Source organism: Prosopis cineraria, unplaced genomic scaffold, assembly GCF_029017545.1.
Source record: "Prosopis cineraria cultivar Desert tree isolate PC_DT_omini unplaced genomic scaffold, ASM2901754v1 PC3, whole genome shotgun sequence".
NCBI classification, from domain to species: Eukaryota; Viridiplantae; Streptophyta; class Magnoliopsida; order Fabales; family Fabaceae; genus Prosopis; species Prosopis cineraria.
Genome location: NW_026555334.1, coordinates 38,899,799 through 38,971,887, shown reverse-complemented (window position 1 = coordinate 38,971,887; position 72,089 = coordinate 38,899,799). Strand labels below are relative to the sequence as shown.

General features: G+C 33.7%; 5 protein-coding genes and 3 pseudogenes across 6 annotated transcripts; 7 read left to right on the top strand and 1 right to left on the bottom strand.

The window, feature by feature from the left end:
• Positions 1–18,909: 18,909 nt before the first annotated feature.
• On the top strand, positions 18,910–25,265 carry LOC129307170 (bZIP transcription factor TGA10-like). Of its 2 annotated transcripts, none has more exons than XM_054948053.1 (11): positions 18,910–19,601; positions 19,726–19,829; positions 20,501–20,586; positions 20,680–20,805; positions 21,025–21,093; positions 21,215–21,274; positions 21,371–21,448; positions 21,607–21,682; positions 21,770–22,041; positions 22,777–23,016; positions 24,981–25,265. In XM_054948053.1, the coding sequence occupies exons 1-11, from the start codon at positions 19,429–19,431 to the stop codon at positions 25,128–25,130; spliced, it is 1,434 nt and encodes a 477-aa protein (XP_054804028.1). In that variant the 5' UTR covers positions 18,910–19,428; the 3' UTR covers positions 25,131–25,265. The 2 variants fall into 2 exon arrangements, with proteins under 2 accessions (XP_054804028.1, XP_054804027.1); XM_054948052.1 differs by having other exon boundaries at positions 20,498–20,586.
• Positions 25,266–36,885: 11,620 nt separating this feature from the next.
• Positions 36,886–38,080, top strand: LOC129306589 (polygalacturonase inhibitor-like; annotated as a pseudogene).
• Positions 38,081–39,396: 1,316 nt separating this feature from the next.
• LOC129307488 (polygalacturonase inhibitor-like) lies at positions 39,397–40,705 on the top strand. Its single transcript, XM_054948467.1, has one exon. It carries the CDS (start codon positions 39,494–39,496, stop codon positions 40,490–40,492), a length of 999 nt encoding a protein of 332 aa, XP_054804442.1. The 5' UTR covers positions 39,397–39,493; the 3' UTR covers positions 40,493–40,705.
• Positions 40,706–46,117: 5,412 nt separating this feature from the next.
• LOC129304399 (polygalacturonase inhibitor-like) lies at positions 46,118–47,251 on the top strand (annotated as a pseudogene).
• A 10,654-nt stretch (positions 47,252–57,905) lies between these two features.
• LOC129307349 (polygalacturonase inhibitor-like) lies at positions 57,906–59,220 on the top strand. The gene has a single exon (XM_054948281.1). The coding sequence runs from the start codon at positions 58,087–58,089 to the stop codon at positions 59,074–59,076; it is 990 nt and encodes a 329-aa protein (XP_054804256.1). The 5' UTR covers positions 57,906–58,086; the 3' UTR covers positions 59,077–59,220.
• A 2,560-nt stretch (positions 59,221–61,780) lies between these two features.
• On the top strand, positions 61,781–63,229 carry LOC129307166 (polygalacturonase inhibitor-like; annotated as a pseudogene).
• A 3,471-nt stretch (positions 63,230–66,700) lies between these two features.
• On the top strand, positions 66,701–67,904 carry LOC129305096 (polygalacturonase inhibitor-like). Its single transcript, XM_054945015.1, has one exon. The coding sequence runs from the start codon at positions 66,731–66,733 to the stop codon at positions 67,712–67,714; it is 984 nt and encodes a 327-aa protein (XP_054800990.1). The 5' UTR covers positions 66,701–66,730; the 3' UTR covers positions 67,715–67,904.
• Positions 67,905–69,567: 1,663 nt separating this feature from the next.
• On the bottom strand, positions 69,568–71,528 carry LOC129307315 (cytochrome P450 93A3-like). Its single transcript, XM_054948238.1, has 2 exons — positions 70,551–71,528; positions 69,568–70,470 (listed from the first exon to the last, which is right to left on the bottom strand). The coding sequence occupies exons 1-2, from the start codon at positions 71,472–71,474 to the stop codon at positions 69,844–69,846; spliced, it is 1,551 nt and encodes a 516-aa protein (XP_054804213.1). The 5' UTR covers positions 71,475–71,528; the 3' UTR covers positions 69,568–69,843.
• Between the last annotated feature and the right edge of the window lie 561 nt (positions 71,529–72,089).

Below are 72,089 nucleotides of genomic sequence, written 5' to 3'. Positions count from 1 at the left end.
CTCTCCAATCTCTGTTAAAATACAGTGCCTTATAGAATTATTTTTTTATCCTTGATAACACTTGATGTGTTATTAATTACATTTTGTTTAATTTTATCCTATATAAACGTATTAATTATGAGAGAGAATACACTGTCAGGTAAAAATTTTTAAAAAATTTATATACTTAACTTCATATACTTTTTTTTTGAGTCAAATTTAGCCTCACATATTTAAAGTACTTGTTTCAATTAAATCAAAACATGTGTTATTTTATATATTATTCATTATATAACAAATTCTTGTTGTTAATATTATTAGCACATTAAAAATCACATGTCTTTATTTGATTAGATAACAGTACATTAAGTACTATATAATATTAAGTGTATAAGTCTTGTTCAATATTTTTTTCATCTAAGTAGTGGTAAAATTAGAAATTTATTCTATTTTTAAATAAAATTAACTTAACCATATTTCTTTAATTTCAAAGAGGTAGTTAGATGTAATAGAAACAGAAGGGAGTATGTCTGAATTTGAATCATTTAGACTAAAATATTCTTATAATTAATATTTTTTCTCTAATTTAATGATCCTATACATTTATGAGAGATAATTTAAGAAAAATATAATTAGTGCTCTTTAAAATTTGTATTTTCGCTTATAATGAAAAATAGTGAAACATATGATAATTTCTCTAAGTATAATAAAAAAAAGAGGGTGTATGTCCGTTGATAATATAGTATCTGGAATGTTCATTCATTTTTTAATTAAAAATATGTTGTACTTCTTTAACTGGAAATATATTATTGATAATATGTTGACTATATAATTAAAATCTAATTGAAATGCTTTGAACTTGAAAATCGGAGAATTCAAACTCCCCACACCTCTTATTCCCTTTACTTGGAAAATAAGGAAGCGCGAGACTTAAAAAAAAATAAAAATGAAAGATAAATTTAGGAAAAATTACAAAAAGCTCTCATACAATTACTTATTTATAAACAAGTCTTATAAAATTTAAAAACTACAGTTAAATCTCTTAAAATTTAAGTGTAATTTATGATTGGAGTATAAAGACAATACTGTCTCTATTAATTTACAAGTAAAACTTCATTATTTATAAGCCAAATTTCTTATTTAACACTTGATATAATATAAAGTCTTTGTAAAGTTAATTATGTTTTCTTAAGCTATAATTACATGATCAATTATAAATTTTACACATTTCAATTAGATCAATTATAACTTAAGTAGACACACTTAACTTTATAGAAACTCCATATTATATGAAGTGTTAAATAAAAAATTTAATTTATAAATTATAAAATTTTATTTGTAAATGATAAAATTATAGATGTAAATAAAAGTTAAATTAACAGGGACAATATTGTTAGACGAGACTTGGTCATAATTTTTCAATTTTATGAGATTTATTTATAAATAAATTGTGACCTATTCATAATTTCCCCATGAATTTATCCACTTGCAAGAAGCGATAAAAGCGGCGGTACGGTGACTACTGCATATTTAAAATGTTAAAGCCTCTCTGTAGTCCACACCTTGAAATTAAGTCAACAAACCATCAAAAAAAAAACAAAACAAAACAAAACAAAGAAAGAAATTAAGTCAACAAAACAATTATGTCCCTTATTTGAAGTCGTTTAGCAAATCTGACAAAACTAGCCTTCTGGTAAAACAGTGTATATATATATATATATATATATAGAGGGTCCATCGGAAACAGGGGGAGTGGCAAGAAAGCCCCAGATTTTTGCCGATCAGCATTTTCGAATCAAATCATTCAGGCTAAAGTATAATTTTAATTATTTAATTTTATATAATGTTTTAATTTGATACTTAATTTTATAAAATATCTTTTTAATACCTTAACCCTAATATTATTAGTTTCAAATATATATATTGTGAGCCAATTATTGTTATTTTAAAAAAATTAAACTTAATATACTAATATTTAATAATGTTTTATCAATATTCAAAAGTTTAACATAAAAATTTTTTATAATAAAATTAACTGTGTTATGATTAAAAAATTAAAAATATATTTTATAAAATTAAGAGACTAAAATAAAATATTGTGTAAAGTTAAGAAACTAAAATTATACTTTAGATAATTGTTAATTAAAGTTCTTTTGACAACTTAATCCATGGCACCATTTTTGGAACTTACTCTTATACTGATTGAGTCCCTACCTAACACGAATTCTACCTAATAGAAAGTTTCGAAACTGCATAAACAGATTGCAAACAAAACCCGCTCTTTCTAGGATTAGAATTAGATTGCTGAATTTGAACTTATACGAATTTGAATGAGCTGATGATCTCACCTCAATATTAACATAATGCACTTGAATTAATTAATGCCAACCAAACTAGTAGGTTTAGGAATATGGTGCCAAAATGTTTAGGTTTAGGCATTCTTGTCGCTCATGGCTTTTGCCTAAATGTAACATGGAGGAAGTTGAGATTACAATGACCACTTCCAAATTTGTGATTAAATTATATGAGCATCATTGACCTCTGCACACATCGGTTTGATCGTCAACTCTTCCTGGTATGGGCACATTGTGCAGACCATACCTCTTTGGGTCGCGCCGTTAAGTGACCGAATTTAATTGCAATGAAGACAACTTTATAATTAGTTAAGGAATCTTTTAGCTAATTCAGATTACTTTTCTTTTAGAGAAATAAAGTAGATCGAAATTTTGATCCCTTGTACACGAAGGAGTGGAAGATTGGGGAAAATTAAAGAGGCTTTCCATCTAATAAGCATATCTCAAACACACAATTATTAATTGTTTAGATCCAAAATGAGGCGATGTTTAATTAAAGTTCAAAATAATGGAAAACGAAATGTCAGGCCTAGACAAATGAAAAGTTAGGCTCAATAAATCATTAAATGAAACCAAGCATAGTGTCACGGGTTGAGAGTCAGACTAGCCCCGTGACAATAGTCTGTCTAAGGAAATTTTTTGACTAAGTAAATGCCAAGTTAATGAAAAGATGTGACCCACAAGACTCTAACTAAAAAAAATTGTTACTTGAACGTGTCCCAAATTTTGAGAACCCGTGCCAAGTAGGAGTGAATATTTCAGCACTACATCCGAACTCCATATTTTGTTGACATGATGGCATCGGATGAGCATTATAACTAGGGTTCAGCTGAGGAAAATAAAAAAAAAAAAAAGGAACACAAACACTAAAGCTTCGTTACTCTATTTTCCTTTTATATTGCTTTGCACTACTTAGGATTTTAGCTTTTCTTCTTCTCCACTTTCTTGTATATTTGCAACTTTGTGTAAACTTGTGCCATTAATCAAATTGTTTGCCTTCAAACATCTGTTGCATCTGGCCTACTTATACTGAAAAAGTTCAAGAATCTCTATTTATTTGAGACCCTATGTCTCTAACACGTTTGGAATTATACAGTCAAGAACATTACTTTTAGATGTGTTCATGGGCTGTCCAAATCAAAGATAAATTGATATTATTAGACTGGATGAGAGTATTGCATTAAATTTCAATTAAGCAACCTGTCCCAATCACTGCCGTAGATGGATAAGATTAGACCAGACAACCAGCCCGCAAGAACACAATCATCTATTTAATTTGGTGTATTTATAAATGTCGACAATACTATTCCTATATTACTTCATGAACTATAGTAGTGCGCGCGACTAATTTAGTTCAAAAATATATAACTAATTTTAATTTGAGACGAGCATGAGGTGTCGTAGTGAATGCGTGCACTTTACGTAATATGCTTTAAGTCTAAATTATATTAATTATTAGGAGTGAAGGTTTTCCCTTGCGTTCGTTTCGAAGCACTATAGCAAAGAACGCTCAACTTCTGTGCTTTATTTTTTGCCCGATTATTGTCAAATGACATTTCACTGTTAAATTGGTGCGTATATGTTGATACATAAGTAAAGAGGCTAAGCTTAATTCAATTTCTCTGTTCATGGATTTCAAAGATAGATATATATAAATATATATCAACAAGTAAAAAGAGATATTAAGCTTGTTAGGTTATCCGAGTTGTAAACTTGAATTAATATGAAAAGTCTCACATTAAATAAAATTAAGCTTAATAATTAATATAAATTTAAGTATAAAGACCCATAAACTTGAGCATTAAGATTTTAAGTCAAAACCTGGTGTCATTACATTACTCTTGCTTGTTTGTTTTATACCCAATTTCAAAATGGTCATTGTAATACTTTGAATGTTTAAAACATTATGTAACGACAAGTTAAGAGATTATTATTTAGATTTTCGGTGTCTATGGGGTAATTTTTTCTGGAATGGTGTTTATATCAACATCTAGTTGTGAAGAAGGATTTCAAAGGGGTTGACTGTGTGCACACTAGCCTTGTGTTGATTGGTCAAAATGCAAAGATTAACCACTCATGAATGAAAGATGAATAATCATTTTAAAACCCAAAAAATCATATTTGAAAGTGAGGATTTCAAATTTTGGATCATACAGCGGTGAGGGAAGAGGAGACCCCTTACTAGTTGGAAATTTTGATTAATGGAGGTTTTGTGAATTCTCAACCTTGAGTTTGGTTTTGTTGATGATTGAGGAAGGTTTGGGTACTTCAAGAGATAAGTCCAAGCTTCACCTAGCTTCATTTTTGAATGGACAATTTGAAATGATTGTGGATGGTTGCCAGCTTTGTTCTTAGAGTTTGGTTTGAGCTCCGTGTGTGTGTGTGTGTGACCATGCCAGTGGCTCGACAATGGAAGGTGTAGGGGCGGTGTGATACTAAATTGAGGCTTATGAGTTTCAAAATGTGCACATATCTAAACAACCAAAGGTAGAAGGGAAAGGGGAGGGTTAGGAAAAAGTCACTAAACTAGGATACAGACCCAAAAGGTAACAAAACATTATCGATGAGGCATAATTGAACTATAATTGGGGATGTTTAATTTAAAAAAATAATAAAAAAATTATTTTTGGTTACTAAAATGTTTATTTGACACCTTATTTACTACTTTCACGTGATAGCTTTAGTGACACTAGTAAGACATCAAAATCATGATTCTCTTCTGATAGACCACTCTACTGGGACATATACTTGATATATGTATTGCTTTAGGGAGTTCCAATGCAAATGCCAAATGTTAGCAATGTTGATGATTTTTGATTTGTTAACTTGTAATATCCCTATTGTCTTTTTATAAACTTTTGAGGTTTGGTTTATCATGGTGGATGGTTGCTATGTTATTTTGAACTCACTAGTTTATTTCAATTATTATATTCCCTTGCCCATGTTTGATATTATTTGTTGATGCATTGTTGGACCATTGAGTGAAAATCCCCTCCATTGAAGTGAGCCTTTGGTAGGCTTTTGCTGGGCTTCTCCAAGTAAAATCCTGATAAATGAATTTATTAATAAAAAGCTTTGATTGTTTGATTTTAATTTGTAAGGGGTGTTATAGTCACTCCCATTTCTAACAAGTTTAATTAATTAACATGTTGAAATTAGGACAAATTATTTTGCCAAAGTTAATTATATATGTGAGGGGTCATAATTAAAGTTGGGTATAATATTGATGAATGAGATTGGGTGACCTAATTCATGTTTAATGAATAGAAAACAGAGAAGAGCCTCAACTGCTAATGTAGGGAATATTAGAAAACAAATGGGGCGGCACCATCGCAGCAACCTCTCATTAGAAAATTGGAGAGCCATTACCAACTAATTAATGTACCTTTACTAACTGAGACCGCAAGAATATATATATATATATATATATTAAGTATTTTTATAAAATAAGAATTTAGGACATGTATCTGAAGCAATAGCAGCAATTGGTTTGGCTTTCTGGTTTTGTTTAGCGTAATATTAGCATTATCTCATGGAGCTAGCTCTTAATTATATATTTTCAATCATATTCATTCATTAGATGATGGCTGAATTTAATCAGCTTCAGAAGAAGTAATTTTGACTTGAGAGTTGGAACACGCAAAAGGAAGAAGAATAGGAAGAAGAAGAAGAATCTGTCATAAATATACCTAATCCAGGGTCAATTACCACTGTTTTGTCCTCTCATTTATCTTAAAAACATTTATATTTTGTTTGGTCTCCGAAGGAAGGGGTTGGTGGAGTTTCAAATTAACAAACTCTGAATATAAGTAAGCTAATTTGGGATCACATCCTTGGCAGCAGTGAACACGGAAAACCTCATATCGACAATGACACATTTAATGACCATGCATTTCTTCTTTGTTTTTTTTTTTTGAGCAAAATTACCATGCGTTTCATAGTTTCATGTTTTCAGCAAGACGTTAATTTTCCTATTTCATCGTGTCACAATATAATTATTCCTCAATTTCGCCCAAAAAAACAATATCCCTCCAGTAATAAAAATTCCACTTTTTTTTACAAAAAAAGAAGAAAGCATGTATGTATATAGTACGAAAAAAAAAAAAGCGTTCCTCAATGTTATTATAAGTACGGATTGTTCGTTATTGTTAGAATATAAAAATAAACCATATATCAATTGATTCTTAGTCTCAATTAATCCTTTTATATCTTCCCCTCGCCTTTCCATGCCAAAAACATGCATGTTGTTTATATTCTTCTTCTTCTTCTTTAACAAAAATCACACTGGTGTTATCCCTAGCTATAATTAATTATATTATTGTAGATTTACTCTCTCTAAACCACAATACAAGATATCTTCTAAAAGCATTATTTAATATAAAATATAGGATACTAGGTAATTTTTATAATTATTTTTAATTATATCCTTACCTTATTTATTGCTTTTCTTTTTTAAAAAATGATACATTAGAATTTTATTTATTATTATCATCGATGCACTCATGTAAAATATTCAATGAGGATATAATTAAAAATATATAATATTATTAATAGATTAAGGTTTTAAGTAGCTTTTTATGAGAATTATAAAGTAGTTATCTATGATACGGGGAGAGTATTTGGATAAGATCATTTGAAGAGAGAAAGTGATTTTTCTAGATATTTTAATATCACATCATCATCATTATTTTTTTGAATCAATTAAAAGTGGTAATAACTAGTATTAGTGGCGGAGTTAAAACCCAGAGTCACGGTGCAAGGCAACTCAATTTAAAAATTAATAATTTTAAAAAATAATATAATAATTTTAAAAAAATTATATTAGACAAAAATATAATAATATAAGCAAAATTATGCATATTTTTGTAGAGGAAAAAAAATTTTGAGGATTTGTTTGGACAAAAATGTTTTTAAAAAGTTGATAAAAGTTTAAGTTTGAAAGAAAAGAAAACTCTTATCCAAAAATATAAATTAATTTGATGTTGTTGAATTTTATTATTCAAAATTTTAAAATTAGGACACAAGATTGTAAATTTTACACACCTCTTATATACAATTTTCTCCATGTGAGGGGTGCATTTGCTCCTCTAACTTGCATGTGGCTCTGCCATTGATTAATACTTTTTCACTTTTTAAATGATTTGATCAAGTAAATTTTGCATAGGCCGAATTTCTTAATTTTACTATTAGTGATTTCAGATTTTGGTGAGTCTCAAATCCTCTCACTTAGTAAATAAATCATGACACTATAAAAATCATCAATTTGATATCAATTATTGAAGATATAGGCACAAAATACAAAGAGATTTTATAATCACATCTCTATATTTTGTCGTGCCCCATACCTTCATCCAGATTCATATGAGAAAAATAATTGGAACACATCATCATCATCTAATTGTTATTTATTTCTAACCACACCTTATTGTTTTATTTATTTCTAATCAAACTTGAATTTTCAAGTATTGATGATGACTAAACTTCCTAAGTGAACGGGTTCAAGACAATTGTGAAATTCAGATCCCTACACCCACGTGAGCAAACTGGGATTTAAAAATGCATGCACCATTGAAAATGCTTAGCCACACTTTCAAAGTGTCACGCATTCAAATTTCTCATTTTATTAATAATGTATTTAACAATAATTTATCAAGTTGGAAACATGTTGACATTTCTCTGGCAGGAGGGAAAAAGCCATATTGACATCGACAAGTTATCTTATTTTTCTTACCATGCCTTGGATCTTCAACAGGGCGTGTTCTGGAATCGTATTGGCGGAAGCAAAAGGATTTGTCCCCAGTCAATGAAATTAAAGTACTGAAAAATAAACATGTACTTTATAGAAGATGACAAACACGAGAAGGAAAAATATCTTGACAATTATTAAGTGACGCTATATACCATTGTTTGACTAGCGATATGCTAGTATAGCATTGTTGTTGTCCCACATGTTGAAGCTTCTCATTAAAATCTAAGAAAAAGTCTTAATAAAGGATGCTGGATCAGAATTCAGAAAGGGCGCACATTTGAAACAGGAAAACAAGAGGAGGAGGAGGAGGAAGAGATAGAAACGAAAATGGGGGCAAATGCAAGAGAAGATTTTCTACTGTGTACTTCTTCTTGTTTTTTTTTCCCACAAAAAGAGAGCCTAATAGGATGCTTGTGTAGTTGTGTTCACTTTCAACATATTTTGTCAAAATAAAAAAAATTCAAAACTCATTAATTTTATTAAAAAAATTTATAATTTTATTTTTATTAAATATAACATATTTTCTTTCATTAACATTAAAGAGATAAAAGAAGGAACAGAAACTTGTGTTAAAATTTTAATAACTTATAAAAATCTTCTCTCCTTTTGCCTCAGTTCCTTATTCGTCTCTATATGGTATATTCAATTTTTTTGTTTTAGTTTTTAATATAAGGTATATTCGTGGTGAGACACATTTCTGCGGGTGTGTGTCAGCGCCGACAAGCCATGTGTGTGGGGGTGGTATTTTGTTTTCCAAGAACGCTTTAATATTGGAATGGAAAAGCCAACAATTTTTATTTGACTTTGGAGCGCTTTAATCAATGAATATTGAAATCACTAAACCAATGGTTTTTTTTTTTGGCTAACCTACAAAAATGGTTTTCAATATATCATTATAATCCCTCCTTCCGAATTTATAAATCATTTTTAATAAAATTATACATACTAATATAATTTATTAAATACATATTATAATTTTAATTTTTATGTAAACTTTTAAAATTATCTTTCATTAATAAGAGAGAAGAAGAAATAAATTTATTTAAAAAATGAAATAATGAGAGGTAATATTGAAATGATCATTATTAATAAAATATTATTTTATTTAAAATGTCATCTAATTTAACTCCAGTAAATGCGCAAATTTAATTATAAATTATTTTTTAAAAACTAATGGATATCCTATGCGTATACCATGCAAAAGAAATTGCTAATTAATTACTATAAATCGTACTACCCAACACCAATCATTAAGGTCCCATTTGATTACTAAAAATAAATTGATCACCAAAATAGATTAAAAAAATTATTATAAAAATGAATTAAATATTATGAATTATGATTATCAACCTTATAAATTAAATTATCTATCTTTCTTATAAATGTGATTCACCATATCTTTTAGTGATATTATTTTTATCTTTATTTTTTAAATTTATTTTGTTGAATTCTTTTCTAATTACTAAATGGGACCTAATTTGCACTGAGTCAGCTGTAAAGTATCTTGTCATCCGTCCGACCTTCCCTGGAACATTAAATCCAAATTTATGGATTTGGACATTTTAAAATATTACTCCATCCGTCCCTCACTATAAAAGCCACATTTGATAGAATTGGTCTTCATAATTAAAAAATCCTTTACAGAGTTATAGGATCAATTAAAAGATATTTTTATTTGGTACTCGTTCTATTTAAAATAAAAAAAACATTTTTAACTACGATTAACACTATTAAACATTAATTTCATACCTATCATTATTTAATAGGGTAATATGATTACAAATAAATATAAAAATTTAATTGATTTTAAATATTTACTATAGACACATTTTTTTTAAAAGCTCGTTAACTATTCTTATAAAATATCAAAATTTCTCATATTTGTTAAATATGGTCTCTAAAAAAATGTCATAATTTTGAACAGAGAGAGTGTATCCCTACTGGATGATTAAAATCTCGTGACCCATTTTCTCGAAAACAAGTTAAAAGTATTTGAAATCATGAAAAGCATGACATTTAACTAAGAGTACAATTAAACATAAAAAAAATTTCAAATATCAATTAATCTAACATGTTTTTTTTTGGGGCATATAAGTGAATGAGAAAATCGGCTTTTAAAATTAAGAATGGATGAATTATAAATGAAAATACTCCATCCATTCTTAATTTAATGCAGATTGAAAAACTATTGGCATTTTAAAGATTTTGTTATACAAATAATTTCAAACATTTGGACTAAAACGTTGCACGTGAGTAAAATCGTTGATTTCATGTGAGTACAAAACTTAAATTTATATAACATAAATGTTTTGAATATGAATTTCAGAGGTTGAAATATGGTAATGTCTTCCAGTTCCAGCATTATCCGATAAATGAAGAACGCCTTTCAGAGTTCAGACAGAGAAGGTGGGCCTATTAACAAGTTCAAGAGTTAAGGTAAAAAAAAGTTTCAATATTTCCCTCCAGGTGTACCCCATATTTTAAATTTTTTTTTTGGGTGCAATTTCACCCCCAACACATTTTTTTGGGTGCAATATTGCCCTCCTATTAAGTGTTGACTATTTTGACTATTATCCTTCAGATTTTGACCGTGTTCTTCCATGTGTGCTGCCAAGTTATTGTCCACATGAGACATTCAATTCTTCATTTAGCCACCCAAAGTTTGAAACATTAAATTATTTAACCTAAAATGTCAAAGAATGAGACCAAGACGCACAACACATCGATGCTAGTGATGAGAGGAAGATGTCGAACAATAACAATGGAGGGAGTGATGATACAAGGAGGAATGATGAATCATCAATGGTGTCAATGGTAAGCTTTAGAAAGAGAGCTTTGGTGTTAAGGTAATGTCAATAAATGCAATACGAAGCTCCAGCAAGGTACTATCATTGTCACTTACTTGCTCCTTGATGGACTTCACAAAGTTAGAACAATCCTAGTAGACGATTTTATATGTGTTTGAATTATGATCAGGTTGGTAGAGATTCGACTATTGTTCTTCTCTTCTTCTATGAATCTATCATTGTTTTTGAGCTTCTTCATGTTCCAGGGAGGGTGTGGGTACTTCACTTGGCATAATAGTAAAATTGAGCAAAGGTTAAAGGATGTCATAAATGAGTTGATTATTGAATATATAGATAAATTTACTGATGAAACTGTGGCCTTAAAAAAATGAGTAGTGGGTGGGCAAAGCTTTTTAGGAGAGATTGACTTGATGTTAGAGGAAGTAAGAAAGTTATAGAGCATCCAAGATGAGGCTGCATATGCAAAGAAGAAGATGAAGATGTTTAAAGTAACTTTAATTATGTCTTGATAATTTTTTTCCTAATTTTATGAAGAACTTGGCTCGTCAAGGATAATTATGATTGTCATTAGGATGATGTTATGTTGAGGAAGGAATAGGATAATAGCAGTGACATAATCATTCTTGTTAATAGAGCTTATGTAATGAATTATGATGATTTAATAGCAAAGCCGAATACAGTTGTTGAACCCCATTTCATTGATTCCATAATATTTAGGTATAAAGAAAAATCAAGGATTGAACAAAAGTTTATTCTGACTTGAGAATGTGATTAAAAGGATTCTAGACAGATGAATATGAAAGCCCATCACTTAGATTATAAAAGAGATGAAAAACAAGCAAGCTTTGATTTGAACAAAAAAGAGATTGAAAAAAAGAGCATAAATCTTCATAGTTGTACCGGTATAACTTATTGTATCAGTATAAGCAATAACTAACTCATATGTGAATAATTGCTAAGTTATTATATCAGTAAAAAGGATTTGTAAGAATTGATAAGTACTTAATCCAACCCAAAATTGTGTTAAAAATAATTTTAAAATATGTAAGAACGTTACCATAACACTTAGGTTATGAAAAGATTTAGTAACAAGAGAGAATCAAAACTTATAAGATGTGGAATGAAAAACACACAGAAGCTTTCAGACTAAGGATTGCTTGATTCTGGTAGTAGCTAAAATACTTCTTGGATATTAGAAATGATCCTTGTGAGATTAAGATCAAGTCAAATGCTTAATCTGTACAATGAAACTCAATTAGATTAAACATAGATTAAGATTTTGAGTTTCTTGACAATTTGGTAATAAGAGATGATAAAACAGCATTAACAATTCAACCCTAGTCAAAGTTGTGTTTAAAATGATTTTAGAAAGGCTATAAGATCAACACAACTTATAGAGGATGAAAAGAATTGATATTGAATAAGTCTCAAAGAGTACGAAATCAACCATGAAGAATGAAGCATGAAAAATTGATGCTTATATTGGTATAAGTGAGTTTATACAAGAATAAGTGAGATTATATTGGAATAAGTGAGCTATTCCAGAATAATGGACACGATTTCAAAATAGAGTTTGTGTTAGCTTCTAAGTCATAACTCTTTCATTTTAACTCTAAATAAGGCAAATGACTTATGGTTGGAAAGCTCTAGATGTCTAGTTTCCAATGAAATAAGACTACTTGAAAAATTCAAATTAGAATTTTTTCAAAATGGTGAGCAAAGGTTAATAGCGTTTTTCTCAAGAAATGGAAGCTTCAATAGCTAACTTTGAAAAATCATCTCTCTTTCATATAAAATTATTTTGAACGAAATTAAGTTCTTTAAAAAAATATACAAGTTTATTTTCAAATAAAAGAAGTTTCATATCAAATGGATTTATATATTAAGGGATTTTAAAAAAATACTGAATAAAGGTCAAAATCAAATATCTCCATAACTCTTAATTCAAAATATAAACGTTAATAGCATAATTAGATTCAAGCTAAAACCTTTTAAAAACCTAAGATAGAGTCATGAAAGGATATAAGATAAATCAAATACTTATCCTAATAACAAATTTAAGCTTTGGGTAAGATGAGAAAAAGGAATAGAGTGTCAGAGATTAAGCATATAAACCAATTACCCTTATTAAGCACAATTTGACTAAAATATCATACTTGCACAAACTATCTTATACTTGCATAAATCCATGTTGCATTACATATTTGGTCTTAAATATAGTAATTCAAAATAACAACCAAAATTTATTCTTAAATATGAATGATGGCCTATATATTAGAATTCTAGCATCCAAAATAACAACCAGAATTCTTATACCCAAAAAATAGCATCCAAACTAGTACATAACAAAAGTATAACTAATCCTATATTTTAGAATTCCTTGTCCTCCTCCTCAGTTGCCCTATCCTCCTCTTCCTTTGAGCAACAATACTCGATGTTGTATAGCTTGGCTCCCCCATCCACATGAGTCCTTGAGGTTTATAGGGTAGTTTAGAAGGTTGCATAACATTGGCACCATCTTCGCTCAATTGGATCCTTCTTGAACCATCTGCATTTATGCTATCAAGTATTACTTGCTGCTTGAATTCCCTCTCACTTGCGATTGGGAACCTTGTCTCTGGATCAATGTGGTTAACCATGTACTCCTATAAGGTCCCCTCTTTAATAACTACTTCAAACTTCATCCTAGAAAATTCATCATAGCAAACTAATTGATTAACACTTGTAAATTCATCATGCCAAACAAATTAAGAGACTAATAAACCACCCACTGACATTGAATACAGTCCTGTTGGTGAAATTACACACATGTAACCTTTGTCATCATCTCTAAAGCTAGCAAGATTCCTCACAAGATTCTATGATCACATACGTACCACTTTATCTGCTCGAACCCTAGCCCTAACTCAACCTCTGGTCTCACCTTTGTTCAAATACTCGAGTGTTTTAAACAAGGCTCAACTTTTCAACTTTTGGACAGAATATGATTAAAATTTGCACATACTTATGTGGACGATGACCTAGCAGCACATATGGAAGAATATGGTCAACATATGAGGGATAATAGTCAAAGCAATCAACACTTAATGAGAGGGCAATTTGTACTAAAAAATACATTAGGATGAAATTGTGCTAAAAAATAGTTTAGGATATGGGGTGCACTTGGAGGGAAACATTGAGGACATTTTTTCACCTTAACCTCAAGTTCTATAATGTTTTAGCTGATCCCCAAATGTAATCTATTTTTGAGTGTCTTATCGTTTTCTACAATTTTCAAAAGGAGAATTAAAATTATTTCATCGAAATGTTAAAAAAAATATGGTACCTGAAATATTCTTGAGACAAATAATTTATCTCATACTCCCTCCGTATTTTCAACAAATCAACCTCTCAATAAATTATTTAAATATTTTTAAAATTATATATTTTCACCTTTGCTTCTATTTAATAGACTATTTTAATTAAAAATTTTATTAATTATAGTCTTAATTAAGAATTTTTTTTAAAATCTCATTAATTATATCTTAAGACACCTAAAATAATTTATATTTTTTAGCATTTTATTGCAAAATAAAATATCTTATATTTTGTATTGAGAAAATATAATGGTATAGTAAATTTGATAGTTCTTCTGCTTTATTTTATGAAATTAATTATATAGATTTTGTAATACTAATTTCTTCAAAATGAATATAAAATTTTTTTAAAATACCATTCATTTAATGAGAGAGATAAATTTATATATTTAAAGAGTGAAATAATGAGTGATAATTTTAAAATAAATTATTATTTTCCCCAAAATTTTATATTATAGAATATCAAATATTTTAAAAAAATATCTTATAAAAGAAGGCGAAGGAAGTAATAAGAGAAAGAGAATATAATTGCTATATGCAAGGAATTTAGTATGATGAAAATTTTCTATATGCAACTATGAAATGTTCTTTTGTCTTAGTATTAAATTCCTTGTTTTTGAAATATGGTGAATATCTATCTAAAATTTTAAAATTCATGCGAATGTTTTCTTAATATTAATTTACCTAATGCTTTCCCTAATGTAATATAAATATAGAATAGGAAGATAGGAGTTTTATCTGCACACAGGATGTAAACTTTTTTAGAATTACGTGCCCACAACCAGTGTTATCAGAACCGGACCAGACTGACTGGTCCAACTAGTTCAACCGGGAACCGATCCTAAGTCTGGTCCGGTCATCACAAAAAACTAGAAATTTCAAGAATCGATCAAGCATTGGCATAACTAGCCACAAACCGGTAAAACCGGCTAAAATCGGGCAAGAACCGATTGAACCGGTTATATTATTTTTAAATTTTTTATTTTTAATTCATATTTTAAAATTATAATTTATATATATTTATACCTAATAAGAATTATGAAATAAAAAAATGTATGAAATATGTATAAATTATGTATATGTGTATATATTTTAAAGTTATAAATTATGAATTATGAAACACTTGTATATGTTTTGGATGAAAATAATATAATATTGATGGATGTTATATTTTTTATTGTATATTATTTTGTTTGAAATTTAAACATTTATTTTTGTTACTATATATGATTATTTCTTTCTATTTTAAATATATAATATTTAAAATATATTAATTTATTTATAACCGGTTGGATCACGGTTCAAACTGCGGTCCGACCATTGAACTATGAACCAGTACCTCGACCGGTTTAATGGCCAATCCGGTTTTCATAACATTGCCCGCAACAAAATATTTCTTCCGTCCTATATATTATATAAGATATTTTTAAAAATGATTTAGCAACTGAGAAGGAAAAATATTTAAGGAGAAAATAAATATAAGATAATTTTAAAATAATTTTAAGGAACATCAAATCACTTCAAAAATAAATTTTATAAAATTGAGGAAGTAACTAATTAAGAAATGAATAACAAAAGTTATCATAAGTTGGCGCATACTTTTTATTTATAAGAGTATAAAACTACATTTAAATTAAAGATGACCAAGTTATATAATGTGCAACTTATCACAAACAATCTAAATTTTTTATTTTACACAGATGCCTTGTTTTTTTTTTTTTAAAATGCATAATAGGTGTGACACGTGGCTTGTGGACGAGTCATTTATTGACATATTTCGGATTTGCATGCTGAAATAATAAAATACCCCGTGGGTCCGCGAAGTAACAGCTGTTGGTGAATTCAAAAAGAAAAAAAAATTAAAAGCTGAAGAGGCGTGTTAAGGTTTAAGAATACACCTATCTCCCGAGGTCGCAAATTAAAATATATTAAAATAAATAAAACTATTATTAATTAAGACAGATATTTACTTAATTTGCGGAAAATTTCATTAAACCCTGACCAAACTTATTCATCTCTAAAATTCTGGAAACATCATTTTAGTCCCCGTGGGTTCCATTTGGACTAATTTAAAATTAAATTTTTGAGAGAAATGGCACAAATAAATTCAATTCCTTCAAATATAAATAATTAATGTATTGAAAATGAATAATCAGTAGAGGTGAAATTTGTAATTTTCATTAATAACATAACATTATTATGGATATAAACAAATAAAATTATGCAGATGAACAATTTGTGCTAGATGAAAATAGAGAATTGAGGTTATTTGCGTCATTTCACTTAAAAGCTTAATTTTAATTTAACCCAAATAAAGCTCACAGGAATTCAACTGCTATTTTAGAATTTTAGGAGATGACTAAAAAAATAAATTTGATCAGGGAATTTAATAAAATTTTCCCTTTAATTTGCGCCGGAAGCATAATGCCCAATTACATGTAAGAAAGATGGCCTTATTTTCATTTTGGGAACGCGCTGGTTAATAAAGGGCTAAGTCCCGAAAGCGTCCATATTGTCAGTTAAGAACGTACGTGTTCGACTCAATGTATCTTCTCATTTTTGCTGTTCAAGCTGTTCCTCAATAATACTGCTTTATAGTATAAACGATACAATATGTTGGCCAAAAAGAAAAAAAAAAACACACGATACAATATAGTCTATTTCTTAAATCAACCACGCGCCACACGATATGTTCAAGACTGCGTGGTTGAGCGTGAGGGGTCAATACGTACGTGATCCTCAGGTGAATGAGCCTCCCTTAGTTTTTTTATGTATATATTTTGATTTGAAGGATCGTACGTGGTCATTGTGGAAAGTGGAAACATTGCTTTTTATTGGTACCGTTTTGGACAAATAAAATTTAATTCAGAACGCAGGGAAGAATGGAAGCGGTGTTGACTTTTGTGGGAGCCATGAATATCATTTGGTCAATGAAAGATATATGAACATCCGATTAACGGTGTGTTTGAATTTCAATTAAAAAAATTAATTATTAAAATGTGATGATGTTTAGATAAAATTTTAAAAATTGATGCTGACAAATTAAAGGTGTTTGGATGATTTCTTAATAATTAATTTTAAATGTAATATAAAGAAAAAGAGTTAAATGGAGTTTTGTAAATGAAGGAAATTTCAACTTCTCCAAAATAAAATTCTATAAGCCAAATGAAATTTTACAAAATGAGAGTGTTTGGATAAGTTTTTGCAAAACCATGATTTTGATCCCAAAATTAATTCCTAACAAGTATCCAAACATGCCCTAAAAATCTAACGTTACTGTATCTAAACAAATGATCCTAATAATTTTCCAAGCAGGTACATACAAGATAATTACGAGACAGTGATATTGATTCCTTAATTATATATATATATATATATATATACATAAACATATACCGTTTGCCTATAATTCAATTACAAGGTATTAATCAAATATTGTTGCACAAATATTCTCCGTTATTTTATGTTCCTTAAGACAATTTGACCGTCGGTTTCGAATAGGAAAAATAATAAGAAAATGTAAAAATTAGGAAAGAAAAGTTAAAAAAAAAAATCACGCCTCTCTAACATATAAATTATAAAGCTTTTCGTTACTCTTTTCCCTCTTTAAACTAGGAAGAAAACAAGAGTATAAAATATCATAGTTCTCTCGTTCATGTTTTATTCTCATTCCAAACAAAGTTTGGAGGTCAATTTTATTTAAGTCGTGGGAAATTATAAATATATAATATCATTTTAAATCACCCACCTTGGGGAAAAAAGGAGATAGCTTCTGCAAGCTAGTTTCCTATGACTCTAATTATTGTATCCATTTGCACTAGTCATGTAGTCCATGCTGACGAAGATGATTTATTTGATTCAACTTGCAGTAAACATATTCAAAATTAATTAGGAATACCATTGTATTTTGCAGAGTCATAACGACTCGATATTAATATCACGAGGACATGAAATAAAGTTTTGATATCTCCCTCGAAACTTTTTTAAGGGTGAATGCCAAATAAGAATTGCGTTTTGAAGGGACGTAATTATCTAATTTTCATCAAAACGATTATCAATCAATCAATTGCATAAATTGTTTACCTGAAATATTTCATAAAATTCCTTATTGATTAAACTTGAGATTTATAAAATAGATTTAGGCAAAAGTGCACATTTAGTTCTCTAATTTCTATGAAGTTTCAATCTAATCTATTAATCTTATAAAGTATATATCTCTAATACTCTAATCCTAACATTATTAGTCTTAAATGATAAATTTTTTGTATCAATTATTATTATTTAAACATTAATTTTTAATAATATTTTGGTAATATTTAAAAATTTAATACTGGTATTCTTAATGAAACTAATAATTTTAAAATTAAAAAACTAAAAATACATGTTATAGAATCAAGTGATTAAATTAAAATCTCATATAACGTTAGAAAATATTGGGGGGGGGGGGATACGAAAGAGTGGGAAACAGATAGTGAGCTAAGGGATGATCCAATAGGAGCGAAAGCCGCCTGCTAGAAATCTACGTGTAAGTTTTGCATGAAAATGCCAAGAGTAATAGCTGAAGAAAGAGAGGAAGACTTTTTGGTCATTTCACCCGATAGTCTAAGAAGAAGGCTTAAGTTTAAACGAGGAAGGAACGAAGGTGTGGCTTTCAATTCTCCCCATGCTAACTTCAACTCTCGAAATTGGTTTTTCTAAATAAACAAAACACAGTTTCTCCTGTCTGCTCTTCCCTTCTTTGTTATTTTCTGGAGAGAGATAAACTCAGAGTTGAACTGCGCACACCTTCAGAACCGCTTTATCTGAAATATATATATATATATATATCCTCATGACCAGTTTGCAGAAAGTCATCTCTTCCTTCTTATATCCATGAGAGAGAAAGCGGGAGAGGTCTGTAAAAGACAAACACGGAATTTAATTTCTTCTGTTTCTTCGCTTTCAATTGCGTCCTCTCCTTATTTCCCTCTTATCATCATTCTCCAGCTCCAGCTACAAGATTACATGTAACCGACTTTCTCTCCGTACTTGGACAAATCTTCCAAAGTATATATATTGATTCTAAATGGAAAAGAGAAGGCGGTTTCGGCGTTAGTGGGGTTTTGGAGAGCTTGCGCTGGAGGACGACAAGAAGAAGATCAAGACACAGAGAACGTAGGGTATAGGTCGCTTTCTCCACTCCCATGTCTTCGAGTATCAACCAGAAAACTACTCAACATGAACCACTTCTACCCCCTCCACATCGTCGACATCACCATCAGCAACCACAAAAACATCACACGCAAGATCAGCATGTTTCTTTTGGAATGACGCAATCTTCTTCTCCGTCGACGTTTTCTGTCCCCGGAAACTTCCCGTGAGTTATTCAAGTAGCTCTGCACACGATACTTTCTGAACAACTTTTAGGAACTTGCCCGGTTCATGTTTAAAAAGTTTTATTCTTGTTACTATTTATTTATTATGTGTGTGCGCGTCACCAGGAGCAAGGATTCTGGAGCTTATGATCTGCTGGAAGAGTTGGATCAAGCCCTTTTTCTCTATCTCGATGGACAACAAGACCCATCCAGCGTTCAACACCCAAGACGTGAGCTTTCTCCTTCTCTCGCACTCGCATCAACATTTATTACAGCAATAACCTCTCTCGACTCTACTCCCTCAATTTAAAAAATTAAGGAATATGTTCTCTCTCTTGCTTTCCGATCGTTTCGGTTTGGGTGATGGGTTCTCTGAGGGATGGGTTATTTGGGTCACGGCAAAAGCGTGTTCTGCAGATTCTTATCGGTTTCTTAATTAGTACTTTCTTTAACCCGATCCCAGAAAGCAGAAAAGAAATGGAGGGCACATTTTCAATTTAAAAAAAAAAAAAAGGACGAAGAAGGAGAGGGCGGGGGAACCGCCTATCTCTCTCTCAATTTGTTATTTTATTGATTTTGTTGCTTAGAGGAATGAGACCACGACATGTAACAAACCGGGTGTCATGATTTCCTTGCAAAACTCCATATGTACTGAGAGTATGGGTACCTCTGCGCATTTACTTTCCCTTTGGATGGTTCACGCAAAGAGCTACACAAACCATGCTTGAAGATTCTCTTGCCCTCCTCTAACTTTTGGGCCGAACCGCTATCATTTGCATCCCTTGAAAACTAGACCCATCTTTCGATTCTCCGCTCTCTCTCTCTCTCTCTCAGTGATTGGAGGTGGGTTCATATACATAATTGATGTTGGTGAATTTTGTGCATGTTTGCGTCTCAGCAGAGAACTCATTATCGTCAGAAATGAAGCCTCCGACTCTCAACATGTTCCCATCCCAACCCATGCATACACACACGCCCGCAACCAAGGTATAATCAAATCATGCCACTCTCATTTTATATTATATATTATTCTTCATCAGTTCGATTAAGTGATACTTGATGGCCTTGTTCGGTTACCAGGCTAGCATGGAACTTGTTCCTCCTCAAATAGCCAGTGGTCCCAAAGGACCATCTGAGCCATCAATGGATTTGGCCAGCCCGAGAAACGAAGCCGCCTCGGCCCCTGAACCACCCAAAACGGCCAAGGTATAAACACCATATGCATACATTCGATTTGTACAATAAACCTAACTACCTCTTATGACATGGCTAAAAGATGGTTGAACAAGTGTGGAACTCTTAATATGCTTATCTGAAACCTGAGTTTCTGAGCTGAATCAATTAAGGCACATATATTTGTCATGTTCTCTAATGAAAGTCACTCACTGACCTGTGAATATGTGGTGCACACTGCTGCAATAACAGCGAGAGAGCAATCGCAAGGGTCCACCGCCAAGTTCTGAACAGGAAGCACTCAAGACCCCAGATCCTAAGGTCACTCTCACTCTTCGCTTTCTTCTTCCCTTCCATGACCGCCCACCTTCTTTTTCAACTCCCGTCTTCTTTTTTCTCTTCTTTATTTGATTTTAAAATAAAATGTCATGCGTACTCGCAGACACTCAGAAGACTTGCTCAGAATAGAGAGGCAGCTAGGAAAAGCAGGCTTAGGAAAAAGGTGGCTAATTTCATCTTATAATTGTGTGGGTTCATGCATTTCAGGAACGACTTTTCATAGCTCTCTTATTTATTATCTATTTATTTGTTGTCTCAGGCATATGTTCAGCAGCTAGAGTCAAGTAGAATTAGGCTTAATCAGCTGGAGCAAGAGCTACATCGTGCTAGAGCTCAAGTAAGAAAAAAATTAACAGTGCATATCTCAATTTGTTTATTCCTATATTGATGCTCTAAAATGGACATCACATTCCCAGGGCTGCATTTAAATAAATCATCGCTTGCACTCAATTATACGACAAAACTTACAAGCGCTCAATTCGTGTTCTGCTTCAGGGAGTACTCTTCGCGGGAGCGACAGCTTTGAGGGGAGAGCAAAGCCTTCCAATGGCTATGAGCAGCGTTAGCTCAGGTCTTGACGAGAGTAAAACAGCCTAGATGTTCACGCGTACTTTTAACCAGCAAGATTTTCATATATATGTCTGTATATCAATTTCAGAAGCTGCAATGTTCGACGTAGAATATGCGAGATGGCTAGAAGAGCACCATCGAATAGTGTGCGAGCTAAGAGCCGCAGTTCAAGAGCACCTTCCAGAGAACGAGCTTCGGCTGTTTGTAGATAATTGCCTGGCACATTATGACCAATTAATGAATCTCAAGAGCTTAGTGACCAAAACAGACGTATTCCACATTGTATCTGGCATGTGGAAGACCCCAGCCGAACGGTGCTTCATGTGGATCGGTGGGTTCAGGCCATCGGAGCTCATTAAGGTACAACTCCGATCAACTCGACCTCAACAATGTGCCATCTTTATCCCCCCACCCAACACCGTCACTGTGGCAACCACACATGACAAAGACAACCTAGATTAAGATGGAGTCATATGTCAAGAACCTTGTTTTATCCTATTTTTAAATTTCATGGATGGATTGGGTGGTCTTAGATTACTTGCATGCGTCACGGAGGAGTAATTGAGGTGTACGTATAGTATAGATAGTATGTAGGTATAATTGTAAGGGCCGAGTTTTGTTGGTGGGCCGTGTACATAAACAACTATGAAAAAGTCCGAGGGTAATGATATAATGAATGTCATCAATATTAATGAATGACGAAAGGTATCACGAAGGGTTTCCGCTAATGGGCAGAGTTAGGCTCCATTCCCATAAAGCCATGTCTTGTGCTCCAAATAATTTGGCTGGAGCCCAGGGTTGAGAAAGTAAATTAAGGGAAGAGACTGGCACGGGTCTATATGTCTCTCGTTGTCTTATCTCTCTCTGCTATTGATGGGAATAAAGTTCATCAAGCCCCTATATACACCCATCTCTAGCTTTGTACTCTAGTTAATCAATAAAACGAGGTCCCCTTGAGGCTTGAGCTAACATCCTAAGTCCTAACTATATATGCACACGTACAAACAAGAGCCTATTTTTCTTGGTCACTCTATGTAAACGTATGTAACTTGTTTTGGATGAAGACGTCTTTATTTTATGTGCGTTACGTTTCAGATTATTGTGAGTCAAATTGAACCCCTGACGGAGCAGCAAATACTGGGTATATATGGGTTGCAACAATCTACGCAAGAGGCAGAAGATGCACTCTCCCATGGGCTTGAGGCTCTCAATCAATCTCTCTCAGACACTATAACATCTGACTCATTGAGCTGTCCGCCAAATATGGCTAACTACATGGGACAGATGGCCATGGCCATAAATAAGCTCTCTACTTTAGAGGATTTCGTGAGACAGGTACGTTAGACGATTCATTTTGACTGTATGTTTCTTGTATGCTATATAAAGATCATGAATAAGGCAAGTATTTTGAATTCGGTGGTAGTGATTTGTGGCCGCGTGATCTGGTTTAGTTTGTGGTCCCCCAAGACTGTTCCCATATTTGATCCCGTGTGAGTAGTTAGGTAGCTAGGACCAAGAATCTCTGTTCCTCTTTGGGCAGCTAAGGAGGCGACTAACCTACCCAACCCCATTAACAATTCCTTCCATGCATGTCTCAGTCCTTGTGGAATCTACAAAATATGCCTCTCCATCTTTAATAAGGGGAAATGCTATATTTCTGGAAAAGAAAATATTTGTTCGTTATGAGTCAGTTTCTCAGATGCATGCACCTTAACAATGATAACCATATCACATAAAGCCATCCTATGAGTTTGCCTGAACAAAGTGAAAATTTTCATAATCAGATCTGTTTGGGCAGAACCCTAAGGGATGTATATTTATTAAGCTGATTGTATTGAAAATTTTTGGAAACACGATTAATAATAGTTAGTCATATAAAAAAAAAAAACTGAACTTCAGAAGCCTTTAATCTCAAATTACAGAGATTACCAATACTAGCGGTGATGAAAATAAAGGGGTGAGAAATCATGTACTCGTGACTCTAGGAGATCCAAGTGGTCCCTCACTGGTATGACTTTCATCCAGAGAGATCCCTTGTGCCCCATGTGTGATGATGTCACGGTCGTAACCAACCCTTGAGGAGGTTGAGGACACCACATTTTGTTCCTTCTCCATACATAACTCCACTTTTGACCTTGTCTTGAACCACACGAACACTTATGGCCGAGAGAAAAATACCAAACAAACAAAAAGAACCGAACCGAGCAACCACTCACATGCTAAGCGGAACTTTAAAATATATATATTATGCCGTCTAAATATCAACTCACCTACTCCTCCTAACGAATGAGAACACATTAAATTCTGATGAAGAAATATCCTGAATTGGTCATATCAGGTATATATATCCTCTCATATGTAAAACCCATCTAATGTAGCGACACAAAGTAAAGGAGAGGAAAAGCTGAAGTTAGACTAGGATTGAGTACAGGAGTAAAATTTCTCTAAAACTCTTTGCGCAGCTCATTGTAATTAGGTTGGTTCACCAACATTGGCTTATTTCCTTGGGTCAATCACTGATTTCACAAGCCACTGAAGAATAAGAGCTTATATATGTTCTAAGTAACCATCAAATCAACAAGAGACAGGAAATTGGAATTATCAGGTAGACTGGATTGATCATAATGATTACTAGTTTTAACACATAAGTAAGCAAGCATAGTTCAGTCCTGATTTCACCAATTTAATCTGAAGTATTTATGGTTCTATCGTAATATGTACTGGATACGTAATTCGTGGTGTGATAACTAATTGTCATTGCCCTTAGGATTCAGAATAGTAGAAAAAGTAGTGTCTTCATTTTGAATGAAATCTTCTCTTTGACAAATGTTCATGCCTGTGAATTGTTATATATATATATGTATGTATGTATGTATGTATGTTTGTAACCAGCTGGTTTATAGTTTTTTGTCTGGGGTTCCATGTTTCCAATGAAATTATGTCATCATTAAATAACCCGAGCACTGACTATGGAAACATCATAATCAACGAGCCATCATGACTCATGAGTAGATAAAGAGGTTGCAAGTCCTATTCTTTGTTTCAAAATGTTGGACCTGGAAGCCTATGTTTTGTTATTACTTTGATAGCCCCTCCTACCCCCTCAAATTGGTCCAGGTTCGTTTGCTTGTAAAGTAGGGCACATGATATGATGCCGTGTGCAATTATAAAATCCAATTTCTAACGGAAGCCGCATAGAAATATTGAGTTGACATTGTTGAGTTTGATGACATTTGTTATATTAATTAGTTCTTTTATTTATTTATTTATTTATTTATTTGAAAAATGAAAACTGACAGGCAGATAATCTGAGGCAGCAGACCATTCACCGGGTGCATGAGATACTGACGACGCGTCAGGCGGCGAGGTGCATGCTGGCGATGGCCGAGTACTTCCATCGTCTAAGAGCTCTCAGTTCTCTGTGGATGGGACGACCTCTCCAAGAATAAAAGGATAACCTTTTCAGCGTCCTCCACAGCTTATATATCTAATCTCCTTAGTTAGCCTTTAATCTCCTTGACTTTACTTTCTCTCTTCTAATATATTAATTAATATTATAAAATTGATGTGAATCTATTTCTCTACTTCAGCCGTCTATCGCCCACCGTCCCTGGTCCCTCCCTCCCTTCTTTCTCCCCCCGCTACGCTCTATATAATATAGACTGCGCCACGTTAAGAATTGAATTTTATTTCTGTGTCTCTGACTTTGAAAGTTGGAACTGGGAGAGGAAAGAGAGCAAGCTAGCAAATTGAATAGAATACCTTTGTTTCTAACCGTTGAGTGTAACACATTTACTTTCGACCCGCTAGCCTCCTTGCTGCCACGCGTGCTAATACTATACATTAACGTTTTCTCAATATATACTTACGTTTGAAGTCTATGGGCGTAATTTAATATTATCAGTAACTAATACAAGTCAATATATATTTATGTAACGAAAATATATATTTTAAAAAAAGCAACATAGATAGTAAAATTTACACGTCACGTTACTTTTCTTAATGCTTGAACCTGTTAGCCGTGTAAAAAACTTATAAAAATGTAAATATAGCTGAATCATCAAATTTTGTATTAAAAAGGTCCTCTGTACATGAAGATGCAAAGGGAATACTTTTATCGTTCTATTCACGCCTTTTAATTTTTTTGTCAACAAAGCAGTTAATTTAAAATGTTTGAGGATCGAATGCTTGAGTTTCAAAGAGACCTGAAAACAGGGGGGAAAAAACAGGCAGAGAGAGACCTAAAAACAGAATAGAGCATAAAAGCTCGAACCAAAGGAATAGGCTACATCAGGGCTTAAAACTTTATAACTAAGCCCAATACCAAATCTCATCAGCGGGCGAAAATGGAATACCGCGCATTTCAGTATGTCACGGACCGTGAATGAATAGGCAGTCTGCGCTTTATTTTCCATGCTTAAAGAGTCCAAAACTCTAAAAAACCCAAAAAGGGAAACAATTTTTATAAAGGATGCGATATGTTAGGTAGGCTTTAGGCGGGCCTGGGATGTTGCTGCGTCGGTCCGTGAGGGTTTGGTTCTGGTTCTGAACTCCTGAAATTGAAAGTGGCACGGTGCAGAGGTGAACACGCGGAGGAGTATGCAAGGAGGAAATGGGAGCCTCATCGACTGGGATTTATTTTTGAAAGCGAAAAAAAAAAAAACAGAGAAAATTTTAATCTAACATCCAACATTCAAATTTATACTGTTATACGTGGTGTTTGGATCTAAAAAAAAAAAGGTGTGAAGCCCAAAATCACAAAGAAGAAGAATAAATTAAAAGGAGTGAACTCACGGAGGAGCATGCAATGAGGAAATGGGAGCCTCATTGGCCAGGATTTATTTTTGAAAGCGAAAAAAAAAAACAGATAAAATTTTAATCTGACATCCACACCATTCAAATTTACACTGTTGTGTGTGGTGTTTGGACCGAAATCACAAAGGAGGATAAATTAAATGGCAGGCTCAATATTCAAACAAAACATGATCCGTTCCTAGATAAAGTTTCATACTAAGCACGTATTTAAAAGTATAACCCTTAAAATTCAAAATGACTGAATATGAGATGGTTATCTGACATGCCATGAATGTTGAGGGGTTGCACTTGGTGATTACGGATATCTTGCACACGGGCTCTATATTCTGATGACTCTTTGCATTTTCATATATTTTGAAAAGTTTTATTAAATAATTGAAGAGTCATCTAGTTATTTTTAATCAATTGTCTTATGTTTGGTGTTTATTTTGTATGTTAGTTAACTTGTCTTATCAATACTGTGTTTTTTTAGAGTAATTTTTTTAATTTAAATCATTTTAATTTTAGGAAACTCTACAAAAGCTTAGAATAGATGGAGGAAAAAATACATAATAATTTTAATGAAAAAATTAAATTTTGATGACCACCCACTACGGCAACTACTACAATGGGTCAGCATTATAACACAAATTTTAAACTAGAAACAAAACCCATAGTGGGCATTGCAATGAATTTTTCACTAGAAATGCATAGCGTCAATTTTTCAAATAAAAAATAGAGAACCTAGCAAATATTTCTTTCTTTTTTTCTCCTTTTTTCATTGAAAAGTGAAATAGAGAACCTAGCAAAGATTACATCAAAACAAAATTAAGAGAAGACTTTCTTTTATCATCCATCACGTCAATACAATAAAATGGAAGATGATAGAAAAAAGTTTAAACACCTAAGTGATCCTGGACATTGCTAGCTAAAAAGTGGGTACAAAAATTTGCCTCCCTTGGACATAAAACTAGTATCAACAGATCACTCTCTACACAATTCAACATATTAATCTCATTAATAATATCATGAAAAGGATGTTGAAAACTGATGCTATAGTGAATGAGGTTGAGGGTCTCTTCATAGCCAGTAAACACTTTGACTCCATGCTACTCCCATTCCTAACAAAGATGAAGATAAAAAAAAATACCAAGTAGTTCTATAAGAACCACAAGGTAAGTACCAAAAGCAAGTATTGAATCCTCCAACCTAGTCTGCAGAGTTGTCTCACATCCTTGCATCTTCCTATGCCATCATGAATAGACCCATTCACATCTAATCTTATTTCTCCATAATTAGGTATGAACCAAGTCTCAAGTCTTGTTTTATCTCGTTTGCTCATAGCGTTGGACACATAAAAGATTGGCGTTTGACTTGCTTTTTGCAAGGTAGCAGAGCCTGACCGCATCATATCCAAGTCATCCTGATCAAAGGATTTATTATATCTATCACACCAAATATCCCAACATACACACCAAAAAAATGTGTCATACCAAGTCATTATTTCTGGCTACACCCAAACAAAGAAAAAAAACTACTCTCACACCTCTAATATCCCTAGTCTCAACTCTCAACTTGCCCACCTGAAAGACGTCGATAAACTTGATGATAATTTCATAATAACTCTTGACGTAACTAAATGGGCACTGTAGCATAACAAGATCACTTTTTATGCTTCAAATGTTTTCAACCATTAATGATTTAAAAAGAGTTTTATTGCTATTTGGATACTTAACATTGAATGAAAAATTTTGATTTCATTTTACAGCAAGAAAAACATTTAAAAAATGGATTTACATTTTAAAAATCAGGATTTTTTTTTTAAATTGTTGGCAGGTTGGCCCACCAATCCACATTTGGCAGGCTCAAGTTGAGAAAATACTAGCTTGCCAAGAAGCAGGTCTTGCCAACTCGTGCCCTGAGGCAGGCCAGCCCGCAACATGTTGGTTAGCCTAGTTTACCAGTTCTTGGATCTAGCAGTCTTCTGAATGACTAATTGCTAATTTCCTGGTCCAGGCAAATTAGAATAAAACCGATGGCTCCTCACGTCAACAGAACCAATTTTGGATTCTCTGCCAGTGGATTTTTATGTCTAAAGAACTGGAAGTTTAATACATCGTAGAAATAGGGGGAAATTATTTTGTAATTTTTTATTATGTTCAAATTAAATTTTAACAATTTCAATTTGTTCTTCATTAGTTAATATTAAAATAATAATTTTATGACATATTAAGTCTCAACCATTAAATTGAAATCTAAAGACAGGGAAGATTCTCAAAGGGAGGGAAATAATGAAGGAAAATCCTTGTCTTACTTTGACGGTCTACACTCTTTTGTAACGTGATCAATTTACGATTCAATTTTTTTCCCCCCCCAAAAAAAAAAAAAAAAGCGATAGGGGAGACATGAGGAGAGTAAGAGGAGGGATTAGCCGAAGGAGGAACAGCTAACTCCTAAAAAAGACAATGACAAATAAACCTCATGAATCTTCTAAATTACCTGTAAATCCAAAGGGACCTTAGTGCTTGTGAGTCATTTCTCTCCAATTATAATAATTTGGATGGTAAGGTTTGAAATGCGTTTTGATAATTGAATTAAATTATAAAAAAGATACATAGTACTTGGGAACAGGGTAGAATTAGGGGTGGTCGAGATTATAAAGTAAAAATATTCATATAAAGAATTTCAACAATTTAGCTATTACAAAAATAAATAATATCTTTATAAAACCTTTCCAATCATAATTTTTTTACTTTTGAATAAGTAATTTTATAATAAATATCAAATATATAGCATTCAAGATATTTTGGGATTTTAGTTGTAATGTTTCACAAAATTTGTTATTAATTTTCATAATTTCTTTCATTGAATATAAAATAAAACTAAAATCAAATGGCATCAATACTTTATGAGTATATAAATATAACATCACTTTAATAAGAATAAATAAATAGTGTGGCAAATATATTTTAAAGAATTGAAATAATTGCACTATATATATGCATAAAAGACTACATATAAAATTAAAATAAAAATATTATTTGATGTCTCCAGACCATTATAATATGCTAACTTAGCCCATTATTGCCTCAATCTCATCATTTTTAACCAAATAAATTATTGACAATTTGGAATGCAAAAATATAGTGTGTCTCATCATTGTACTTAAAAGAAGAACACATAATATTGATAATCATATTCAAGTTTTGAAAAAAAAAAAAAGCATCAACTACTTATTTTGTTGCAGCAATAAGAGTTATATATAATTGATAAGCTAAACAATATACATTATATTTTAAAGGATTAAATATATATAACTTCTTAATTCTATTTAGAAAAATTTAAAATCTTTGGGGGATGTCCCTTTCCAACTGAACGCTTTTGCTTTCATGAAGAAGTGAAACTACAACCAACTACATAATTTTCATGGGGAGCACTTTTTGACCAATTATTTGGCAGTTATTTATGCAATGAAAGGAACCTTGTTCATCCACAAAGAACGAGAACGTTAATTTTAGGTATTGTTGCGGGATACAAAAGGACGTCATTTAATTTGGGATAATAAATTTGACAATTAACTGATTAAGCAAGACTTTGACCCTTGGTCGTTGCCTCGTTGGCGTGTTTTCGGCTCTTTGCCCACTAGGCCACACATGCAAGCCCCCCAAACTCTTGCTCATTTGATTTGCCGGCGTTCGAGATAAAGGAGACTTCGTTTTAGGCTTTTAGCCAGGCAGCTCATTTTATCGAGTTTTAATTTTATTTATTATTATTATTTTTTAGAATTGTGTTTGGTGAACGAGTCTCAATCTTTTCAATTTTTTTATATTTTATTTTTATTTATAAGTTACTTTTAACATATTTTAATAAAATAAAAAAATTTAAAATTCATTAATTCTATTTAAAAAATTTAATAAGTTTTTAACTCTATCCTAATTAAATATACATATTTTAACAATGCATTTTATCTCTTCAATGTTTAATAGAGGATAAAAAAATTATAATAAAATTTATTTATATAATTTATAAATAAAATTAAAATTTTTTTTTCTCTTTATCACATGAATGGAACTAGAGGGAGTATATCTTGAACAGATTAAATGTCACATGTACTTATTTTTTCTGTCGTTTCATTTATAGAACTTCACCGCCAGAAAAATTATCATTCCCTGGAACCTGCGTATCTAGCAATAAGCGAAAGGGAGAATTTTCCTTCTACGCACTGAACCTCTTTTCTTTCTTTCTTTTTTGGGTTATGAGCAATTTAGATCGTTCAATTTTTTTAATTCGAACAGTCCAGTTTTATGAAATTTATTTTATATTTATTAAAATATAAAGTATAAAATTTTAATAAATCTACTTTATTATCAATTTGAATAATTCAAATTTGCATCCATTCATAAAAATTTATAAAAATAATATTAAATTAAATTATTCAGATCAAATCTGCATTATCTAGATTCATGACAAGGTAAATTTATTAAAATTTATAATTTTTACAATAAATATAAAATAAAAATAAAAAATAACATTTATAAATTTTGACTGTTTAGATTTTCATTTAAACCGTCCAGATGTTTATTAAGTGATGAGCACCAAAACCAAATGCTTTGTCATGGATGTCCATTTTCTTTTCTTTCTCTCATTGTATACAACAATATTTACATGCAGATAATATAATTTGAACGTTAACATGTAAACTTACATTTATAAGGGTAATTTAATATTCATGCATTGTGGCAGAGCCATTCCCTTCCTTGAAATTTTTCACCCTTTCCCCTTCATATTTTGCGTCTCATTTTTCTTTACCTGAAATATGATTTCATTAATAGAAAGTAAAATACAAACCCCATTACAACAAACAAACCAAGCTAACCAAATCAAAAGTCATAAAGACTAATAGAAAGATCGGAGGACTCGTGGCTTGGCGCTTAGGGTGCTCAAATTTTAACTGGTGAGTCGTGAGTTCGAACAGGCATGGTTGGAGGGAGAATCATCAAAATAGCATCCAAACCAAACGGCAAACATGAGTCAAACAATCGAAGCCGATTTTCTTGGAGATTGAAGAACGGCAAGAGTATACTTTTTCGTCTACTATGTCTACTATGATTAGGGATAAAAATCCAAACGAATTGAATTAACTGTTATCTATTTAATTTTTTAATTCAGTTTTCTTTTTAAAAAAATTTTGGTTGCTCAGTTTGATTTGATCTAGAAATTTTTGAACTAAATAAATGAAACTGACTTAATTATATATTTTTCTTTTCATATTTTTAAAAATATGTATAAATTCTCATTTAAATGAGTAAGAAACATTTTTCTGCTATTTACATTAGTAGTATATATTTTTTTTGTTTAATGTGATGTTCTAATTTTTTGTTTCTATAATTTAGTTTTCAATACAATAATACTGAATTATATTAATTTTCTCATAAATCATGGTATAAGATTGCTATTTTTTTATTGGGCCTTCAACATCAAGAGAAAAAAATTGAATAAAAAAATATATGAACAATTAAATTCTATAAATCCAAATCAAAACTCATTAATTGAATAGATCGATAGAATTGAACCATTATAATTCAATTCAATTTTAATTCAGTTTGATCATGTATTTCAATTCAATTTTTTATATAATTCAGTCAATTAATTTTAGAAAAATTAAAAATAAACTGATTAAATGCTCACCCCTAACTATGATAAAAAGAGAATGCAAAATAGAGGGTGGTTGTCCAAAAGACATGCTTAATTGAGCCCAACTCTTGGGGTGTCAATGTTGCGTAACGACTTGCAGCTTTAAAGATACATTTTAAAAAGGTGGAACGGAAACTTTGAAAATTAAAAATAACTTTTGAAATGACAATGATCATAGTAAAGTTAACCCAAACAATACCGCTCATAAACATCATATTTTATCTAGATACTCACAAATAAAGAGGATAACATTTATAAAAATAATAAAAATGAACAATAAAAAATAATAATTGTCCAGACCCTAATAAATAAATAAAAGTAGTAAAAGATAAATAATGAGAAATAATAATTATCCAAACCCCAATAAAAATAAAATAATAACAATAAGAAATAATAAAAACAAATAATGAGAAACAATGATAAATAAGTAAAATAAAAATATAAAATGATAAAGACAAGTGAAAATAGAAAAATATTTGAAAAAAATGACAATAAAATTCTTTTGAATTATATAAATGATATTTTGGTCTCTTGAAATTTCATAGTTCTCCTGAAATCTCTAAGAAATTTTTTGTCATTAAAAAATTAATATAAATGATCAAATTATCATTTATTCAAATCAATTGTAATTCACAAATTTTGTTATAAGATTTACAATTTTTTTAAATCGCAAGAATTCAATAGCAATTCACAAATTCGCATTTGAAATTTTGATAGTCTTCAAGTGTTGCAAATATCAATTATCATTCAAAAGTTTTCTTCTGAGATTTATAATATTTTTTTTAATCACAAGAATTCAACAATAAATTAAGGATAATTTAATTATTTATATTAATTTCTTAATAATAAAAAAGTACCTAAAAATTTCAGAAAAATTAAGACATTTCAATGAATTGAAATGTTATTTATATAATTCAAAGAGATTTTATTGTCATTTTTTTAAAATATTTTACAACAGAAAAATAAATAAAAAGTTAACAAGATCTTTAATATGAAGACAATAATGGCACAAATAAAACAATAATCAAATCAAACCAAGATTGGAATCAACGTTTTGGAAAGACTAACATCTATGGGGAATTCTTAGTTTTCAGATTTTATTTCAAATAGGATGAGAATAAGCATCATCACCATTGAGCATATTATAAGCAGGTTTGAGAGAAAAGTCACCATATTTTTCAAGCTTCCATCTTATTACTTCCCACTTTTTATTTTTGGCCTCAAATTTTCTTTTCTTTTCTTTTGTTTTTTTTCATAGTTACATTGAGAGTGCTTAGTCAAGGAGACGTTGGCGTCAATACAGGCTTAATTTTTTAGACAAATCTTAAATCCCTTTATATAGGAACCAATTAGTCATGAACAGAGGGCATAGTTTTTGTTGAACCAATAATCTGAATCAAGAAGAATGGCAAACATGTTTAGTGCGTGCTTCCTTTTGAAGTTCTTCAACTCTTGCCGTGTTCTGCAACCCAACCGACAAGAAGGCTCTCCTTCAATTCAAGAAAGACTTCAACAACCCATACCTTCTCGACTATGGAAGCGATTTCCCTACTCATATTTGGTCTATTCAGATTTTAATTTGAACGATTTAAATTTAAAATATTATTTTATATTAATTTATTAAAATAAAAATTATAAAATAATTTTAATAAATTGTTTATTTTTAATTTGATCTAAATTTAATTTAAAAATTCTAATTTAATATTAAATTGTTTATAATTAAATATTTTAAATTTTTTAAATGTACTCTATACAGTTCAAATATTATATCTAAATTGCTGAATTGTATAAAATTCATATAAATAATTAACATAAATAAATTATAAAAATTTTAATATTATATTAGACTCTCTAAATTAAATTTAAATTAAATAAAAAATTTATTAAAAATATTTTATAATTTTTTTAATAAATTAATATAAAATATTATTTTTAATTTTAATTTAAACAATTTACATCTCATCTCTTAAATCAACACGCGGTGCTCATCCTGCGTGTTCATCCAAGGGAGATGAGCAGGGGAAACCGTTCCCCTCGCGTCTCGGAACCTTAATATCAATTAATGCCACTAGCACACCATCAAGTGTCAGTCCACTAGTATGCCATCAAGTGGCACTGGCAAACCCCTAGTGCCATCTCTCTCGACATCTGCAAATCCAACCACATCTTCAGTGAAATCCCTCCTTCCATTGCCAACCTCCTCCCTTGCCTCCAGTTCCTTAATCTCCACAAGCTTCCGCATTTCACTGCCATGCTCCCCTCTCACCATTGCCAAACTCACCCAACTCATCTTCCTTCTTATCAGCTGGACCAACCTCTCTGGTCTTGTTTTGAGCTTCCTTTCCCATCTCAGTAACCTCGTTTTTCAAGATCTCTCCTTTAATAATCTTTCCACAACAGTCCCTCCCTTTCTCAATTGCCCTCACGGGTCCCATTCCTGATTCTTTCGAGCAGGGACGGATCTGAAAGGGGGCAAGCACCATGTGGAAGTGTTTTTTTTTTTTTTTTTGGGGTTAAATTTTCTTACTTTTGGCTTGAGAAAAAAAAAAATTTCCCCAACTTTTTTTTTTTTTTTCATTTTGACCCTCATAAGTCATGCTTTGGATCCGTCATGTGTGTGACCTAGTTGTAATTCTTTTTCTTTTTTCAAATCTTTTCAAAAATAGATGAAATTAAAAAATTTTGACAACAAAATATATGCACTTTGACAAATGAGTATAAAAATTAAAAAACTACAATCCTATCAATGAAAATAAACTACTCATTTATAAATTTTTAAATTTAGAACATTTATAAAATTAAAACAGATGCATAAAAAATTAAAAAAATAACAGCAATCGATTAATTGCCATATTAAAAAAAATAACAGCAATCAATTAATTGCCATTTCATTCTTACTGATGTTTCTTAAAAAAAAAAAAAAGAAGTTACCTATGTTTTCACTGCAGAACAAACAGTAACAACGATTATATTTTATAAAAAAAAGATGTTTTTTCATATATCAAACATAAGCTTAATTTCCTTGTTTTGTTTTTTTGGGGTGAAAGTAAACTCTAGCACGTTCTTTTAAAAATAAGTTCAATGACTGAGAGCATTGAAAAAAAATCTAAATTTCACAACGTATGATAATGTTCTAGTGTAATTGATACGAGTAATAAAAAGGCTTGAACCAGAAGCATGTTTCTTCATCTTGAAATGTTGTTACAGAGTCCTAGTTCTGCAAGTTAGGCAGGGAGTTGATCGGGATGTTGATCGAGATGGCAATGAAGCAATTAGATGGAAGCTTGAAAAGCATAGTAATTTTTCTATTAAATGTAATAATATGTTCAATGGTGATAATACTAATTCTCATCCTATTTGGAATGAGTCTTTCTTTTGGCTAGCACTGCATAATAAACTTTTGACGAATGAGCCTCGAAGAAAGCAAGGCATGTATGTTCGACTGCTTGTATATGGTGTAACCATGAGGTAGAAGAAGACTCTTTCACATTTTTCAAGATTGCGATAAGGCTAAAGCATTGTGGTTTTCTATTAAAAAATCGAGTCTTATCTTGAGTTTTTTCAATTGTGATATGTGGAATTGATCATCTTGAACATCAATAATGCAACAGTGGGGATGGATGTAGAGAATTAGAAGGTAATGTTTGTCGTTATTTGCTGTCTCCTATGAAAACGAAGAAATGAGAATTTTTGAGGATATTATTACTAGAAGTTAACAACTGTTTGTGAAAGGCTATTGTATCAAGCTATAATGAGAGTTTGAAACGAGTTAATCTTCATGGAGTCAAGAAGAATGAGGGAAATCCTCCTATGCTGCAAGATTAATATGGTTCATGTGGATAGAGCTTTTTCTCATGGTAGTAAGGACACGAGTTGTAGTGGTATTGTTAGGGATAATAATCATCAATCTCATTTGGAGGCTTTTATACTTAAGCTTTCCAAGGGGATCCTCTTGTTGTGGAACTCTGGGCTTGCCTTATTCGGCTTCAGCAACCATGGGTCGGGGCACATCGGAAGGTTTGGCTGGAAAGTGACTCCCTAGAAACTCTTCATCTAATCAAGGATGGGAACAATGATGTCCTTGAGAGTTGGAGTTTGATTCTAGAGTGCTGTGATATGATGTTACTGGATTCGACGATTGTACTTGAATATGCTCGAAGAGAGGAAAATATGGATGCTAATTTTGGTTTTCATTTTTTTTTTTTACTTGTAGAGGATCTTTGTTATTTACTTTCTCCTCAACAGACTAGCAAGCTTTTTTAGTTTTTCTCTGTTTATCAAATTTTTTTTTAAACTCACATACATCATTACGCGGCAGATGAAAAATTAAATTAATGAATCAACAATTATATTCAATCTTGCATTTATTCCCCAAAAAAAAAAAGATAAGAGATTCGTTTTATCTCCGTGCGCATATATTTTTTCATTTTTGTCCTATCAAACACAATCAATTTCATATTATCAAAAAGTCGAATTGAAGGAAAAAATTGGTACGTAACTTGAAACAAAACCCATAGTTTTCTCTGTTTGTCTTATTTGTATCGTTTTTTGGCATAATTATATCGAGTGGTTAAAACTGTGGTCAGTAGTTCAGCCGTCACAAGTCATAACATGTTCTATATGTGCGTGTGCGTGTGTGTATAGACACACGAGCACGAAGGGATCAACTAGTCATGCACAAGGACCAAACCCAGCATATAATCTGAGTCGAGAAGAATGGCAGCCATGTTTCGTGTGTGCTTCCTTCTGATACTCATCTCCCCTGCTCTGCCGTGCTCTGCAACCCAGCTGATAAGAAAGCCCTCCTCCAGCTCAAGCAAGACCTCAACAACCCCTACCTTCTCGCCTCCTGGGACTCCAATACCGACTGCTGCTACTGGGACACCATCAAGTGCGACCCCAAAAACCACCGCGTCATCTCTCTTAACATCTTCGATTCGCAAGCCGAACCCAATGACTTCTCCGATCAAATCCCTCCTTCTATTGCCAATCTCCCTTACCTCCAATTCCTTAATTTCCACAAGCTTCCTAAGCTCACCGGCTCTCTCCCTCCCGCCGTCGCCAAACTCACCCAGCTCACCTTCCTTCGCATCAGCTGGACCAACATCTCCGGTCCTGTCCCCAGCTTCCTTGCCCGACTCAAGAACCTCACTTTCCTCGATCTCTCCTTTAATAACCTCTCCGGAACAATCCCTCCCTCCCTCTCCAAATTGCCTAATCTTAACACTCTTCGCCTGGACCGCAATCACCTCACGGGTCGTATCCCTGAGTCCTTCGGCTACTTCAAGAGCAGCCCTGGTCTCTATCTCTCTCACAACAAGCTCTCCGGTAAGATCCCCAGGTCTCTCGGTAACTTGAACTTCACTTCCATCTACTGGTCCCGGAACAATCTGGAAGGGGACGCATCCATTCTGTTGGGGTCCGATAAGACGGCCCTGCAGACAGTGGACTTGTCGAGGAACCTGCTGGCGTTTGATTTTAGCAGCATGGTGCTCCCCAGCAGCCTGACGTCGTTGGATCTGAATCACAACAAGATACACTGCAACCTTCCGGTGGGGATGACGTCCATGGATTTTCAGCATTTGAACTTCAGCTATAACAGGCTGTGCGGCCGAATTCCGGTTGGGGGAAAGTTGCAGAGTTTCGACGTATATTCGTATTTCCATAACAAGTGCCTTTGCGGCTCCCCGTTACCAGCATGCAAATGATTGCTGTTACGTTGCCTTCTTCTAAAAAATAATTGGCGCTGGAGCGTACGTAACCCCTAGGCCAGGAGCAAGAATATGTTTAGATGATGATTTTAATATATGTTTTTCCAGCAGCAAGCTTGGCTAACTGCTAATTTGCTCCACCCAACAAATCATAATAATGTTGATACTTATATTAATTAAGTCAGCTTCTGATTTCTCGAATGGATGATGGGATATTTTGGCCTAAAAAATTGATTTTATTTTAGTATTTATCATCATTGCAGTAACATTAGAACTATCTAGATTTATTTTAGAACAATAGAATTTAAATTTTTATTTATAAATCTAAACCGGGACGATCAATTGAAAGATACTTTTTTATTAAAAAATATAAAATATTTTTAAAACTATAATATAATATAATAGTTAATTATCTTTAAACTAATATATTTTTCAATATTTACTTTTATTTAATAAAATATTTTAAAAAAATATAAACTAATTTATTTATTATAAGTATTTTTAAAAATTCATTAATTACATTTTAAAAAAATGAAAAACATTTTTATAATTTTTAACATCCCGTCGTTAAAAATATTTTATATTTTTGGATGGACAAGTACTAACAAACATTGGAGAGTGCTCTCCTGCTCAGTTCGAAACCAAGAGGACAACCATGCTTCAACTTTTTTTTTTTTTTTTCCAATGAAAAGAAGACGTCTTTTTTAACCTTTGACTTGGACGAGTGCTAGCTCGCCTGTAATTCGATTCAAAGCAATATGACTTTCCGGGAGCACCGGAGTAAGGAATACCCTCTCAGGTATTTAATTATGCAACAAGCTTTGAGTTCAGTCCAAAATAACAAGTATATTATTAAAATTATTTTAAAAATTGTAATTTTTTATTTTATCATTTTTAACAATTGTATAGCTATAATAAATTAGTGTCAAGAAATTCAAGTCATAATAAATAAATAAATAAAAGGTAAATTAAAAAATTAATTAATCTAATTTTAACGTATATTAAGGAGAAGAGGAAGTATGGAAGAGAGATACAATAATCTATGACGTTAAAGCAAGTCTTACTTTTTTTTTATTACTTTTTTGACCTAACATCCGCTTTGCATTAAATTAAATTAGAAGGAAAAAATAGTGCAGAAAATGGAGTAGATGAATCACTGAAAAAAAACCCAAGCACTCCTACTCTTCGTATTCAGCGGTGGCTAAGATTTTAATTTGATATGAATATTGATGGAAGTCAAAGTTGAGGGGGCGTGGTCGGGTAACTCGGGGACCAGTGCGTCCAGCGAAGCAGCACTTGAGTTCAATCTAAGCGGCCGCCACTGTCCGTCGTCATGATTCTACGGCTTGATCCTGATCCATCCTAATCCCCACGCACCCTGCACTCCCCTGCTGGCTTTCTCTGTACTTTCTTGACCCCCTCTCCCCAAAAATGCATGGCAACCATCTTTCATTGTTTTTCATACTCGCTAGTCTTCTGTTAAAATCCAGGTTGTTTATTGCTTCAGCAGCTGGAAGCCGGCGTCACTTCATACATCACATTCTTCCGCCTTCTATATAAATGGATCATTCATCCATCACACCATCACCCATCCAGCCACCATCCACCCAGTCATGGCCCTCGTGTTTCGTCTATGCCTCCTTCTGATGCTCATCTCCCCTGCTCTGGCGGTGCTCTGCAACCCGGCCGACAAGAAAGCACTCCTCCAGCTCAAGCATGACCTCAACGACCCTTACCTTCTTGCCTCTTGGAGCCCCGATACCGATTGCTGCTACTGGTACACCGTCAAGTGTGACCGCAAAACCCACCGTATTATTTCCCTCTCCATTCTCAATTCCGTACCCGACACCAACTTCTCCTCCCAAATCCCACCTTCCATCGCCGATCTCCCTTACCTCCAGACCCTGATTCTCCATAAACTCCCCAACCTCACGGGCCCACTCCCCCCCGCCATCTCCAAGCTCACCTCCCTCAGCTACCTCACCATCAGCTGGACCAATTTGTCTGGCCCAGTACCCGACTCCCTCGCTCGTCTTCAAAACCTCCAGTTCTTGGACCTCTCCTTCAACAACCTTTCCGGCCCAATTCCCGGCTCTCTTTCTCTGCTACCCAAGCTCATCTCTCTCAGCCTGGACCGCAACAAGCTCACCGGCCCAATTCCGGACTCCTTTGGTTCCTTCAACTCCTCCCCTGCCCTCTTCCTGTCCCATAACCAGCTTTCTGGCAGAATCCCACCGTCCCTCGCCAACCAGGACCCGTCCCGTATAGAGTTGCAGAGAAACAGACTGGAAGGCGATGCCTACATGCTTTTCGGGCCCAACAAGACGACCCAGATGGTGGACTTGTCGAGGAACTTGCTGTCGTTCGATGTCGGCAGGGTGGAATTCCCTGCCAGCTTGATATCGTTGGACCTGAATCATAACATGATATACGGGACGCTTCCCCAGGGATTGAAGGCGGTGGATTTTTTGCAGATGCTCAACGTGAGTTATAATAGAATGTGTGGTGAAATTCCTCAGGGTGGGAGGCTGCAGCGGTTCGATGTGTCTGCCTATTTTCATAACAAGTGCCTCTGTGGATCTCCGCTTCCCGCCTGCAAGGGACTAGATTAGGTCGTGCCCTTCAACGCCACCGTCTTCTATGTATTTCTCGCTATTTACTAATCATACTGTGGAAGGACAGAAGAGGAGATGATCCATGGCAGTTAACTTACTTTCCAGTTCCGAATAAATCTATTTCAAACTACTACTGATGGCATTTGTATCCTAGTGTATTTTAATGCCCAGCACAGAGAGCATATAATAAATTATTCAGATTACAACTTTCGACATGAATGCGAAAAATATCAGCTCATGGAATACCCCGATGGATGATCCTTTTCGTTTGAGCATTGTCGAGCAGTAATCCGCCACGCTCGAGCATTGTTGAGCACGACTGGCTAACAGCTCGCCCGCTTACTCACCCTTTTATTTGCTTCCTTTTTTTGAACAGTCTTTAGTATAAATATTTTTCTTAGTGACTTTAAATCTAATATTTACGGGAAATGTACATAGCCTTCCATGGTCTATCAACATATCAGTAGCAGGAATATGCGTTCTAATCAAGGAAGCAGGCATACTGATATGACAAAGATGTGACCAATAAACCGACTCCGGCCGGGTGTCACTTGCAGCTGGTGGATGCTTCCTTTGCTCTTATAACATTTAAGAGTAGCCCGAATTGTAAGACAGATAATATATACATTTATATAATGTCCAATAATTTTTTTGGTATTATCAATACAAAACTGCCATATCTATTAGTTACTTGTTTAATTATATTTAACATGATTCTTAATCAAAATTTTAAAGAAAGTGATTTCCTCATCTGAGCATGTTAGAATACAATTGATGGCTCCTCATCACGTTAGCAGAACCAACATCAGATTCTCTATCCATTAATTTTCTGCCTAAAGAAATGAAAGTTAAGAAAATATCAATCAAGAATTGCTAAAAAAAAATTTATATCAATCAAGAATCATTTGTTATCATAATTTGAATGAATACTTGTCAATGTCAATAAATTTTTTATCAACAAGTATTTATTCAGATTTTAATAATAATTCATTTTGAATTAATAACAATTCATTCGGACTTGTTTTTTATTTGAGTTTTAATAATAATTAGTCTTTGATTGAAATAAATTTTCTTTTCTAATCCTTAATTGCTATTTTTTCTTGAAAGTTTAAGGGTTAAGGGCAATTTGCCACACAATTTTTTTCTCCATATATACTTGATATCCTTAATTTTTTGTCAAAATAATGTCACCTACCTACTTTTAAGAAGGATGCAATTTCGCCCCACCGTTAACCTACATATTCTTTGACCATTAAATCATTCAGATTGACCGAGCAATTCAAGGTGACAAGTTAAATGGGATGAGCAGGATGAAACATGGGCTCCACATGGCATCCCCATTGTAGACGTGGCTTCTTCATTCTGAGCCTGACAAATTGGTGCCCTTCGAATGGTGAGAGAGATGTGTGAGGAGGACAATGAGAGGCGACGGAAAATATAGCAACGACTGTCGAGGATGGCGAGGCAATGATGAGGATACCTTTGAACCATCAAGCTTCGTTCTTGCAATTTTCACTTCCTTTGCTCTCTGGCTCATGACGGCAAACACAAAAACCTCTTACCTCTCATTCCCACAGTTAATTTCCCTCCAATTTCTCGCCCTTGATCTTGTCATCCTCTTCCCGCACCCTGATATTTTAAAGATTTTTGACACCATCGAGAACGATGATTTCCTCTCCATTGTCATTTTAAAACTAAGGTTAATCGAAGGTTTTTGTCCTGGGTTTTCAGGTTGGTATCTTCCGCTGCCAAGGATCTATTAAGGAAGATGATATGTAGGGATGCATCCAGGTGATTATCTACTGAGGAAGCCCCAAGTATGTTTTATATCTCTTTCATTTCTGTTTTAATTAATCGGGTGATTTTGGTCCAATCTTTTGGCATGTTCTTTCTTTCTGTGTTTTGAGATTTGGATAATTAATTAATTGGATATTTATGAAACTACATGCATGCATTTGATGAGTGATTTTTGGTCACCCATGGATCCTGAGTCGAGCAGAGGCCACCGATTGATTGTTTGTTCTTCGTTTTGAGAATTAGGGAACAGGAGATCCAATCAGTTTGGCAAATTTTGTCTCTGCAAAATTGTATGTTCTCTGTTGCTCCCATCCGGCCAGGAAAACTCCAATAAGATCCATTGCTTGTCTTTCGCTAGCTAGAATCTTGTGTTGATTAAGGAAGTTTTCTAGCCCTAAGAGGTAAGTTTAAGTTTCTCTAACCTTGATTGGGATTGTGGATTTTAAATATTATGATTGTTTGGGAGAAAACCTAGGCTGTTTGAAGATGAAATTTGAATTTTGGTGAATTGATGGTTGAAGAATGTGATTATTGAATTACAATAGCTTAGTTATACTTGATGGAATGTGAAATTATGATTGAATTGAAGGTTATGTTAAATTTTGGGTTTTTGTTGTATTTATTATGAATTTTCTAGGGATTTTTGGCTTGGCTAATTGGATGATGGTTTGGTCAAAGAATTTATTTGGTTAGAAACTTTGAATAATAAGGATTCTATGTTTAAAATTTTATTGAGTTTGGAAGTGATTTGGTTTATCGTTTTGAACTTGAGATTTGTATTCTGAAAAGACTTATTTAAAGATAATTAATTAAATTGATTTGTAATGTAGACATTGGTGTGAGAGTTGATCTTTTGTGTTGATGGGATAAAATTGATAGTTGAAATACTTAAAAGATTGTTACTGATTGTGATAATGTGTATTTTTTTGTCTAGTTCTTGTTGAGGGCCTTATAGGCTTTGTTGTGGTTTCTGAGTAGCTAGGTTCCTACCTCTAGATCAAAGTGTGTAATGTTTGATTGTGTGAGGTGATTCTGGTTGGCCTTATTGCCTTTTTAACTTGAAGGGTTGAGTTAACTAGAGTTTAATTTTTGTTGTAACATGTGCATGCAATAAATTATTTTTGTGTATGTGAGTTTCTAGTAATACTTATCGATTATAATTTTTCTTCTTTTGGTATGAAATCACTGATATTTAATTTTTTTGAGTTTTCAATAATGGGATGAATATGGATTTAAACAAATAATTTTTGAATTATGTGTGTGTATAGGTTAACATGCAAGTTAGATATTGAATTATAAGTCAAGGGGCAATTTGAACCCTATACTTGTAATTAGTATGTTTAAAACATTGAATAATTAAATTTGAGATAATCTTACCCTTACCGTTAAGTTCAGGCTAAACATTGTTATTGTGGGTCTACACTTTCTCCCCTTGCATCTTTGAATTATCCTCCCTCCTCTCTCTCCCTCCCCCAATATTAGTTTTTATATTTTAAGAGCCAATTATTTTTTTAAAAAAGGTTTCGAGTCCTATACATTATTTGAGTATTCAAAAAAATATTTTATATTTTTATAAAATAATATAATTAATTTTAAAGTAAAAATTAAATAAAAAATAATTTTATAAACAAAATTAAGGGCATGTACAAATTTTTAGCTCTACTATTGAATAAACATAATAAATAGAACAATATTCTTGGATAATCATTTGATTATCATTCATGCCAGACTTAGTTAAAAATTTAGAATAAACTAGAATAAATACACTTTGTATGTAAGGATTAAATAATATAAAAAGTTAAATAAAATTAATTTTAAAAAAATAGTACTTTACTCATAATTAAATAATTTTTCTCAAATTTTGTGTAAATGGTGAAAATTTGTTTTGAAATAAGTGTCCAACTTTTTGATGAGAGATAATTTGATTGTGAAACTAAAGCTAATAGCTAGAATTAGAAGAAAGCTTTTATAGACACCTAAATCACATTAATCGAATGTCGGATGAAAAATGGGGCATGTTGAAAGTGCCTCGGTTGTCGTCAAATGATAGCAGAATTCTACTGTCAAAAAGTGTGCAATGCGTCATGGCATATTGTTCTTGAACTATGGCGCATGGCACATAGGCTCAAGAGCTGCAGCATATGCTTCCTATTCTGCACTATTTCACTATTTTCTAATTTTAAGTAAATGCATTGATTCTTTTCAAAATTTCATGTTTATGCATAATATTTGAACTTTGATTAGTTATTGTAAAGTTCTTTTAGGATGTTTTAAATATTAAAAACTCTGGATCCCATTTGTACAACTTGATAAGTTTGACAATTACATTGATGTATTGGTTAAGGAGGATTAATAAAGATAATCTTACTTGTCTCTCCCAGATATTACAGCCTTTACTATAAAAAAAAAAATAGATCATTGAACTCATTCCCATCAATTTTGACCGAACACCATTTATTTTTATATTTATGAGGCCCATAATGTGTTAATCTCTTTAATCTTTTTGTCTTTGTTCTCAATCTTAGCTTAAAAAAAAGAGGTTTAAAAAATTTTTATCTGAAAACATTTACAAAAATAATACCAATAATTATAAATTAAGAAGTTCTACTCATAAAATATCAAGCTCCAGTTGTAAGTTAAAGGTAAATAATTGTGAAAAAAACACAAGTGCTTTACTATTTTAGTTATAAAATAAGAAATATTTATAAAATAAGAATATGACTCGTGAGTTAAGAAGTTTTAGTAATAAAATGTAAAGTTTCAATTGTAAGCAAGGGATAAACAATTGTATGGGATAGACACAGGTACTTTAGTATCTTAGTCATAAAACAAGAACTATGACTTGTTAATCAAAAAGTTCTATTCATAGAATGTAAAATTTCAGGTATAAGTGAAAGGTAAACAATTGTACAGGATAAACATAAATGCTTTAACATATTAGTTATAAAACAAGAAATATAACTTGTGAATTAAAAAATTCTACCTATAAATTAAGTTTTTTCAAAAATAATTTGATTATTTTAACAAGGCCAATATATTCTTTCTACCCCAATTGCAAATTACACTTAAATTCGAAAGGACTTAGATATAATTTTTAAATTTTATGATATTTATTTATAAATAAGTCTGTACTATAAGTTCTATACATAATTTTTCCCTTTTTTTCATATCAAATACAATCAATTTCATCTCTAAAAAATTCGGATTCATGAAAAAATCGGTAATCTAAACAAAGCCCATAGTTTCCTTTCTTCGTCTATTCCTTGCCTGGTTTTTCTCTTTTTTCTTTGACGTAGTTTCACGGAGAGGAGTTTTTAATGTTGGGGTCAATTCAGATGGGCTAACATGGGGAAGGAGATCCTCTCCTCATCCTTTCTCTCCTTTTTTCTCCACATCCCCATCTTCACCTTCAATTAAAAAATAGATGGTTCAGATTTAATTATTTTATACAACAATAATCATAATATTATATTAAAAATAAATAAATAATTTTAAATTGTTAGAATTTAATTTTCATAGTTTATAACTGTAATAAAATAAATAAATAAATTTATAAAAAAAAGTAATAACAATATACAACTAACTATGTAGGTTAAATTTTAACAGTTTAAATTTATTTTTATTTTTACATGATAATTATTTTATAAAATAACAGTATACAACTAACTATGTAGGTTAAATTTTAACAGTTTTAATTTATTTTATTTTTTATATGATAATTATTTTATAAAATAAATAAATATTGATCATTCATTTTGTTGTTTAAGGGTTGAGATGGGGATTAGGATAAGAAAATGAGAGAAAGGATGATGAGAGGGTCGGGACCTAACATGGTCCATAAATAAACGCACGAAGGGGTCATCCATTCACGCACAAGAATGGCAGCGATGTTTCGTGTGTGCTTCCTTCTGATACTCATCTCCCCTGCTCTCGCGGTGCTCTGCAACCCAGCTGACAAGAAAGCCCTCCTCCAGCTCAAGCAAGACCTCAACACACCCCTACCTTCTCGCCTCCTGGGACCCCGACACCGATTGCTGCTATTGGTACACCATCAAGTGCGACCGCAAAACCCACCGTGTTATCACCCTCACCATTCTCGATTCCGTCCCCTACACCAACTTCTCCTCTCAAATCCCACCTTCCATCGCCAATCTCCCTTACCTCCAGACCCTCACCCTCCATAAACTTCCTAATCTCACCGGCCCCCTCCCTCCCGCCATCTCCACCCTCACCTCCCTCCGCTACCTCACCATCAGCTGGACCAACATCTCCGGTCCAATCCCCAGCTTCCTTGCCCAACTCAAGAACCTCACTTTCCTCGATCTCTCCTTTAATAACCTTTACGGAACAATCCCTGCCTCCCTCTCGCAACTGCCTAACCTTGACGCTCTTCGCTTGGACCGCAATCACCTCACGGGTCCCATCCCTGAATCCTTCGGCTACTTCAAGAGCAGCCCTGATCTCTATCTCTCCCACAACAAGCTCTCCGGTCAGATCCCCAGGTCTCTCGCTAATTTGAACTTCACTTCCATCGACTTGTCCAGGAATAATCTCGAAGGAGACGCATCCATGCTGCTGGGGTCCAATAAGACAGCGCTCCAGATAGTGGACCTGTCGAGGAACCTGTTGGCGTTTGATCTGAGCAGTGTGGTGTTCCCCAGCAGCCTGACGTCGTTAGATCTGAATCACAACAAGATATACGGCAGCCTTCCGGTGGGGTTGACGGAGCTGAATTTTCAATATCTGAACGTATATAACAGGCTGTGCGGCCGAATTCCGGGGGGGGAAAGTTACAGAGTTTCGACGTATATTCGTATTTCCATAACAAGTGCCTTTGCGGCTCCCCGTTACCAGCATGCAAATGATAGCTGTTACAGCTTCTCCGAACGACAACGTATTCGAGTGTGCTTTAATTTAAAATAATAATAATAATTGGCGCTGAACAGCGCGACTAGTCCACCAGCAAGAGTATGTTTCGAAGATGTCTTTAAATTTTTCTTTTCGCTGCAGCAAGCTTAGTTTGCTCTGCCCATCAAATCATAGATTCTCGACGGATGAGTAGCTGACGGGATATTTTGGCCTGAAGAAATGGGTTCTTTTTTGACGTTCACCGCCGCAATGTTAATAATATATATATATATATATAAATAAATGATAATGATGTAAATCTAAAACGTTGAATTTTAGGGTCCATTGCCTTTAACTTTGAAAAGCACATTTCCTCTTTTAAAATGTTGAGTGTTGTTTAAAAATTTTAAGCTTAATCAAATTGATTTTCTGAATGTACATTTAACAATCCATTGAAATTGAATTTGGAAACTTGTCAGGAGAAAGCCTTTGAAATACAGCTTTTAAATATTAATGGCATAACACATGTAGCATATGATGGGGGGTTCATGTGGCTTTTAAATGTATATGTGGAAAAGAAAAATAATTCTAGATGAAGAGAAGACGGTCTGAATTATCAATTTTATTAAGAAATTTGATAAGAATTGTTTATAAAAAATTACTTTTGCATATAAAAATTAATTGAAAAAATTTTTGTGATGAATTCGAATAGAATATAAAAAAAAATAGTTTTTTTTCAATATATCTAACTTTTACATTATTATTATTTAGATATTAAATTTATATTATTTGAAATTTCTTAGCACATTTTTTAAACTCTCTAATATATATATATATAAAAAATTATAAATCATTATAAATTAATATCTTTTTTAGTAATTGTATATTCCAAAAATACATTTTATTATCATAATAAAAATAATTTTAATTTACCAATTTTTAAAAAAATATATTTAAACACAAATTTCATTACAATAATAAATTTTAATAAATTAATTTTTATCAAATAAACTTTTAGCAAACTAACTTCTAACAACCTAAAAGCCAAACACACTTAATCTCTGCTATTCGTGCTTGTGTCATGAAAACCATTCCTTGGACGGTTGATTAAAAGGTACTGTTCAGACGGGAGCAGATCTCTCCCACTCCTTTCCTCCTGTTATTTTGTTCTGTCTTCTCGGGTTTAGAGAGGGCTTCTTGCTTTATTTCCTTTGTTTTTTTTTTTTTAAGAAAATCGATCCCATCCCTATCATCCGAGGGCAAGGAAGAAGGGATATACAAAGCCCCTATTTAAACAAAGGACTTGCATTCGATGATTGTATAAGTATTAAGTATTTATATTATTTAAATAGTTAAAAATTATATATTTAATTTAAATAAATTTATTCATTTATTAATTTTAGTGATGTATGAATTAAAAATTTTTGAAATCGATTCCAACAAAAGCGTTAGGGAGTGCTTTGTGCGAAATCAACCAAGCTGCACTTGTATATATATATATATATATATATATATATGAAAAGAAGACGTCTTTTTTGACTTTTGACTTGGACTGGTGCTAGCTAGCCTGTATTTCCATGGCAACGCAATCGCATGACTTTATGTGATTATAAGTATATTAGGGAGAATGACACATCAGTCCTCAAAAAAATTAATGATAGTTAAATTTTGATTAAATTTTTAAAAAAATTAGGTATAGAAATTAATTCAAATAATTAAAATTTTAAAATTTAATTATAAATATGATATTTAAATTTTAAATAATTAGTTTGCAGTTAAAATTTTTGTTTATAACTATTCAAATTAACATGTTTTATTTTACAAAAAATTTTATCAAAAACTTAACTATCATTAATTCATCATTTTCAAAACTTATTTGCCATTCTCTCAGTATATTAAGAATATATAGGAAATATCTATTGATCTATAGCTGAAAGCAAGTTTTCTTTTTTTCTTTTTTTGGTTACTATAAGTGTTTACAGTTTTTACAAATTTTGATCTGAGACAAGCTTTGCATAAATTAAATTAGAAGGATTCTATAAAAAAAAAAAGAAGAAAGAAGGAAAAAACAGAACAGAAATGAAATGGGTGAGTTACTGAATAAACCCCATACACGCTCTTACTCTGTATGCAGCCTTCTATTCTCACCCATATACAGGTTTGGGTGGGAGGATATGGATGAGTACATAAAACCATGAGAAAATATTTTCAATGCAGTTGCAACTGTTTGGCATTCATTCATATTCACGGGGATTGAAGTTAGTTTCTAGTTTTTCTTTTGAAAAAACAAAACAGAGAGAAATGCAAAATTTTTTTTTTTTTGGGGAAAAAAATAGCAGACTTTAGTACTTTAATGTATTCTATTTGATATGAATATTGATATTGATTGAGGTCAAAGTTGAGTGGGCATGATTGGGTGGTGGGGGACCAGTGCATACAGCTGCGTAGCACTGGAGTTCAATCCAAGTGGCCGCCATAGTTTTTCGTGATGATTCTGCAGCGTATCCATCCAAATCCCATATGATTAGGTGGCTTGCTTTGTTTTTGTTGACGACCTCCAAAAATGGCAACCATCTTTCCTTGTTTTTCATTGTCATCAGTATTCTATTGGAGATCCAGAGTGTTTATTGTTTAATTATTAAAACTATAATCAGATGACTACTTCACTGCACTATCATTCCCCTTCAAATTGACGCATTCTTCCGCACGAAGTTTTTCTTGAAATCTGTAAAGGCAGATCCAGAGATTGCCTTTCTAAAGCCATCTGCAACTTGACTAGTAGCTGCTATATGGTGAGCTCGAATTTCCTTTTTGATTGCTCTCTCACGAATAAAGTGAAGATCCAACTCAAGATGCTTTTTATATAGCATGCAACACAGGATTGGCAGTGATCATGAATGCCCCTTCGTTGTTGCACAGAATGTCAGGAATAGAAGTGATTTTGACTCTGAGTTGACTTAGTAAGGACTTAAGCCAGAGAAGTTCAGCAACAGTTGAAGCCATGCTTCTATGTTCAGCTTCTATGCTAGACCGTGCTACTGTAGATTGCTTCTTCTTCTTCTTTTTTTTACCAACACTGTAGATTGCTTCTTAGAAGACCATGAAACGAGATTTTTTCCAAAGTAAATACAATAGCCTGAAGTGCTTCCTCTGTTATTACAATCAGCTGCCCAATCAACATCACAATAGGCAATAATATCTCTATTACGAGAAGGCCATGGGTACAAACCATGGTAAATTGTACTAGCAGGATACCTAAGAATTCTTTTGACAGCCTTCCAATGTTCTTGCAAAGGAGACATCATGAATTGACACACCTTATTAACAGCAAAGCCTATTTCTGGGCGTGTGATAATAGCATATGGAACTGCACCAACAATGGATCTGTAAAAAGCAAGATCTGAAAACAAAGTGGAGGCTTCCTTGAATAATTTCAAACTAGATATCATTGCAGTGTTTGACTCCTTTAGCTTGTGACATGCCAGCCCTACGCAAAATATTCGTGACATATTTAGCTTGAGAAAGCATAATAGCACCATTGGGTTTCCCGTTAACCTCAATGCCCAAGAAATAGTTTGAGAGAACCAAGATCTTTCAACAAAAACTCTTTGTTCAAGGTAGCAACAAGATTAGAAATGTAAGAGGAGTTAGTTCCAGTGATGATAATATCATCTACATAGGCTAGCACATAGAGAATATCAGCACCAGTGGCATGAATGAAGAGAGATTGATCGCACTTGCTGCTGCAAAAAACCAAATTTAGATAAAGCACCAGCCAAATGCTCAAACTGGGCTCTAGGGGCTTATTTGAGACCACATAAAGCTTTATCTAATCGACAAACTAGATTCTTGTCAGCATAAACGTAACCCAGAGATTGTTGCATATAGACTTCTTCATGTAACACACCATTCTTTTCTTTTTTTTTTTGAGCAAAAATGTAACACACCATTCAAAAAGGCATTTGTGAACATCGAATTTTCTCTGGGCTTCCAAATATAAATTAAAAATAAATAAAAATCCCCATAAAATAGAGTAAATTAAATAAATAAAATAAATAAGGAAAAATAGAATTTTATAAAAAAATTTAAAAATAATAAAATAATATCTTAATGACTTTAAAAGAATTTTTTTTCCTTTTTATTGACTCCCAAATACCCTTATTTTTTTTCTATCAAATTAAATGCCTTTAATGTGATTTGAAAATCTAAAATAATGGAGTAAAAGTCAAAATAGAATGTACATTGATATGCTTGATTTTATCATTAAGAAAAAAAATCCTAGTTGAAAGGAGGACAGAAAAAAATTGACAAGAAAATTGAGGAGAATTTAGAGTGAAAAAGCATGGATGAAGGGACAATGAAGCAAAGCATACAATAGTCCCTAGGCATGTTGTTATCATACATGTATTAATTCTTGTTCATTTGTCCCATCTGCGAACATTTCATCTCCAATGATTAGCTAGCCACCACTTTTTCCTTCTCTCAACAAGAAATGGTTGCGCTTGAATGAAAGTAAGGCTACAAAGTACGGTGTAGCATACAAATTCATTGTGTGTGGAGCTGATATAGGTCTTGCATCTTGTGTATGATTTGCTTCTTTGTTATGATTATTTTAAAATAAAATCTGAAAGTGGTTGGCCACATGCTTGACCTCTAGTGCTTTTGGATCTACCTTTGTGTTAGACTCTCGTTGATTGATATTGAGATTACTTTGCTTTTATCCTTTGATGGCCATTGATTATAATATATCTTGATAAGAATACCTATGCATTTATGTAATGTAAATTAATAGGATGGGAATACAATTGCTTTTTCTTAGATCTCATCCTGTACTTCCTTGTATTGTCAACAATAAAAGGAGCGAAGAGTGACTTTTAAATTATTTTATTAATTTTTATGAGTAATACTAAGTCACCATAGATATTTTGATGCATTGTGAGTGATACTAAATTATCGCAATCATTAAGAAATTCTCTTGAAAATAATAAATCTTTAGCATATTCTATGTTATGTTATAAGTGATAAATCACCGTAAATCCTTAAAAAATATCCAATGAGATGTTGTGAATAACACTAAATTATTGCAGGTAAAAATAATAAAATTGTTAGCATATTTTAGGTTATACCATGAGTGATATTAAGTCACCATGAATTTTAAAAGAATTGATTGAGATACTGTGAATGATACTAAGTCATCACAAGCATCAAACTCTGTATTAAAATTTTTAATTAAATTATTCTTTAGGAAATTCACTTTAAAAATTCTTTTAAGATTTGTCAATAGTGATACTAAATCACTGTATATACTTAGAGTGTCAACTAGTAGACTATGAGTAATATTAAATAATCACAAGTTTCAATACTGATTATTTTTCTCTTATCCAAAGGTACTTTCTTGGAACAAATTGTTATTTAAAAAATGAATAATAATATAACCCAAATTATTAATCTTTTCATAAAAGAAATTAATTAAAAGAATTTAAAAAACTTAAATAATAATATTTAAACTACATGGGCTTTAATTCTTATCACATGGTACGTAGGTCCTAGGTTTTAATCCTAAGTCAAGTCCTTCTTTGTAAATAAATAATTATTTTAAGTTTTAATATTGTTTCTTTATTTTTCATGTGATTATAAAAGGTAATTAATATATTATTAAAAGACTAATTAATTTATGCAATCAATTTAGGATAACTGTTCTTATGAACAGGTGTCATGGGGTACTTAACATATTCCTCATATACAGTCAACTTCCAAATCATTTTCACAAACCATCCTTTTTTATTACATAGTTTTTAAGGTTTTTTAAAAGTTTTGGTGATAACTCCCATTTTTTCTATGTTCATTGACATTCCCTCTCTAGAAAGATCACGATTCAGGTGTGATAACATTATTTACATCAATTTGCCTAAGATTCCAGCCTTGAGTAATAGCAATAGAAAGCACAACTCGAGTAGTATATTAGTTATAAAAACAACCACTCACTCACTAAATAGTCCGCAAGAAAAGTGAACATTACTATTATACATTGACTGCCATTTAGAGAATTGCTATGGGTCACGAACGCAAATGCATAGGATCAAGTTCAAGAATTTTTCTCAAATTCATCACAAAAATGTTAAAATACTAAATCAAGTGATGTTAAAGAATGAATTACTAGTATTAATGAAAATGAATAAACAGGAAAAAAATTAATTTGCGTATAAAAGATACGAATAATCAACGAATTTAGTGGTAATATAGTATATGTAGAAAGAGAGAGGAGGGGTGGATGGTGGATGGGCACCAAGAAGCTTGGAATTTGCGGTGGTAGCCAAAGATGAACGAAAGAGAGCGATGGTGAAATCCGCGTCACACCCTGGCTTTCTCCATTTCGTCCTCCTCCGAATAATTTTGTTGGCCACCTTCTTTTTCCTTATTCCATTTCTGCCCACGTGTCATTCCCTTATTTCCCTCTTCATCCTTTCTAGTCTTCCCCCCTCCCCCGAATAATATTGCCACGATTCGATCGATCCGTGCAAGAGTATACTAAACTAAGTTAAATAGTAAAAAGTTAGTGATATTTTATCATGTTTGTAGTTAACATTAGTATTTGTCACGTTGACATTTCCTAATTTTTTCCTTTATATAAGTATGTTGAAATCAATCCACAGTATGCAGAATCCAATGTCTACTTGCTCAAATTCCAGCAACTTCAGGTGCCCGAGTGTATGTAGTTCTTTTTTATCTTTTTAGGTACTTTTTATCCTATATAAGTACTACTATTAGTCCTTCATTGGTGGTTGGAAGTTATTCTTCATGTATGATATATATATTTAACTTCGAATAGTTTGGCTTCTGCTGTATTTTGATAATACAGTCTCGAGCTCTAGGTTTGATGCATTATCGTGTACTTGCTGTTCTTAAAGGCACCTCTTCTCAGGTGAAGTTTATTTAACAATTTAAGTGGGATATATGCATCCATGCACACTTCAAGCCTATGAAAATTGTGAAATTAGTGATTATGTAAATTGGCATGCACCTCTACATCAGGTCCAAGGAGCAATCCTGGAGAGTGGGGGCAACAAAGCATCCCTTTCTGAGGCGGTAGAGGCATCCGTGAGTTATCAATTCTGTAGGATAATAAATTATATTAAGGTTTCCTTCTTGATTGATTTATTATCAGTAATGTCTTTAAACTATTGTCCATCCAGATTGGAATGAGTTATCAACACTGCATGATTGCTAATCGTTTGTTTTTTGCCATAATATAGGGTAATGGACTATATTATACTTGGTTTGGTGTTGACAGAAATAAATCAACCTGCATTCATTCGACTTCATCAAAAATTTCTTACCTATTATATTAAACATATTCTTGTCTCATCTATCTAAATTTGATTTGTTACCAAGTAGTATGGTCAATTTCTTTTTTTATTCTACTGTTTCAAATATCTAGTCAATTTCTGCTGTGTTTTATGAAAAAGATAGCATAGAAGATTTTTGAATGCAAATTATAATGGAGCATAGAGAAGGGAGAGAGAGATTCCAAGATTAGTTCATCACTTTTATTATCATCAGTCTTTTTGAGTTTGTATATGGTTTGTTTTGTAGATTTTATACTTCAAACTATTGGCTATTGAGCACACATTTTTCTTATTTATGTTTGAAGATCAACTGGTATCGATTTTCAAGTCTACGAAATAGATTTCATTTTACATTTGTTTTGCTGATCATGTTTGTTAAATTTATATACGATGGGTTATTTGATGCCTCAAGCAATTTTTGTACTATATAAGGTTTTAGAGAAGAAAGAGGAGTTACTGGATCCTAGAAAGGATGATGGGTCTGCCTTTACACATCTGCACTATGATTTTTAATTTAAATATCTTAGATAGGGTTTTATATCAAGCTTTATTTTCTGGCCTTTTATGAACTTGAAACATGGCTGTAATTTTACTGTATTCCTCATGCAATTCTGTAGGTGCCAAAGGACGCACAATTTTTTTAATAGTTGCAAACTTGCAATAGGCATCTTTATGATTAGAGGCTCACAAAATTCATCCAATCACATTTGGTGCAACTAGAAATCCCCCATCTTTAGGTGTTTATGATTAGAGGCTCCCAAAATTCATCTAAACACCATTAAGATGAGTGATTTTGTTCTTCACAGTGTTATTTATGGTGGGTGTGTCTTTTTTTAAACTATTGATTCCACGTCCCAGATGCATAAAATTTTGCAGATCATTTGGGTTTGACTATTGGAATTTATTGTGGCTGACAATATTTATTTTAATTAACCTTAATGGAGTAATTTTTAGTTGTAAAAAAATAAATGTTTGAATTCATTTTATTAAATTCACTTCACACGTGTCCAAGTTATTATTGTCTAGAGGAGAAAAACAATCGTATAATGGGATAGGTGTCGTTCATGATTACATATTTCAAAATAAAAGTAATCGAGCGCAGGTAGTGCGCTAGTTAATATATTTGATGATGGACTCCAAAAGCAACCGCATGTTTTGGTTAACGAAGAACGAAAATGTTTCCGCCCACTATAAACGACGCCTCCTTTTTTATTGTTATTGACAGGACCTGGCCCAAGAAAAAAAATACCTTCTAGATAAAGAGGCCCTCGGATTTTTTAGTTCGGCGGCACATTTTATTGAGCTTTAATCTTTGTTGATTATTTCATCATTACAATTTTATCAAATAAAAAGAGTAAACATATTTATTTTCTCATGGCATTTATTTATAAAACTAACTAAAAACCATAGCAAGAAAAAATATTATTTGTTGAACCTTATATTCTGCCAACTAGGTTCTATTGAAAGTTGGTTATTCTATCCTCCTCATCATGTTGGCCCGGCTCTTGTCGGGCGTCCAACCTTAGTCATTGTTGATGCTATAGTCTCAGTCGATTTTAATTGTGTAATCTTGATGGAAATTGATCATTTAAACTGTCGATTTTGACCAATCGTTCAAATTTTTTTAAAATTCAAATACAAAATTTAAAATTTAAAATTTTACTTTAAATTTAAATATATAAATTTTAAATATAAGATTTAAAATTTAAATTTTTAACTTAAATTCACCTATCTAAACGCAATTCAAAAGACCAATAACATAACAAAAAAAAACACACAACAAAAAAACCAAAATTAGAACTAAAGGAAGACCAAGGGCCTGCTTGCTTTCTATTTTTAAAAGCAAAAAATGTAAAAATTTATTTAAATGATTTTTTTATTTAATTATTTTTAAAACTATTTTTATTTTTTATTTTTAAAAATAAAAAATAAAAACAACTTCAAGTTATTTTTATTTTATTTTTCTCAATTTTAAAATACTTTACATTTAATTATTAAAAATTATAGCTATTTTAATTAATTTTTATTATTAATTATGACTATTAACTATTTATAACCATATCAGTCCATATTTTAATTTTAAAACTGTTTTTAATTGACATAACCAAACATATTTTTAATTTATATTATTTTAAAAAATAATTTTAAAAACTTTGTCATAAAATAGTTTTTATTAAAAAAACTAAGAATGGAAACGAATCAGGGCCTAATTGTTAACATTGCCAAATTCTGACACGTGCGGACGATAAGATTGGACACTCACATTGTAGTCGCAAGAAACTGTTTCAAAAACCAATTCCTAATGAAACACCATGAGCTATAGAACGGATGGATTTTCATCCGACAAATGGGAAAGGAAATCATTGCTAGAACCGAGCAACGAAAGATCAAACACACCAGGACGCAGATTGAAAAAAACGTAAACAGGACACAAAAACCAGAAAGCAAGACTCAAAACACTCAAAAAAAGATGCAGCGCCAATGTAGGGACCTCCATGAAGCTGTAACCCATGAAGGTCCCGTGAAATCATGCAAGTAACGATGTTTTCTGGCACAAACCCCATGAAACCCAACAGAAAGAGAGTACTCTGTTTCTATACAAGAAAACAGAGCAAAATTCCGTTTCTTGTGAGAAGTCGCAGAAGCAGCAGTAAGCTCGGCAGAGACGAACCGAAGGCCGGCAATATGGAAATAGACATCCTGTACGTGGCAAAAGATTGTGAGACATCCTGTGAAAAATCCTCTGCACCGAGACTGTCGGAACAGGGCAAGCTCCTCGGCTGATAGAGGAAATTGTAATTCTCAATAAGCGGATTGTCCATGCGGTAGACATTAAGATACCAGTTGAATGAAATCAAAATACTAAAACCAAAAGGCCCTCGTAAAAACCGGGAGCGTAATGAGAAGCATGAGATGAGGTCATATAAGAAGAGCAAGCCTGATGAACATGACCAATCCGACAACATTTAAAACGAACTCTATTCAGACGCTCGTATTGTAGGAAAAAAAAAAATTAAAAGAACCACCAGAAGCAAATAATAGAAAGCCATGAAATTTCAGAGTGGTTGAAAGAAGTATTCTGGCTTGAAACGAAGACCATAACTCTTGGAAGGGCAATCATGATGAAATTCAAGAAAGTCACCAACAAGATCGCGAACAAACGAGCAATTTCAGAGTAAGTAATAAATTCGCATACATGCATGATTACACGGCAGATGAAAAATTAAATTAAATCGTCACAATATATTCAATCATTTATTCCAAAAGAAGAGAGAGAGAGAGACTCGTTTTATCTTCGTGTACAATTTTTTTTTTTTTGGGTCCTATCAAACACAATCAATTTCATATTATAAAATAGACGAACTCAAGGAAAATTTGGTAACTCGAAACAAAACCCATAGTTTTCTTCGTTTGTTTTTCGTTTGCCTCTATTTTCCTTTCTATCTTTGGCATAACTATGTGGAGAGTGTTTAACGCTGTGGTCAGTAGTTCAGCCGTCACGAGTCATAACATGTTCTATAAATAGAGACACACAAGCACGAAGGGATCAACTCGTCATGCACAAGGGCCAAACCCAGCATATAATCTGAGTCGAGAAGAATGGCAGCGATGTTTCGTGTGTGCTTCCTTCTGATACTCATCTCCCCTGCTCTGGCCGTGCTCTGCAACCCAGCTGATAAGAAAGTCCTCCTCCAGCTCAAGCAAGACCTCAACAACCCTTACCTTCTCGCCTCTTGGCAGCCCGACACCGATTGCTGTTACTGGTACACCATCGGATGCGACCGCAAAACCCACCGTATTATCTCTCTCACCATTCTCGATTCCGTCCCCTACACCAACTTTTCCGCTCAAATCCCACCTTCCATCGCCAATCTCCCTTACCTCCAGTCCCTCACCCTCCATAAACTCCCTAATCTCACCGGCCCCCTCCCTCCCGCCATCGCCAAACTGACCCAGCTCACCTTCCTTCGCATCAGTTGGACCAACCTCTCCGGTCCTGTCCCGAGCTTCCTTTCCCAACTTAAGAACCTCACTTTCCTCGATCTCTCCTTTAATAATCTCTCCGGCACAATTCCCCCCTCCCTCTCCCAATTGCCTCACCTTGACGCTCTTCGCCTGGACCGCAATCACCTCACGGGTCCCATCCCTGAGTCCTTTGGCTACTTCAAGAACAGCCCTGGTCTCTCTCTCTCTCACAACAAGCTCTCCGGTCAGATCCCCAGGTCTCTCGCTAACTTGAACTTCTCAACCATCGACTGGTCCAGGAACAATCTGGAAGGAGATGCATCCATGCTGTTGGGATCCGATAAGACGGCGCTGCAGACAGTGGACCTGTCGAGGAACCTGCTGTCCTTTGATCTGAGCAGTGTGGTGTTCCCCAGCAGCCTGACGTCGTTGGATCTGAATCACAACAAGATATACGGCAGCCTTCCGGGGGGGCTGACGGCGCTGAATTTTCAGTATCTGAACGTCAGCTATAACAGGCTGTGCGGCCGCATTCCGGTGGGGGGAAAGTTGCAGAGTTTCGACGTATATTCGTATTTCCATAACAAGTGCCTTTGCGGCTCCCCGTTACCAGCATGCAAATGATTGCCGTTCGATTGTGCTTTAATTTAAAAGAATAATTGACGCTGTAAGCACAATTAGTGATTTACATTTCGTTACTGTACTTAGTACAGCCACTTCTGAATGAATTTATATTCTAATATTAATGAATGAATAATTTCATCCAAATCATTAATTTTGATTTCAATGAGATACAGAAATACAACTGAATTTAAATCAGCGCAAGTATGCTACCGGCAAGATAGCGTTTAGATTATGTTTTTAATTGTAGCTTTTTGCAGCAGCAAGCTCGACTAGCTATTAATTTGCGCTCTGCCCAACAGATCATAATAAAATTGATACTTATATTAATTAAGCCAACTTTGGATTCTTTATGGATGACGGGATATTTTGGCCCGAAGAGATGGATTCTTTTTCTTTTCTTTTCTTTTGTTTTTTTTTTTTTTGACAAATGAAGAGTTGGATTCTATTTCAGTAATTTGATGCTCGCCGCTGGAATATCAATAAAAAAATATAAAAATAAAATAATATTTTTTGGACAAAAATTAAAATAAATTAAACCTAAAACATTGAATTTAATCTTTAGATCCTGTTTGACACGTGGCCTTGATTTTTAAGAGATTGGGAATGAGATTAATGGCCTGTTTGGTATAAGGAATGATGGGGAATGTAATGATAGGAAATGTAATGTAACGGGAATTTTATAGCATTTGTTTGGTGAGGCATTTAGAAATAGTTGGATAAAATTTATTTTTTCAATTTACTAAAATATTAAAAAATATAAAAGACCAAACTACCCATAAAAAAATATAGTCCTTCCTCACCTTCATCTTCCAAAATCCCGACCATCATCCTCCTCACTAAACCAAGGCCAATGTTGCATTTTGTCTCTTCCTTCTCACCATAAATCTAGCACCATTTTCTTTTTCCTTGAACCCCAATTTGAAATCGAAATCTTGCCACTTCTTTTCTATTAGAAATCTAGGACCATCTTCTTCTTCCTTAAACCTAGACCCGTATCGCATAGCCAACAAAAATGAACATCAGCTTTTTCTTACCGCTTCACTAATGTTCACAGGGCTTCAAAAATCCCCCTCCCTTTTCTTTCTTTCTTTCTTTTTTTGCTTTGTTTTTAGAAATTTAAATCAACACCAATTCTAAGAAGAATGAACGAAAGGGATGGGATGGTGAGAACAAAGCTCAACAAAGTTCAAATCTGATGAAAATGAATGACAGCAACTTGGGAAGAATGATGCAGAGCTTGACGGTGCCAATGGAAGGCATCTTTATGACCTGATATTGCTGCAGAAGGTGGGGAGTGCCAAGTCGCCAATGTCAATACCGAAGATGGAGAGTAGGTAGGGGAGAGGAAGACGTAGTGAGGGTCGACATATTGGCTTAACATTTTAAGGGCAAAAATGTATTTCCTGAGCAATTACAAGAGGTTTGCATCCTCATTCATAGGGCCTGATCATGTAATTCAGATGCAGCTTTTAAGGGAATCAGGTAGCCATCATGTAATCTCCTTTCCTTTATAGAGGTGCAACCAAACGTCAGGAATCAATAAAAGGCATCAGAATTACAAGTAAACCTCATGCAGGGAATTGAACTAAATGGGCCATAAAAGTAGGATTGGAAGTGGTAATCAGTTTTTAAATTGTGTTTAGTATGATATATAATTAATAAAAAAAACAAGACTCATATTTATTCTAAAAAATAGCAACAATATAATATTGCTCTAATCCTTTTCTTCTTCATCCTCTACTCTCGTGCCCACTACCCAAGTTCATCAGCATTGTCATTATTCTGGCTGAAAGTGGGGATGCTTTCGATGAACCCATATTCTTCTTCTTCTTCATTCTTCTTAAAAGTGGGAATCATTTTGATGAACCCAAATTCCATCACTACTCATATTCGTCCACCTTAGCCACTACCTTCACTGTTGTCGAGCTTGCTGGATTGCTGGACCAAGGAGGTAGAGGGTCACGTTCGAGCAAATCAAGACTAAGGAAGGAGAGGGTCGCAGTCAAGCTCACAAGATCTGAACTTGCATAACTAGATCTAAACAAATCCAGGGACATCGACACAAATGAACTTACCAAATTTGATCTTTCAAGATATTGGTGCTGAGAACGGACATGGAGAGCAGACGCTGTTCACACTTCACTCTGACAAGGTGATAGGGACGTCAATCCATTAGGGAGTAATGGCAATGCAAGGATAGCTGATGGATAAGAGGGCAATTTGGTCTGAAATTATGTAGCCTCGAGATCAATTTTTCAATACTAAGAGATGGTGGTACTGGATAATCCTATGTAAATAAAATTAGGATTAAGACTAAATCTCTCATTGCCTCATGCTAAACATGAAAAATTGATATTAGCCAATTTCAATGCCAGTCCCACCTCATCAGCCCAACGTACCAAACATGACCTTGTTGTTCAGATTTGTGATCATTGAAAGCGTTCCTCGGACGGTCGACAAACCCCATGCGCTCTTACTTTATTTATATGCAGCACGCAGCCTTATATTCTCACCTGCTTATAGGTTGAGTGAGTTTGAGAGATATGGCTGATATGGCTGAGTAATAAAAAATTGAGATAATATTTTTGACGCGAAACCATGTTTTTAGGAAAAAATAGCAGACTTTACTGTATTTAGTAACAGCAGTGGCTATGATTTTTCTTTGATATGAATATTGATATTGATGGATGTCAAAGTTGAGTGGGCGTGATTGGGTAGATGGGGGGCCAGTGCGTACAGCTGCGCAATACTGGGAGTTCAATCGAAATAGTTTCTCGTGATGATTCTACACCGTTATCTATCCAAATCCCACATGATTGGGTGGCTTTCTTTGACCTTTCTTGACCACCCACCCCAGAAATGGCAACCATCTTTCCTTGTTTTTCATTTTCATTAGTATTCTATTAGAGATCCAGAGTGTTCATTATTTAATCAGCTACATGCCGGCGTCACCTTACGCATCATGACATTCTTTCGCCTTATATGGAAAAGGATCATGCATCCACCTAGTCATGGCCGCCATGTTTCGTCTTTGCTTCCTTCTCATCCTTATCTCCCCAGCTCTTGTCGTACTCTGCAACCCAACCGAAAAGAAGGCCCTCCTCCAGCTCAAGCATGACCTCAATGACCCCCAGCATTTTGCCACTTGGGATCCAGATACTGATTGCTGCTACTGGTACTCTGTCAAGTGTGACCACAAGACCCACTGTATTATCTCCCTCTCCGTTCTAAATTCCTTCCCTGACCCCAACATCTCCTCTCAAATTCCACCTTCCATTGCCAATTTCCCTTCCCTCCAGATCCTTATCCTCGATAAACTCTCCAACCTCGCTGGCCCCATCCCTACCGCCATCTCCAACCTCACCTCCCTCAGGTACCTCACCATCAGCTGGACCAATTTGTCCCGCCCAGTACCCGACTTCCTAGCCCGTCTTTAGAACCTTGAGTTCTTGGACCTCTCCTTCAACAACCTTTTTCGGCCCAATTCCCGGCTCTCTCTCTCCCCTCCCAAAGCTCATTTCTCTGCGCTTAGACCACAATAAACTTACTAGCCCAATTCCCGACTCCTTCAGATCCTTCAACTCCTCCCCTGCTCTCTTCCTGTCCCACAACCAGTTTATCGGCAGAATCCCGGCGTCCCTCGCCAACCAGGACCCGTCCTGTATAGAGTTGCAGAGAAACAGGCTGGAGGGCGATGCCTACATGCTTTTCAGGCCCAACAAGACGACCGAGATGGTGGACTTGTTGAGGAACTTGCTGGCGTTTGATGTCGGCAGGGTAGAGTTCCCTACCAGCTTGATATTGTTGGACCTGAATCATAACATGATATACGGGACGCTCCCCCAGGGATTGAAGGCGGTGAATTTTTTGCAGGTGCTCAATGCGAGTTATAATAGAATGTGTGGTGAAATTCCTCAGGGTGGTAGGTTGCAGACTTTCGACGTGTCTTCCTATTTTCATAACGAGTGCCTCTGTGGATCTCCGCTGCCCACCTGCAAGCGATTCGATTAGCTCGTGGCCTCGTGCCCTTCAACACCGCCGTCTTCTATGTTTTTCTCGCCATTTACTAATCCTAATGTCAAAAGACAGGAGAGTGACGCGTGATGGTGCTTTATTTACTTTCCAGTTACGAAAATAAGCTTTGTTCAAGATTCGAATGATCGCCTTTTTTTTTTATTTATCCCAATATGCATCTTTTAGTGTCCAGCATAGAAAGCACAAAAAAAATTATTCAGCGTACAGCTTTCGGCATAAAACACAAAAAAAAAAAGAACTCATGGAACACACCTATGGATGATTATTTGAGGATAGCCAAGCAGCAACTCACGCTCGAGCATTGCTGAGCACTGAATGACAACTTACTCACTCCTTTATGATTTACCCTTTTATCTACTTCTTTTGTTTTATGTTTTTACAAATTTTCATGTTAATATTTTTGTTAGTGCCTTTAATCCTTTTACTTGCAATGCACATAGTCTGCCCTGCTTGATAAACATTTTAGCAACAGATATGCGTTCAAATTTTGAAACCAGAATCAAAATGAAGAAAGCCATTGAAGGACCCTCAGGCGCGAGTATAGGAAAAGCAATAGGTTTCTGACTTTTTGGCAACGGTGCATGTGGGATTTTAGCACTCGGGGAAATTATTATTATTATTAAGAAGTAAAGTATAAAACTATTTGGATAAAAGAGCCAGAGTTCGTGTATCATATATATATATATATATATATATATATCTCAAAGGCCATTTATTTGAAAAATCTTGGTACTATTGCCCTGTCCATTTTAGCAATTTTTCCCCCTTTGCTCTGGCACGTAAAGAATCTTTTGGTGAAACGAACGACATGACGTGATCAGGAGAGCTAGCTCAGTAGGGACAAAGACAAAAGAAAAGAATATGGCAGGATACACATGACTTTTGATATTGAGAGCCGGAAAAGAATCACCAGGACGTTTGAAACACCAACTCAAGTACTCAACTATCTTCTGGACTGTATTGTGGCGCTCCTTGCATGGTTGCGGAATCTTAACTATCCATATTTAATTTTATTTTAACATTTTCAATTAATAATTTTAATTTTAAATTAATTTTTTTGACAGAATGATAGTAAAATTAATTTTATTTTAAATTATATATATATTAAAATTTTAAATTATTAAAAGAGCTAAAGTACAAATCTATCTCAATTTCAAGGAAGCACAATTGCTATTCTCATATTTTTAAAGGTGTGATATCATCCTAACTTTTTAAAAATCAAACAATGTTGCCCCTATGTGATAGTTTCACTCTATCAACTTTTAGTTGGCTGTTTATACTTACATGACATGCCAACGTGGTATTCATGTCATTTTTTCTCTCGATTAAAATTTTGCTAAAGTGGATCTCACATCCTTTACCCTCCGCCTTTCACATTCTTCCTCTTCCCTCTTTCTTTTCTCAAGAAATCATCAAACAAATCTGGCGTGAAACTTAAGAGATCAATATCTCATAATCAAATGATGCTTGGGAATCAAACTAACAAGCCATGAGTTCAATAATTTCCCAGACCTTGTCATTAATTTCGCCGCACATGACATGTAATTTAGATAACATGAATCAAAATCTAGGAGGAAAAGAACCCATTAACTTTACTTCACTCAATTCATTAAAGCCTGAATGAGATTTAGCAGTGAAGCTCTTTATATGAAGCCACTTCCTCATGGATAATTTGGGCCACAAAGGCTACAATCACCAAAAGAAAATCAAACAATAATCGAAGCAGCTTCCTTTCCGTGTCACTAATTTAGCATAGAAAAAACAAATTAGTGCTGAGGTAGTAAAAAGATCAAGATATCTTCCCGGACTTTGTTATCATCACTCTGCAACTTACTTCCTCCCACCCAATTGTAAAGTTGTACTCCCTTGGATTTGAAACACTTGAGACATGTACCTAGATGTGAAGAAAAGCCAGAAACATAAATGAACTCACACACCAGCAACTGGAGTTGACAGTGACGTGAAGAAATATGGGAGTTGTAGAGCGATGGAATCACAAAGCTATGCATAGCGATGAGGTCATAGTATTGATTACCAACAAGCTGTCAAAGCTCCTCCTTCTTGTCTTTGATCTGCTTCCTCGTACTCACCTCCATATTTTAGATCTCGAAAACTCATTCAGTAAGGTGACTCCACATCACGGTTCACAGTGACCGAAAGTGGTAAAACGATGGTCATCGGAGTGAGTTGCCATACCGTGTACAATGCTCAAGCTCTAATAACCATCCATCTTCAACCTCAGTCCCTTCCTTCTTGTTTGCCCACGACCTTTAGCTTGCTCGGAAGTCTGGGCATGAGGCAGATTAGAGAAGAAGAAGAAGAAGCGACGCGTGTTCAAAGGTGGAATAATTGGCTGAAAAAAGAATACATGGAAGGGGATCAAACATATGTGGCATGCCAGCATACACTTTCACGGTCAAATTGAGATAGGTAATGGTCAAGGATCGCCTTTGGTAATCGCAGGATAAAATTGTTCGATTTTTAAAAACGCGGGAGCGACGTTACACCTTTAAAAATATAAGTGTTTGTGGTTGAAAAACAATAAATACTAAGTATGTTAGAGACATTGAATCTCAATAAATAATAAAAAGAGTCTCGAGTCTTTTTACTACAGGTCACTTAGATGTAAAAAAATAGAAAGTTTTAGTAAAATAAGTGTATAATTTTATTGAAATGTAGAAAATTACAGATTAAAAATTAAAAACTAAAAAGTGCAAATGAATGTAAAATATGCAAGTTTTAATTGAGTATTGACTAGCCTTCTCTATTTTGCTTTTTTCTATTTATAGTGTCGAATAGCAGAAGCCTTCCCCTTAGGATTTAGCACATTCTGTCAAAAAATTAGGAATCCTGTAAAACTTATGGCACAATCTCTTTATTTTAATAATCAGCCCGTTTTATCGAATCACTTGAGGGGTAGATTTCAGCATTACTTGAGATCGTGTCTTCATACCAATGGTTTAATATTTGAAGCTGACGGAATTTCAACATATTTACTTGTTGTGGACTTTTTTGAGTTTTAGGACCAGCCCTTTTTGTTTACATTAGGCCTAACGCTTTGATTACTCAACCAAACTAACCTTGTAATCTATTTGAACGACGTTTCATATTTAGTCAAAATAATAAGGGTATCAATTATGCCTTCCTAAAAATGTCCGAAATATATTTATACTTTAACCCTTATTAAAATTATGGAAATGAAATTACATTAAATCTGGATTAATTTCAGCCAAGTTTCAATTTGGATCTCCAAACTCGATCCCGCCTTAGCTGAAAAGTAACGTGCAGACACAACGCAATCGGCCCTGCATGCAATCTCCTGCTTTTTCCCGTTTCAGACCATAACTTTAAAGCTTTCTGTTGATCCCCAACTCTCTTCAGTTTTTCAGACACAAGTTGGAAACCATGCGCTCCTCGTGTTTCCCCATCATCGTACTTTGTTCTGATTTTTCCCAACTTGAAATTCAAATTTTGATTTTGAAATCTGCTAGGAGCTCGGAATTATGATTTATGACAAATTGAAATTGAAACTATCAAGCCTCCGCTTTGCTTTATTATATAGTACTAAAGACCTTGCCAAGCATAGCAAGTCAGTGCCACAGCTCCATCGTTCCCAGCCATGGCTATTTTATTTCTCCTCCTCCTCCTCCTCCTCCTCCCATTCTCCTCTCCAGCTCTCTCCGCACGCTGCAATCCACAAGACAAGAAAGCCCTTCTTCAAATCAAGAAAGACCTCAAGAATCCTTACCTTCTCGCCTCCTGGACGCCGGACTCTGACTGCTGCGAATGGTACTGCGTCAAGTGCGACTTCACCACCCACCGCATCCGCTCTCTCTCCCTCGCCAACGATGGAGTCAGCTTTCAAATCCCTCCGGCCATCGGCGACCTCCCTTATCTGGACACCCTCGACCTCCACAAGCTCCCCAACCTCACCGGCCCCATCCACCCCGCCATCGCCAAGCTCACCAGACTCGTCTTCTTAGGCATCAGCTGGACCTCCGTGTCCGGTCCCGTACCGGACTTCCTGCCCCGACTCACCAACCTCGAAAGCTTGTACCTTCCCTTCAACAAGCTTTCAGGCTATATCCCGCCTTCCCTCTCCCAACTGCATAACCTCAACGAAATTGACTTGAGTCGCAACAAGCTCACAGGTCCCATCCCTTACACCTTCGGGTACTTCAAGAATTCTCCGAGCCTTTACCTCTCGCGCAACCAGCTGTCGGGGAAAATCCCGGCGTCGCTGGGGAAGTTAAACTCGTCCAGCATTGACTTGTCTGGCAACAAACTCCAAGGTGACGCCTCCATGCTCTTTGGGCCAAACAAACTGGGGTTGCATATGCTTGACCTCTCCAGAAACTTACTCGAGTTTGATCTGTCCAAAGTAAATGTCCCGGAGAGCATGACGTGGCTGGATCTGAATCACAATCGCATCTACGGGAGACTACCTGTGGGATTGAAAGCATTGCAACTTCAGAAGTTGGACGTGAGCTATAATTTGCTTTGCGGTCCGATTCCTGCAGGTGGGAGCTTGCAGAAGATGGGGAAGGACTCGTACATGCACAACAAGTGCTTGTGTGGGTCCCCGCTTCCCCTCTGCAAGTGATCGCTGTTGACTGGCCTAATTAAATAAGAGCAGATTCAATGTGCAGGTGCCTCCTGGATTTCAATTAATGGCCACCAAGTGAAACCTGTTCAAGGGATTAATCGACTGCTATAGCCTATAGGGAGTAGCTTTGTCATTTTCCTATTTTCCTGCTGCGATATGTTAGAGAAAAGCTGTTTTCAGTTAAATGAATCTGACTCTCGGCTAATGGTGTGTTTCACTTCAAATTTCCTTGGCCCTCTTTAACGGCTACCTTATAAAATATAATTTGGTTCATTTTATATATAAAATTGGTTGATAAAATTATTTTATTTTAAATTAAAAATTTTCAATTATTCTTAACAAGTAAGAGAAAAAATATTACATAATTTATTTATTTTTTATTTTTTATTTGGGGTCATATTATGAAGTTTACTTATTTTTACTACCTATATTTTTATTATATTAATATTAATAAGATTAATATAAATGATTTATAAATAAGATTAGAAGAAATATATTATATTAAGCAGGTTATAAATAATAAATCATGTGTGATATATAGAAGTGTAAAAAAATTACAAAAATTCAAAATTTATACCGGATGCATTATGAATATTAAGATATTATGTGAATGTTTATTATTTTAGATTCTTCAATATCTTTTAGTTACTATAATATCTTTTAATTATTATTATTTTATATATTTTATTTACTTTGATTGATATATTTGTACCTATAAATAAAAGGCACCTCAGTTAGTGACGAACCTAAGACCTTGGGTTGTGGGGGTAATTTATTCAATACAAAGTTTTAATAGTGGTTTGATTTTGGATTTTTTTTTTTTTTAGTAAGTGCATGAAATCTCATTCACAGTGAAAAGTTACACAAGGAATAACCACCTAAAACACAAGTAAAAAGCAAACCAAAACTAAACCTAAAGACCACCCAAAAGACTAACTAAGAGGTGGTAAATTAAAAAAATTAAGATCATTTAATATATAATGAGCCGAATTAGCAAGAAAGTCGGCCATGCTATTATCCGCTCTACTTAAAAAAATTAAAGTTTATAGACCAATTTCTGCATAGAAGACTTCCAGTGGAGGTAATGATATTTTAGAAAGAATGATAACTATGATCATCCCTTATGATCATAAATATTGCATTCACACAATCACAAAAAACTTTCACGAATCTAAAACTTTTTTATCAGCATAGTTTCAATCCTTTATAAATGCCAAATATTTCAGAAATAGTAACTGGAGATGAGTGAGGGTAGAATGCAAAATTTATTATATACATTCATGTAATTTTTTTCATTTTAGGGGAAACATTTGCCCACACTGGACATCACGTAGGGCTGCCCCTTACTTCAATTATATTCTACACAACATCGAATTAAAAAAGCTTTCTACTATCTTATTATTTTAATATAATAATAAAATTGATATTATATTGTTATTAATGAAATTGATACAAATGATTTATAAATAAAATAAAAATATTATAATATGCAGGTGATAAATAATAAATCATGTGTGATATATAAAAGTGAAAAAAATTACAAAAAGTAAAAAGTTGTACCCGACGTATGAACTTTATTGTTGGCAGAAAAATGTATCAATTCTATAAAGCATTTGAATAAAAATTTATAAATATCATTTACATATAGAGATTTAAAAAAAAAATCAAGCATCTATCCAACTTTTTTATTCGAATCAAATAACATTATTGAATATAGATATTAAGTATTTATTTCTTTAATGAATTAATGGTCAACCTTCATTAATAAAATAAGTATCATTCATTTCAATAAATTCATAAATGTATATATTGGGTACAGATTTATTCCGTTTCTACTTCCCACAAACACATCCCATCCCCAACACCCATATGCACACAAAAAGAGACATCCTAATTTAACTGAAGGGAGGGACTAAAAAAAGTCATCTTCATTTAAATCATTCAAGAAAGCCGAACCCAGAAAACAATCTTAACTTCATTTGCACAGATCTGATCTTAATCCCTGTTAAACCCTATAAATATCTTATTTAAAATGAAAAAAACTAAATATTATACAAGAAAAATCAAATTTTAAAACTCAAACACAGGTTTCCATCACTGCCATTTGAGAGAACCGTACGTTGATCTCACCAAGATACAGAAGGAAATGGATCAAGCCTGGGCACGGGGACACAAATAAGGGGGTGAGCCCTTGGAAGGGTAATCCCGGCTTTTTCCTCCATGCTAATCGCGCCACTTACCTTCCATTCGAAGCACTGAATCATAGCTGCAAGATTGGTGTGCACAACCTGAAGAGCCAGTGACGTTCCAGGACATCCTCTTCTTCCGCTCCCGAAAGGAATCAATTCAAAATGCTGAGCCCTAACATCTAATTGACCTTTTCCGTCTTCGCTCATAAATCTCTCTGGCCTAAACTCATGAGGGTTCTCCCACTGACTGGGATCCCTGCCAATAGCCCACACGTTTATAAATAACCGGGTCTTCTCTGCAATCTCGTATCCACACACTACAGAGCTTCTTGACGATTCCCTGAAGATCAATGGGCCCGCAGGGTGAATCCTCATCGTTTCTTTGACTATGGCTTGAAGGTAAGGGAGTTTCACTATGTCGGACTCCCCTACTATTCTGGTCTTTCCGATTACTGAATCAATCTCTTGTCTTGCTTCCTTCATTACGCGCGGATGGTTGATTAACTCTGCCAGAGCCCATTCAATGGTTATGGAGGATGTGTCTGTCCCTGCCACAAATATGTCCTGCATAATCGTTACAGCCGGTCATGTTAATTGTTGCCGTAGTATGAATAGAAAATTTAGAACATAATGACTTGATTCACCATGATAAAGGCCTTGATGTTCTCTTTTGTCAATTTCGTCTCCGAGTTCTCATCTTCGTGTATGTCTAACAAAACGTCCAGTATATCCATGGTCTGATCTCCTCTAATGCCCGTGTCTTTTCTCCTCCTCCTTTCTTCTTGGTGCTCTTCTATTACTCTTTCCATCATGGTATCAAACCTCTCTCGGACTTCCTTCAACCTCTTGTTGAATCCCTGCAAATCAAATATCTTGCAGAACGCGATGAAGTCCGATATGTTAAACTTCCCGGAGAGCTCAGCGGCATCGATCACCAACTTCCTCACCACGTCGGCTTCATCTTCATTTTGAGAGCTCGTTTTACTCACAGTCATTCTGGATACAATGTTATTCGAAAGCACCATGAGCTCTGCTCCAACATCCACCGCCTCGCCGCCGACCTTCCCTTTCTGAAGCAAAGTTCTCAGAAATCTCTTCGTCTCTTGCTCCCTCACCAAAAGGAGCTGGTCGAGCATCTTCCCGCCTAGAAGTTCAGACATGCACAGCTTCTTCATGAACTTCCAATAGGGTCCATAAGGGGCAAACATGAAATCTTGGAACTCGTAGGTCAAGTGCCGGACAGCAACAGTTCGAGCTGGTCGATTGGAGAAAGAAAGTTCGTGAGTTTTAAGGAATTCTTTGGCAGCTTCAGCAGAGGAGGCGACCACGCAAGGAACAGAGCCGAGGAAAAGGTGGATGATAGGACCATAGCGAAGGGAAAGGTTGTAAAAATCTCGATGAGGAAGAGGGGAAAGAAGGTGAAGGTGTCCGATGATAGGGAGGGCTAGTGGGCTGGGTGGACGACGAGCCTTCCTCTGTTTTGTCTTCAGTATTGTTAGAACCAGGAAGGTGGACAGAAGCCAAATGAAGAGAAGTTGGATATATCCTTGGAGTTTGGAATCAACCATTCTTGAATTCCCGGATTGAAAAATTCTAAAGATCTTGAAAGATTGTAGTGAACGAAAGGGGAAATGATACTGTTTGCAAATGGCAAGAAATTCGAGGGAGGGAGACAGAACAATCCAGCCGTATGTAATAAAATAGAATATCTCGTGATGGGCTAACTCAACTTGTCTGCCCCGGCCCTGGTCGGACTTGGGTGTCTCCACTTCCTAACTCTCCATTTCTCCTCGGCCCTGGTCGGACTTGGGGTGTCTCCACTTCCTAACTCTCCATTTCTCCTCCATTTCTTTAAAATAACGTTTTGATTGTTAAAAAAATAAAAAAAAATTAAAACCAACTAAGCACCCTCACCCAGACCCAACTTCTCTACTCCAATCATTTTCTTTACACTGTATAAAATATTTGGACAATTTTAATTTCATATTGATGGTCCAAATTTAATATTTAAATTTTTTATAATTTTAATATTAAATCTGCGCTATTTAAAATATATTTAAATAATTAATTTATAAAATTTATAAAAAATTTAATATTAAATGAAACCATTCATATTAAATTTGAACTGTTTAAATTAATAACAAAATATATTATTAATTTTTTTATAATTTTAATAAATATAA

Excerpts from the sequence above, each read along its gene's own strand:
- LOC129307315 (XM_054948238.1), bottom strand. The coding sequence starts at position 71,474 with ATGGTTGATTCCAAACTCCAAGGATATATCCAACTTCTCTTCATTTGG. Across the intron at positions 70,471-70,550 it reads ACATCAAGGCCTTTATCATG|GACATATTTGTGGCAGGGAC; the intron begins GTGAATCAAGTC and ends ACGATTATGCAG.
- LOC129307170 (XM_054948052.1), top strand. The coding sequence starts at position 19,429 with ATGTCTTCGAGTATCAACCAGAAAACTACTCAACATGAACCACTTCTA. Across the intron at positions 20,587-20,679 it reads CACACACGCCCGCAACCAAG|GCTAGCATGGAACTTGTTCC; the intron begins GTATAATCAAAT and ends TTCGGTTACCAG. Across the intron at positions 21,683-21,769 it reads TATGAGCAGCGTTAGCTCAG|AAGCTGCAATGTTCGACGTA; the intron begins GTCTTGACGAGA and ends TATCAATTTCAG.
- LOC129307349 (XM_054948281.1), top strand. The coding sequence starts at position 58,087 with ATGGCAGCGATGTTTCGTGTGTGCTTCCTTCTGATACTCATCTCCCCT.
- LOC129305096 (XM_054945015.1), top strand. The coding sequence starts at position 66,731 with ATGGCTATTTTATTTCTCCTCCTCCTCCTCCTCCTCCTCCCATTCTCC.
- LOC129307488 (XM_054948467.1), top strand. The coding sequence starts at position 39,494 with ATGGCCCTCGTGTTTCGTCTATGCCTCCTTCTGATGCTCATCTCCCCT.